This window comes from Hemiscyllium ocellatum, chromosome 5, assembly GCF_020745735.1.
Source record: "Hemiscyllium ocellatum isolate sHemOce1 chromosome 5, sHemOce1.pat.X.cur, whole genome shotgun sequence".
In the NCBI taxonomy this organism is placed as follows: Eukaryota; Metazoa; Chordata; class Chondrichthyes; order Orectolobiformes; family Hemiscylliidae; genus Hemiscyllium; species Hemiscyllium ocellatum.
This window is the reverse complement of record NC_083405.1, coordinates 142,404,346-142,476,434: the sequence shown is the minus strand read 5'-3', so window position 1 is coordinate 142,476,434 and position 72,089 is coordinate 142,404,346. Positions and strand designations below refer to the sequence as shown.

At 48.3% G+C, this 72,089-nt stretch overlaps 4 non-coding genes and 1 pseudogene across 4 annotated transcripts; all 5 read left to right on the top strand.

The window, feature by feature from the left end:
* The first annotated feature begins 40,263 nt into the window (after window positions 1-40,263).
* On the top strand, window positions 40,264-40,454 carry LOC132816283 (U2 spliceosomal RNA). Its single transcript, XR_009644776.1, has one exon. It is a non-coding gene; the product is annotated as a U2 spliceosomal RNA (small nuclear RNA).
* A 6,914-nt stretch (window positions 40,455-47,368) lies between these two features.
* LOC132816282 (U2 spliceosomal RNA) lies at window positions 47,369-47,559 on the top strand. Its single transcript, XR_009644775.1, has one exon. It is a non-coding gene; the product is annotated as a U2 spliceosomal RNA (small nuclear RNA).
* An 11,186-nt stretch (window positions 47,560-58,745) lies between these two features.
* On the top strand, window positions 58,746-58,936 carry LOC132816280 (U2 spliceosomal RNA). The gene has a single exon (XR_009644773.1). It is a non-coding gene; the product is annotated as a U2 spliceosomal RNA (small nuclear RNA).
* Window positions 58,937-65,850: 6,914 nt separating this feature from the next.
* On the top strand, window positions 65,851-65,955 carry LOC132816301 (U2 spliceosomal RNA; annotated as a pseudogene).
* A 1,087-nt stretch (window positions 65,956-67,042) lies between these two features.
* Window positions 67,043-67,232, top strand: LOC132816297 (U2 spliceosomal RNA). The gene has a single exon (XR_009644786.1). It is a non-coding gene; the product is annotated as a U2 spliceosomal RNA (small nuclear RNA).
* Window positions 67,233-72,089: the final 4,857 nt, after the last annotated feature.

Here is a 72,089-nt window from a genome sequence, read left to right as displayed (position 1 = left end):
GCTCTGATCTCCAGCATCTGCAGTCCTCACTTTCTCCACCTTAAAAGTATGCCCTCTAGTTTTGGACTCCCCCACCCCAGGGAAAGGAACTTGTCTATTGATGCTTTCCATGCCCCTCAAGATTTTATAGACCTCTATAAGGTCACCCCTCAGTCTTCAACGCTCCAGGGAAAACAGCCCTAGCCTATTCAACCTCTCCCTCCAGCTTAAATCCTCTAACCCTGGCAACATCTTTGTAAAAATTTCCTGAACCCGATAGGAAGGAGACCAAAATGGCACACAATATTCCTAAAGTGGCCAAACTCACGACCTTTACAGCCTCAACATGCCCTCCCAAATCCTATACTCCAAGCTCTGACGATTAATGGAATGCACATCAAAAGCCTTCTTCACTATCCTATCTACCTGTGAATCTACTTTCAAGGAGCTATGAACCTGCACTTCAAGATCTCTTTGTTCAACAACACTCCCGAGGACCTTACCATGAAGTATATACGTCCTGTTAAGATTTGCTTTCCCAAAGTGCAGCACCTCACATTTATCTGAATTAAACTCAATCCATTGGCCCATCTGATCAAGATCCCATTGTAATCTGAGGTAACCTTCTTCGATGTCCACCACGTCTCCAATTTTGATGTCATCTGCAAACTTACTGACTATACCTCTAATGATAGCATCCAAATCATTTACATAAATGATGAAAAGTAGTGGACTCAGCACCCATCCTTGTGGCACTCCACTGATTAGTAAACAAGGAAGTTAAGGATAATGTAAACACAATAGCTAAAGCATACCATATTGCAAATGTGAGTGGCATACTGGAAGATTGTGTTGCTGGTTAAAGTACAGCAGGTTAGGCAGCATCCAAGGAACAGGAAATTCGACGTTTCGGGCATAAGCCCTTCATCAGGCTTATGCCCGAAACGTCGAATTTCCTGTTCCTTGGATGCTGCCTAACCTGCTGTGCTTTAACCAGCAACACATTTTCAGCTGTGATCTCCAGCATCTGCAGACCTCATTTTTTACCCTTTATACTGGAAGATTGGGAAACTTTCAAAGATCACAAAAGAACATAGAACAGTACAGCACAGAACAGGCCCTTCAGCCCACGATGTTGTGCTGACCACTGATCCTCATGTATGCACCCTCAAATTTCTGTGACCATATGCATGTCCAGGAGTCTCTTAAATGGCCCAATGACCCTGCCTCCACAACTGCTGCTAGCAACGCATTCCATGCTCTCACAACTCTCTGTGTAAAGAACCCGCCTCTGACATCCCCTTGATACTTTCCTCCAACCAGCTTAAAACTATGACCCCTCGTGTTAGTCATTTCTGCCCTGGGAAATTGTCTCTGGCTATTGACTCTATCTAAGCCTCTCATTATCTTGTATACCTCAATTAGGTCCCCTCTTCTCCTCCTTTTCTCCAATGAAAAAAGTCCGACCTCAGTCAACCTCTCCTCATAAGATAAGCCCTCTAGTCCAGGCAGCATCCTGGTAAACCTCCTCAGAACCCTGTCCAAAGCATCCACATCTTTCCTATAATAGGGCGATCAGAACAGGACGCAGTATTCCAAGTACGGTCTAACCAAAGTTTTATAGAGCTGCAACAAGATCTCACAACTCTTAAACTCAATCCCCCTGTTAATGAAAGCCAAAACACCATATGCTTTCTTAACAACCCTTGGGTGGCCATTTTAAGGGATCTATGTATCTGCACCCCAAGATCGCTCTGTTCCTCCACACCGCCAAGAATCCTATCTTTAATCCTGTACTCAGCTTTCAAATTCGACCTTCCAAAATGCATCACCTTGCATCTATCCAGGTCGAACTCCATCTGCCACCTCTCAGCCCATCTCTGCATCCTGTCAATGTCCTGCTGCAGCCTACAAAAGCCCTCTATACTGTCAACGACACCTTCAACCTTTGTGTCATCTGCAAACTTGCCGACCCATCCTTCAATCCCCTCTTCCAAGTCATTAATAAAAATTACAAACAATAGAGGCCCAAGGACAGAGCCCTGTGGAACACCACTCACCGCAGACTTCCAGGCAGAATATTTTCCTTCTACTACCGCTCGCTGTCTTCTGTTGGCCAGCCAATTCTGTATCCAGACAGCTATGTTCCCCTGAATCCCATTCCTCCTGACCTTCTGAATGAGCCTACCAAGGGGAACCTTATCAAATGCCTTGTTGAATTCCATATACACCACATCCACAGCTTGACCCTCATCAACTTTTCTAGTCACATCCTCAAAGAACTCGATAAGGTTTGTGAGGCATGACCTGCCCCTCACAAAGCCGTGCTGACTGCATTTAATCAAGCCATGCTCTTCCAGATGGTCATAATTCCTATCCTTCAGAATCCTTTCTAACACCTTGCAGACGACAGACGTGAGACTTACTGGTCTGTAATTGCCGGGGATTTCCCTATTTCCTTTCCTGAAGAGAGGAATTACATTTGCCTCTCTCCAGTCCACAGGTACGACTCCAGTGGAGAGTGAGGATGAAAAGATCTTCGCAAGTGGTGAAGCAATTACATTTCTCGTTTCCCAAAGCAGCCAAGGACAAATCTGGTCCAGGCCTGGCGACTTGTCAATCTTAATGTTTGACAAAACTTTCAGCACATCAGCTTCCTCTATCTCTATCCATTTCAGCATGCACACCTGCTCTTCAAAGGTTTCATTCACTACAAATTTTGTTTCTTTTGTAAAGACAGAAGCAAAGAACTCATTTAGGGCTTCCCCTACATCCTCAGACTCCACACACAAATTCCCTATGCTATCCCTGATCAGCCCTACTCTTTCTTTGACCGTTCTCTTATTCCTCACATAAATGTAAAATGCCTTTGTGTTCTCCTAATCCGTTCTGCCAAGCCTTTCTCGTGGCCCCTCCTGGCTCTCCCCAGACCTTTTTTAAACTCCTTCCTCGCCTGCCTGTAATCACGTAGAGCTGAGCTTGACCCTAGCTTCCTCCACCTTATGTAAGCTACCGTCTTCCTTTTGATGAGAAGCTCCACCGCTCTCGTCATCCAAGGTTCCTTTATCTTACCACTTCTTGCCTGTCTCAGAGGGACATATTTATTCATCACTCGCAACAACTGTTCCTTAAACAGTCTCCACATGTCTATAGTGTCTTTACCATGGAACAATTGCTCCCAATCCATGCTTCCTAACTCATGTCTAATCGCATCATAGTTTCCTCTTCCCCAATTAAATATCCTTCCATTTTGCCTAATCCTCCCCTTCTCCATAGCTATGTAGAATGTGAGGCAGTTGTGGTCACTATCACCAAAATGCTCTCCCACCCCAAGTTCTGATACCTGCCCCAGCTCGTTTCTGAGCACCAAGTCTAGAATGGCCTCTCCCCTCGTCGGCCTGTCAATGTACTGAGTTGGGAAACCCTCCTGAACACACCTTACAAAAACAGCTCCATTCAAATCTTCTGCTCGAAGGAGGTTCCAATCAATATTGGGAAAGTTAAATTCCCCCATTACAACAACCCTACTATGTCCACACTTTTCCAAAATCTGCCGACCTATGCTTTCTTCCATCTCCCTGATGCTATTGGGGGGCCTGTAGTAAACCCCTAAAGAGGTGACTGCTCCCTTGCTGTTCCTAATTTCCACCCATACTGACTCGGTAGGCAGATCTTCCTCGACAATGGAAGCTTCTGTAGCTGTGATACCCTCTCTGATTAGTAGTGCTACACCTCCTCCTCTTTTTCCCTCTTCCCTATTCTTTTTAAATGCTCTAAACCCTGGAACATCCAGCAACCATTCCTGCCCCTGAGAAACCCATGTCTCTGTTATGACCACAACATCATAGCACCAGGTATTGATCCATGATCTAAGTTCGTCACTTTTATTTCTGATACTCCTTGCGTTAAAGCAAACACACTTTAACTGATCCCTTGGTTCCTTGCCAGAAAAATCCTTCCCACTAGCTGGTCTACTTCTTGCTATTGCCTCATTTTTATCAACTCTCACCTCCGGTATACAGCTCAGGTTCCCATCCCCCTGCCATACTAGTTTAAACCCTCTCGAACTACTCGAGCAAACCTTCCACCCAGGACATTGGTCCCCTTCCAGTTCAGATGCAACCCGTCCTTCTTGTACAGATCCCACCTTCCCCAGAAGTCATCTCAATTATCTACATATCTGAAGCCCTCCCTCCTACACCAGCTGCGCAGCCACATATTAAGCTGCGCCCTCTCCCTGTTCCTCGCCTCGCTATCTCGTGGCACCGGTAGTAAACTAGAGAACACTACTCTGTTTGTCCTGCTTTGCAACTTCCATCCTAACTCCCTGAAATCACTTTTTATATCTTTGATCCTTTTCCTGGCTATATCATTAGTGCTAATATGTAACAAGATTTCTGGCTGTTCGCCCTCTCCTTTTAGAACCTTATACACCCGATCGGTGACGTCCCGGACCCTGGCACCAGGGAGGCAACATACCTTCCGGGAATCCCAATCCTGACCACAAAATCTCCTGTCGATTCCCCTAACTATCGAGTTCCCTACCACCTTCCTATTCTGCCGCCTTCCCTTCTTTGTCACAGTGTCAGGCTCAGTGCCAGAGAACTGACTACTTTGGCTTCCTCTGGTAGGTCATCCCCCCCCAGCAGTATCCAAAACGGTATACTTATTACTGAGGGTAATAACCACAGGGGATCTCCGCACTGTCTGACTGTCCCCTTTCCTCCCCCTAACTGTAACCCATTTATCCTTGTCCTGAGCCTTAGGAGTGACCAACTCCCGGTAATTCCTCTCAATTACCCCCTCAGCCTCCTTACTTAAAAAGATGTAAAAAGAGCAAAAATAAATGTCAAAATAAAACAAAACAAATATAAAAGCAGGTAGTGAAAGCTTCTATAAGTGTATAAAAAATGAAGAGAATTGTTTGTTAGAATTAGCTTTATTCTCACATGTACTTAAATGAGTACGGTGACAAGTTTACAAGTCACCACTTACAGCACCATCTTAGGTGTGGTGGTCTCTCGGCCCGGTGTGGCGGTCTCTCGGCCTGGTGTGGCGGTCTCTCGGCCCGGTGTGGTGGTCTCTCGGCCCGGTGTGGCGGTCTCTCGGCCCGGTGTGGCGGTCTCTCGGCCCGGTGTGGTGGTCTCTCGGCCCGGTGTGACGGTCTCTCGGCCCGGTGTGGTGGTCTCTCGGCCTGGTGTGGCGGTCTCTCGGCCTGGTGTGGTGGTCTCTCGGCCTGGTGTGACGGTCTCTCGGTCCGGTGTGGTGGTCTCTCGGCCTGGTGTGGCGGTCTCTCGGTCTGGTGTGGCGGTCTCTCGGCCTGGTGTGGTGGTCTCTCGGCCCGGTGTGACGGTCTCTCGGCCTGGTGTGGCGGTCTCTCGGCCTGGTGTGGTGGTCTCTCGGTCTGGTGTGGTGGTCTCTCGGTCTGGTGAGGCGGTCTCTCGGCCCGGTGTGTCTGTCTCTCGGCCCGGTGTGACGGTCTCTCGGCCTGGTGTGACGGTCTCTCGGCCCGGTGTGACGGTCTCTCGGCCCGGTGTGGCGGTCTCTCGGCCCGGTGTGGCGGTCTCTCGGCCCGGTGTGACGGTCTCTCGGCCCGGTGTGGCGGTCTCTCGGTCTGGTGTGGCGGTCTCTCGGCCTGGTGTGGTGGTCTCTCGGTCTGGTGTGGTGGTCTCTCGGTCTGGTGTGGCGGTCTCTCGGCCCGGTGTGTCTGTCTCTCGGCCCGGTGTGTCTGTCTCTCGGCCCGGTGTGGCGGTCTCTCGGCCCGGTGTGGCGGTCTCTCAGCCCGGTGTGGTGGTCTCTCAGCCCGGTGTGGTGGTCTCTCGGCCCGGTGTGGTGGTCTCTCAGCCCGGTGTGGTATCTACTGATTTATAAATACATATTTTTAGGCAAACCAAAGTTAGAAAAATGAAGAAATAAAAGTTCAGAATAGCAGTCCTTCCAACCCAGTCCATGCCAGCACCCAGTCTCCAGACTGTGTTGGCCTTCACCTCAAGGCGAGAAGAGCACGCTGAGGTCATGCTGACCTCCACGCCGGGCCGAGAAACCGCCATGCCAGGCCAAGAGACCGCCACACCGGGCCGAGGGACCGCCACACCGGGCCGAGAGACCGTCACACCAGACCGAGAGAACACCACACCGGGCGGAGAGACCGCCACACCGGGCCGAGGGACCGCCACACCGGGCCGAGAGACCACCACACCGGGCCGAGAGACCGCCACACCAGGCCGAGAGACCGCCACACCAGACCGAGAGACCGCCACACCGGGCCGAGAGACCACCACACCGGGCCGAGACACCGTCACACCGGGCCGAGAGACCACCACACCGGGCCGAGAGACCGTCACACCGGGCCGAGACACCGTCACACCGGGCCGAGACACCGTCACACCGGGCCGAGAGACCACCACACCGGGCCGAGAGACCACCACACCGGGCCGAGAGACCGCCACACCGGGCCGAGAGACCGTCACACCGGGCCGAGAGACCACCACACCGGGCCGAGGGACCGCCACACCGGGCCGGGAGACACACACTGGGCCGAGAGACCACAACACCGGGCCGAGAGACCACCACACCGGGCCGAGAGACCACCACACCAGGCCGAGAGACCATCACACCGGGCCGAGAGACCACCACACCGGGCCGAGAGACCACAACACCGGGCCGAGAGACCACCACACCAGGCCGAGAGACCGCCACACCGGGCCGAGAGGCCGTCACACCGGGCCGAGAGACCACCACACCAGGCCGAGAGACCGCCACACCAGGCCGAGAGGCCGCCACACCGGGCCGAGAGACCACCACACCGGGCCGAGAGACCGCCACACCGGGCCGAGAGACCACCACACCGGGCCGAGAGACCACCACACCGGGCCGAGAGACCGCCACACCGGGCCGAGAGACCACCACACCGGGCCGAGAGGCCGCCACACCAGGCTGGGAGACAGACACACTGGGCTGAGAGACAGGCATGCTGGGTTGGGAGGATGCCACGCAAAGTCTGTGCTGGAGCTGGAAGTTCAGGACATCACTAAAGGTAAATTAAGGAAACACAAATGTGAAACAAAATGAAACGGATGGAGCAGACGTGTTGACCTGCTTGAAGCAGTTTTTCTCCACCCAGGGTGAAATTGTCTGCATAGCCAGCCAAAATAATTACTGGTCCCTTGCAGGATGAGACCGGGACTTAATAGTGGGAACACAGAAATGACAGAGACACAAAGTCAATGTTTACCAGAATATGCTGGTATTATCCAATTAGTAATAGGTAATGCTTACGTTAGAAAAAGAGGAACTTCGAACAATCATCATAATTAAGGAAAACGTACTGAACAAATGGTTGTAATTTATAGCAGAAAAGTCCCCATAGCCTTAGTCACCCATCATAGGGTCTTAGAGTCATAATCGTAGAGATGTAAAGCACGGAAACAGGCCCTTTGGTCCAACTTGTCCATGTCAACCAGATATCCCAATCCAATCAAGTTCCACTGACCAGAACCTGGCCCGTATCCCTCCAGCAATTGTACCAGCCTCCACCACTTCCTCTGGCAGCTCATTCCATACACGTACCACCCTCTGCATGAAAACATTGTCCCTTTGGTCTCTTCTATATCTTTCCCTTCTCACCCTAAACATATGCCCTCTAGTTCTGGACTCCTCCACGCCAGGGAAAGAAACTTGTTCGATTTATCCTATCCATGCTCCTCATGATTGTACATGGTCACCCCTCAGCCTCCGACGCTCCAGGGAAAACAGCCCCAGCCTGTTCAGCCTCTCCCTATCGCTCAAATCCTCCAATCCTGGCAACATCCTTGTAAATCTTTTCTGAACCCTTTCAAGTTTCACAACATCTTTGCTGAACTTTGCTATGTTTTATGTTTTACTGGTCCATGCTCTTAAGTTCGTCACTCTTATTCCGGACACTCCTTGCATTAAAGCAGACACACTTCAACTAATCCCTTTGTTTCATCGCGTGAGAAACCTTCCTGATAGATTCAAGATTTGGAGATGCCGGTGTTGGACTGGGGTGTACAAAGTTAAAAATCACACAACACCCGATTATAGTCCAACAGGTTTAATTGGACGCACACTAGCTTTTGGAGCGACGTTCCTTCATCAGGAGATTGTGGAGGGCTCGATCGTAACACAGAATTTATAACAAAAATTTGCAGTGTGATGTAACTGAAATTATACATTGAAAAATTGATTGTCTATTAAGCCTTTCATCTGTTAGAATACAGGGATAGTTTCACTTCTTTCACACATGGTCTAGGTATCTGAAGCCCTCCCTCCTGCACCAGTCTCAGCCACGTGTTACGCTGCATTTACTGACTGCTCCTCATCTCACTATCTCGTGGCACCGGTAGCAACCCGAGATCACTATTCTACTCGTCCTGCTGTTCAGCTCCAACCTAACTCCCTGTAGTCACTTTTCAGATCCTCAATCCCCTTCCTGGCTATATCATTGGTGCCATATGTACCACGATTTCTGGCTGCTCCCCCTCCCCCTTTAGAATCTTGTGAACCCGATCGGCGACATCCTGGACCCTGGCACCAGGGAGGCAACGTACCTTCCAGGAGTCCCGTTCCTGACCACAAAATCTACTATTCCTGAGATGCTGCCTAACCTGCTGTGCTTTGACCAGCAACACATTTGCAGCTGTGATCTCCAGCATCTGCAGACCTCATTTTTTACACAAAATCTACTGTCAATCCGTCCAACTATTGAGTCCCCTATTACTAGCGCTTTTCTATTTCCCTCCCTTCCCTTCTGAGCCACAGCGCCAGAGACCTGACGACTATGGCTTTCCCCTGGTAGGCTGTCTCCACCAGCAGTATCCAAAACAGTATACTTATTGCTGAGGGGAACGGCCCCAGGGGATCTCTGCTCTGACAGTCGGTTCCCTTTCCTCCCCCTGACAGTAATCCAGCTGTCCTTATCCTGTGTCTGGGGGGTGATCACCTCCCTGTACATCCTCTCAATTTCCCCCTCAGCCTCCTGGCTGATCCATAGTTCATCCAGCTCCAGCTCCAGTTCCCCAACTCAGTTTTCGAGGAGCTGGAATTGGGTGCATGTAGTCGACAGAGACATGTGAAGTGTCTCTCACCTGCCACATTCTGCAGGAGGAACACGTAACTACCCTGAGCGAAGGACTTCTGGGGAGTTTGTAAGTGGGTTAAATCTCACCCACTTAAAAACTCCCCAGAAGTCCTTCGCTCCTCCCTTGCACCTTTCGGCAAGTGGATGCCCGACACCTGAACTAAGGTTTTTAAACCGTTAGACTCACTGTAGTTCTCCCTGTATTGCATGAGATCTAACCTTGCTCACCAGTCTCCCATGGGGAACCTTGTCGAACGCCTTACTGAGGTCCATATAGATCACATCTACTGCACATTAGGTTGTGATACTGCGAAATTCGCTAATTCCATAGAGAAATGTTCCAACATATAACATTCTTATTTAAAAAGGACGGAGGCAGGAAGTGGGAAACTGTTGACCAGTTGGATTAACGTGTGATGGTAGGAAATTGTTGGAATCGATAAGGCCATAAGAAATAAAAACAGGAGAAGGCTGTTCAACTCGAGCTTGCTCCACCATTCAATAGAATCAGGGCTAATCTGACATTCCTCATACCCACATGCCTGCCTTTTCCCCAAAACCCATAATTCCCCTACAACCAACAATCTATCTGTCTCAGCCTCAAATGTACACAAGGGGATCAACCCCATAGCTCTCTGTGGCAAAAAGTTCCAAAGACTAAGAAATTCCTCCTTATGTCAGTTTGAAATTATCGCCCCTTTATGCGGAGATTCTGCCCTCTTGTGATAGACTCTCCCCTGAGGGGAAACATACTCTCATTATTTACCCTGTTAAACCCCTTAAGAAAAGAAAAAGTGAGGACTGCAGACACTGGAGATCAGAGTCGGGAGTGAGGTGCTGGAAAAGCACAGCAGGTCAGGCAGAATCTGAGGAGCAGGAGAAACGACTTTTCAGGCATAAGCCTCATTCCTGATGAAGGATTTATGCCCGAAATATTGATTCTCCTGCTCCTGGGTGCTGCCTGATCTGCTGTGCTTTTTTCCAGCATCACAGACCCTTTAAGAATCTTACATGTTTCAATGAAAGAACCTATTGCCTCCCCAAAGCCTTGCTTCATTCCCTGCCTCAACTAAACCCCATTGCTTTGTTTTTCTTGGTGTGGTATGGAGGTTATCCTCATTTCTATTTCCAAATAAGGCCTCAGGGTGAATGTTGATTCAACCTTGTTGCATTTTGACAAAACTCTATCAGCCTGCTACATCATCATCTGTGCATTTTTATGGAGCCTAACTGACTAATGCTGATAGAGTCATCAAGTCATACAGCACAGAAACAGACCCTTCAGTCCAACTCAAGTTTCCGAAACAAAACTAATCTCATTTGCATGCAACTGGCTCGTATTCCTCTAATCTTTTTCTGTTCATGTAACTATCCAAAGGTCTTTTAAATGTTGTAACTGTACTTGCATTCACCACTTTCTGTATTAGTTCACTCCACATACAAAACATCCTCTGTGCAAAAAAGTTACCAGACAAGATTAGAGTGATGCTGGAAAAGCACAGCAGGTCAGGCAGCATCTGAGGAGCAGGAGAATCAACATTTCTGATGAAGTGATCCTGCCTGAAACGTTGATTTTCCTGCTCCTCCGATGCTGCCTGACCTGCTGTGCTTTTCCAGCACCACTCTCATCTTGACTCCAGCATCTGCAGTACCCACTCCCGCCTAGTGAAAAAGATACCCTCAGGTCTTTTAAGTCTTTCTCCTCTCACCTGAAAAATATGCCCCATATTTTTCACCTCTCCCAACCTGGGGAAACAACCTTTGCCATTCACTTTATCTATGCCCCTCATGATTTTGTAAACCTCTTTAAGGTCACCCCTCAACCACCTATGCCAGCAAAAAAAGTCCCAGACTATTCTCTCAGAATTCAAATCTGTAGTCCTGGCAACATCCTTGTAAATCTTGTTTGAACCCTCCCCAATTTAATAATATCCTTGCTTTAGCAGTGTGACTTGAACTGTACACAGTACTTCAAAACACATCAAAGTCTTCTACAACCTCAACATGATGTCCCAACTCCTCATAAAAAAATGAAAAAAACTGCAGACACTGGAAATCAGAAACTAAAACAGAATTTGTTGGAAAATCTCAGCAGGTCTGGAGTATCTGTGGAGAGAAATCAAAATTAACATATTGTGCCCTTCTTCAAAACTGATGGTAGCTAGGTAAAAGTTGGTTTTTGTGCAGAAGTTATGATGGGGGAGGGGGTAAGGAGTAAATGATAGGTGGAGATAGAGGTCAAAGAGAGATTAGAACAGTTAGACAGACAAAGGAGGGAAAAATAACAGTCAGCCTAGGAGAGTGAATAGTTGTTAATGGGGATAATCAATGACTGACAATGTGATGTGTGTAATAGCAGTGCATGTGATGAGAATGCTGGGCTAAGGACATGAGAAAAGGTGCCTCAAGACCCAAAGTTGTTGAACCTCAATATTGAGCCCAGAAGGCTGTAGGGTTAACAGGTAGATAATGAGGTGCTGTTCTTCCTGCTTCTGAGCCTCGTTAGAGCAAACCTGAGACAGAGAAGTTGGCCAAGGAACAAGGTGGTGTCAGGAGTGAAGGATGAGTGGATCAAGGTGAGCCAGAGGAACAGACCATGCAGAAAGCTAACAAGATTTTCATTTGCTTTGATTATTATTGTCACATGTACCTAAGTACAGTGAAAGGATTTGTTTTGCAAGCAACACATACAAAGTTACAGCTGCACAGGAGGTGCACAAAAGCAAGATCAATATTTGGTTTGGAATTAGAGAGAGGTCTATTCAGCAATCTAATAACAGCAGGGAAGAAGCTGTTTTTCATCCTGTTGGTACAAGTGCTTAAGCTTCTGTATTTTCTGCCCCATGGAAAATGAGGGAAGAGAGTGTTACCGGAGGGTGAGGGGTCTCTGATGGTGTTTGAAGGGAATGTAACCGGGGTGGGAGGGGTCTCTGATAATGTTGAAGAGAGTATTACTGTGGTGGGAGGGGTCTCGGATGATGATGAAGAGAGCGTTACCGGGGTGGGAGGGGTCTCTGATGGTGCTGTAAGAGAGTGTTACCGGGGTGGGAGGGGTCTCTGATGATGATGAAGAGAGCGTTACCGGGGTGGGAGGGGTCTCTGATGATGCTGGAAGAGAGTGTTACCGAGGTGGGAGGGGTCTCTGATGATGATGAAGAGAGTGTTACCGGGGTGGGAGGGGTCTCTGATGATGCTGAAGAGAGTGTTACCGGGGTAGGAGGGGTCTCTGATGATGATGAAGAGAGCGTTACCGGGGTGGGAGGGGTCTCTGATGGTGCTGGAAGAGAGTGTTACCTGGGTGGGTGGGGTCTCTGATGATGATGAAGAGAGTGTTACCGGGGTGGGAGGTGTCTCTGATGATGGTGGAAGAGAGTGTTACCAGGGTGGGAGGGGTCTCTGATGATGATGAAGAGAGTGTTACCGGGGTGGGAGGGGTCTCTGATGATGATGAAGAGAGTGTTACCGGAGTGTGTGGGGTCTCTGATGGTGCTGGAAGAGAGTGTTACTGGGTTAGGAGGGGTCTCTGATGGTGTTGGAAGAGAATGTAACCGGGGTGGGAGCGGTCTCTTATGATGTCCGAAGACAGTGTTACCGGGGTGGGTGGGATCTCTGATGATGATAAAGAGTGTGTTACCGGGGTGGGAGGGATCTCTGATGTATTTGCCAGCCTTTCTGTGCAAAGAGAAGTGTAGAAGTCTATGCATGGGAGGCTGACTTTTGTGGTGGCCTGAGGTGTGTACACTTCGGTGGTGTCCTACAGTACTGGGCAGAGCAGTTACCGTATCAGGCAGTTATACATTTGGATAAAGTGCTCTCTGTGGTGTTTCTGCAAATGTTGATAAATGTCCTTTTGGACATGCCGAATTTCCTAAGCCTTCAGACAAAGAAAGGCATTGTTGTGCCTTCTACGCACATTGCATCTACGCGATAGATCCAGGGAGATTCTATGCTGTATGACCCTGTGATTCCATAAACAGGAGAGTCTCTTAGGAATTTGGTGCTTTCAATCCTCTCCACATCATCTCCATGGATTTAGACAGGGGCGTGGTCCTCCTCCTTTCTTCCTGAAGTGAGTAGTCAGTTCTTTTGTTTTGCTGACACTGGGAGAGATTGTTATCTTTGCAACACGACACCTAGCATTCCATCTCCTTCCTATATTCTGACTCGTCATGGTTTGATATCTGACCTACAACGGTGGTGTCATCAGCGAATGTGTAAGTGGCATTCATACGAAATTTGACCACACAGCCATGGGTGCACAGAGAGTACAGTAAAGGGCTGAGTACATATCCTTGCAGGGATTATCATGGAGGAGGTGCTGTTGTCTATCTTCACTGATTGTGGTTTGCAGTTCAGGACGTAGTTGCAGAGGGCACAGCTGAGACCTAAGTCTCAGAGTTCTGAGGTTACTGTAGTCGTGGATCTGTTCACTGGGCTGGGAAGTTCATTTGCAGACATTTTTAACCCCTAGCAATCAATGGGGTGACAGATGTCGCAGCCAGATGGCCCATTTTTAACCCCTGTCAGGTGACATCTTCAGTGCTTTGGAGCCTCCTGTGAAACGCGGCTGTACTGTGTCTTCTGGAATTTATTTGATTTTAGTTCTGCTTTCGGTTGCCAGTTCCAGTTATTCATTGTAGTGGCCAGTATACTGAGTCTAGGTCAATGTGTTTGTTGACTGAGTCTGTGGCTGAGTGCCATGCTTCTAGAAATTCTCTGGCTGTCCTGTTCAGCTTGAGCTATGATCATTGTGTTGTCCCTGTCGAATTTGTGGTCCTTGTCATCTGTATGTATGGCTACTGGGGACAGCTGGTCGTGGCATTTAGTGGCTATTGGTGTTCATGGATGCGGATTGGTAGTTGCTACCTATTTGCCCTATAAAGTGTTTCGTGCATGCTTTGCATGGAATCTTGTAAATTACATTTGTCTTACACATGATGGGTATTGGGACTTTTATTTTGTGAGACATGTGTTTAAATTGTAATCATGTGTATGAAGCAAATAAATTCCAGAAGACACAGTATAGCAACACTTCACAGGAGACTCCAAATCACTGAAGATATCACCTAGACAAGGGACAAAACATCTGCAAATCAACTTTCCAGATTGGCGAACATACCCACAACTATGACAACCAGCACCGAGCTACAAATCTTTACACAAACCTTGAGTTTTGAGGTTAGATTGGTTGGGATTATAGTGTTGAAGATGGGGCTATAGTTAATAATGTAGGAGCCTGACATAGGTGTTGTATTATCCAGATGTTCCAGGGATGAGTGTAGGGCCACGGAAATGGCATCCCCTGTGGACCTATTTCATCGGGAGGCAAATTGCAGGGAATCAAGGCAGGCTGGGAGGCTACAATTGATGTGGGCCATGACTAACCTTCCAAAGCACTTCATAATTGTTGAGGTCAGAGCTACCGGGTGGTAGTCATTGATGCACGCTGTATGAGTTTTCTTTGCAACTGGTATGATGGTGGTTTTCAGATTGTAGGAAAGAGAGACTAAAGATACTTATCTGATATCTGAAGCAGTGACTGAGGGAGCAAGTACATCCGGGGGTCTCGGGGAAGGTAACTTCACACCACTTACATTCTGATCAAACTGAAAATAAAATGTGTTGAGTCCATCAGGGAGGGTTGTGTTTTTGAGTACTATTTTGCTTTGCTTCATTTTGTATCCCGTTATTTCATGTAGGCCTTGCCAGAGGTGACAGGTGCCTTTGTGGTTAGTTTGGAACTCTAACTTGGTCCAGTCTTGCCTCTTGGAATTTCTAATGGCCTTGTGGAGGTCATATCTGGATTTAATGGAAAGCTCTAGGTCATCTGACTTGAATGGTGCACACCTGGTCTTTAGTAGGCAATGGATTTCCTGCTTCATCCAAGGTTTCTGTGTAGGGAACATCGGATTGACTTCTTTCGCATGCAGTCCTCGACACACTTGCTAACAAAGTCTATGATGGTAGTGTCATTCTCGTCTAGGATGTTTGCTGAATTCTTGAATGTGGTCCAGCTCACCAATTCCAACAAGGAGGGGAGGAGAACATGTGTCTGGTGGTGGCCTCCTTGGAAGTGACAGAAATGGTGGTTAGTGATCCTCTGGACATGGATGCTGGTGGGTTGATAGGCGAGGATAAGGGGAATGCTATTGCTCCCTTGGAAGGAAAGACAGGGAGTTAGGACAGAAGGGTGGGAGATCATCAGACTCAGCTAAGGGCCCTGTCAACAATGGTGCTGAGGATCCGTCAGTTGAGGAAGCAGGTGGACATTTCAGAGGCCGCCTTGTCAAAGTTGGCATAATCAGAATGGGTTTGGCAGAGATGGAGGAACTGGGATAATAGAGTTTTTACAGGATGTCGGGTGTGAGAACGTATAGTCATATTAACTGTGTGGGTGTCAGTGAGTTTGTAGTGAGTATTGGTGGTCAGCCTAAACCCAGAAATAGCAACAGATACGTTGAGATAGGGATGGGAGATGAAGACTTTTGCCCGAGACGTTGATTTTCCTGCTTCTTGGATGCTTCCTGACCTGCTGTTCTTTTCTAGCATCACTCTAATCTAGACTCTGATTTCCAACATCTGCAGTCCTCACTTTTGCCATGGGAGGAATCTCATTCGATTCGGTGAAGGTGAGCGCCAGGTGGAAATTGGAAGTGAAATTGATAAACCTTTCCAATTCTGGACATGAGAAGGAAGCAGTGCCAATAATATCATCGATATACCAGAGAAAGAGTTGTGGGTGGGGGCTGGAGTAGGACTGCAATATGGAATGTTCCACGGACCCCACAAAGAGACAGGCATAAAAGGATATGGAACATATAGTCTGTAGGGGAATAGATGGTGACAGCTTGCAAAATGTCCACATTACAGAGGAGGAAGTGCTGGATGTCTTGAAACGGCTAAAAGTGGATAAATCCCCAGGACCTGGTCAGGTGTACCCGAGAACTCTGTAGGAAGCTAGAGTAGTGATTGCTGGGCCTCTTGCTGAGATATTTGTATCATCTATAGTCACAGGTGAGGTGCCGGAAGACTGGAGGTTGGCAAACGTGGTGCCACTGTTTAAGAAGGGCGATAAAGACAAGCCAGGGAACTATAGACCAGTGAGCCCGACCTCAGTGGTGGGCAGGTTGTTGGAGAGAATCCTGAGGGACAGGATGTAGATGTATTTAGAAAGGCAAGGACTGATTAGGGATAGTCAACATGGCCTTGTGCGTGGGAAATCATGTCTCACAAACTTGATTGAGTTTTTTGAAGGAGTAACAATGAAGATTGATGAGGGAAGAGCAGTAGATTGATCTATATGGACTTCAGTAAGGCGCTCGACAAGGTTCCCCCTGGGAGACTGGTTAGCAAGGTTCGATCTCATGGAATACAGGGAGAACTCGCCAAAGGTGGAAGACAGAGGGTGGTGGTGGAGGGTTGTTTTTCAGACTGGAGGCCTGTGACCAGTGGAGTGCCACAAGGATCGGTGCTGGGCCCTCTACTTTTTGTCATTTGTAGAAATTATTTGGATGTGAGCATAAGAGGTACAGTTAGTAAGTTTGCAGATGACACCAAAATTGGAGGTGTAGTGGACAGAGAAGAGGGTTACCTCAGATTACAACAGGATCTGGACCAGATGGGCCAATGGGCTAAGGAGTGGCAGATGGAGTTTAATTCAGATAAATGCGAGGTGCTGCATTTTGGGAAAGCAAATCTTAACAGGACTCATGCACTTCATGGTAAGGTCCTAGGGAGTGTTGCTGAACAAAGAGACCTTGGAGTGCAGGTTCATAGCTCCTTGAAAGTGGAGTTGCAGGTAGATAGGATCGTGAAGAAGGCATTTGGTATGCTTTCCTTTATTGGTCAGAGTATTGAGTACAGGAGTTGGGAGGTCATGTTGCGGCTGTACAGGACATTAGTTAGGCCACTGTTGGCATATTGTATGCAATTCTGGTCTCCTTCCTATCGGAAAAATGTTGTGAAACATGAAAAAGTTGAGAAAAGATTTTCAAAGATGTTGCCAGGGTTGGAGGATTTGAGCGACAGGGAGAGGCTGAACAGGCAGGGGCTGTTTTCCCTGGAGCGTCGGAGGCTGAGGGGTGACCTTATAGAGGTTTACAAAATTATGAGGGGCATGAATAAGATAAATTTACCTGTACCATCTCTGACACCTCCCTCCCCTTCCTGGACCTCTCCATCTCCATTAATGACGACCGACTTGACACTGATATTTTTTACAAACCCACCGACTCCCACAGCTACCTGGATTACACCTCTTCCCACCCTACCTCTCGCAAAAATGCCATCCCGTATTCCCAATTCCTCTGCCTCCGCCGTAGCTGCTCCCAGGAGGACCAGTTCCACCACAGAACACACCAGATGGCCTCCTTCTTTAGAGACCGCAATTTCCCTTCCCACATGTTTAAAGATGCCTTCCAACACATCTCGTCCACATCCCGCACCTCCGCCCTCAGACCCCACTCCTCCAACCGTAACAAGGACAGAACGCCCCGGTGCTCACCTTCCACCCTACCGACCTTCACATAAACCAAATCATCTGCCGACATTTCCGCCACCTCCAAAAAGACCCCACCTCCAGGGATATATTTCCATCCTCACCCCTTTCCGCCTTCTGCAAAGACCGTTCCCTCCGTGACTACCTGGTCAGGTCCACGCCCCCCTACAACCCACCCTCCCATCCTGGCACCTTCCCTTGCCACTGCAGGAACTGTAAAACCTATGCCCACACCTTCTCCCTCACCTCGATCCAAGGCCCTAAAGGAGCCTTCCACATCCATCAGAGTTTTACCTGCACATCCACTAATATCATTTATTGTATCCGTTGCTCCCGACGCGGTCTCCTCTACATTGGGGAGACTGGGCGCCTCCTAGCAGAGCGCTTTAGGGAACATTTCCGGGAAACCCGCACCAATCAACCACACCGCCCTGTGGCCCAACATTTCAACTCCCCCTCCCACTCTGCTGAGGACATGGAGGTCCTGGGCCTCCTTCACCGCCGCTCCCTCACCACCAGACGCCTGGAGGAAGATCGCCTCATCTTCCACCTCGGAACACTTCAACCCCAGGGCATCAATGTGGACTTCAACAGTTTCCTCATTTCCCCTACCCCCACCTCACCCTAGTTCCAAACTTCCAGCTCAGCACTGTCCCCATGACTTGTCCTACCTGCCTAGCTCCTTTTCCACCTATCCACTCCACCCTCTCCTCCCTGACCTATCACCTTCATCCCCTCCCCCACTCACCTATTGTACTCTATGCTACTTTCTCCCTACCCCCACCCTCCTCTAGCTTATCTCTCCACGCTTCAGGCTCTCTGCCTTTATTCCTGATGAAGTGCTTTTGCCCGAAACGTCGATTTTCCTGCTCCTTGGATGCTGCCTGAACTGCTTTGCTCTTCCAGCACCACTAATCCATTTCCTGTGTCTGTTCAAGTACCATTGGTGCTACAGATATCATTCCTATTAGCATCATCTAAGATGTTTTTCCTGAACTTAATTCATTTACTAATGACTCTCCAATACAGTGGGCAGATTTTGGATCAGTTTTGTTTGGCTCGGATTGGCATTTAGTTCCATGCTTTGAATTCTTTGCTCTTCAATTATGATTTTCTTAAGTCAGGGGCTCAGTATCAGATGTTTTGATCCAGGGCTGCTAGATTTGTGAAATTAGCCTTAGGATCTAATTTTCCTTGAAAATGGATGTGGCAAGTTGTTTGGTGGTGCAGTTGGAATGATAACAGTCAGGTAGGGGATTGTCTGTGGTCTTTATTGTGGAAGGAGGTGAAGTTGTAGTGACATTTATTTCGTCGGGGTGGGTTTCCCCTATCCATCCATCATCACTTTTCCCCCATTGACGGACAAGTACAAGTAATCGAAAAGGCTTCAAATGTCCTCTCTCACATTGAATGGAGGGGAATTTAGGGTCTGGCAAAAGCCATTACCCATCCTATGTAAACACACCTTTCTATTCACAAATAAATTCAAACTCCTCTTCCAAATCTGTTCTCCTACGGTCATGTTCAGCATTCCATTCTGCTTTGATCACATTGAGCTACCAATCACTGCTTCCACAGCCAGGAACAATAGTCTCTCAAGGGTTAAAATGGTGGCCAGCCTTCTACAAATTGAATAAAGTGCTGCCCCAATTGTCACTGTTCTGTTGGCATTACTTCTGTAGCTCAGAATCAATTGTGTTGAGCTTCAGCTGTGATGAGGTCTTCACCTGTCTTCTAACTTGCATATCCAAACAGGCACGTGTCCTTGGTCATAATAATCACAAACTGAGCCTTTTAGATGTAATTCCAGGCTTGTCAGGTGCTACTTTAACCATTATCTTCACATCAGCTCTCAGTACCTTTGCTTGGTTGGTCATAGCATCTTGTTCGAGGTCACGGATTTTCTGTTGGTTTTGACCTGCTATCTTGGCCCATTCAACTGTTTGCAGAATTGTCTTGTTAAACGGTTTCACTCTCTGTCTCACTGGTCCTACCCTGTTACAATGTTCCCTGGCAATCTCATAGCCCTTCTTGTCATTAACTCATATGGAGTTAATGTAGTCATTCCACTTGTTGTTGCTCCAAGTCCCATCAGAATTTAAGGTCTGGTTGAAGATTTGTAGCTCGGGTGTCCGTTGTTTATAGTGGTATAAATACCGGAAGAAACATCAAAGCAGCGCTTCACAGGAGGCTCCAATAGCACTGATGATGTTCCCTAGCCAGGGAACGAAATGTTTGCAGCAAAAACTTCCAGCTCGGCGAACATCCCATCAGAATACTGAGAATTAGATCTGCCCATCCTTTCCATGTCGTAGAGTCACAGAGTCCTCCAGCAGGAGGACAGGCCGTTTGACCCAAACTGGCCCATGCCAACCAGAATGTCCGTCCACGCTAACACCATTTCCCTGTACTTGGCCCATATTCTTCTAAACCTTTCCTATCCATGTATTTGTTCAAATGCCTTTTAAATGTTGTTAATGTACCCACCTCAACAACTTCCACTGGCAGCTCATTCCACATTCCTGATACATCGAATCATCCTCCGTCATTTCCACTACCTCCAAACAGACCCCATCACCAGAGATATATTTCCCTCCCCATCCCTATCAGTGTTCCAGAGAGACCACTCCCTCCACGACTCCCTCGTCAGGTCCACACCCCCCACCAACCCAATGTCCACTCCCAGCACCTTCCCCTGCAACCGCAGGAAGTGCAAAACTTGCGCCCACATCACCCCCCTCACCTCCCTCCCAGGCCCCAATGGATCCTTCCATATCCGCCACAAATTCACCTGCACCCCCACACACATCATTTACTGTATCCATTGCACCCAATCTGGTCTCCTCTACATTGGGGAGGCAGGCCGCCTACTTGCGGAATGTTTCAAGGAACACCTCTGGGACACCCGCACCAACCAAACCAACCGCCCCGTGGCTGAACACTTTAACTCCCCCTCCCACTCCACCAAGGACATGCAGGTCCTTGGCCTCCCCCATCGCCAGACCCTGATTACACGATGCCTGGAGGAAGAGCGCGTCATCTTCCGCCTAGGAACCCTCCAACCACACGGGATGAATGTAGATTTCTCCAGCTTCCTCATTTCCCCTCCTCCCACCTTATCTCAGTCCCAACCCCCGGATTCAGCACCACCCTCTTGACCTGCAATCTTCTTCCCGACCTCTCCGCCCCCAACCCCTCTCCGACCTATCACCCTCACCTCCTTCCACCTATCATATTCCCAGTGTCCCTCCCCCAAATCCCCTCCCCCACAACCATTTATCTCAGCCCGCCTCGCACACCAGCCTCATTCTTGAAGAAGGGCTTATGCCCAAAATGTCGATTCTCCTGCTCTTCGGATGCTGCCTGGCCTGCTGTGTTTTTCCAGCATCACATTTTTCAGCTCATTCCACATGCTTACCACCCTCAGTATAAAAAGGTTGCCTCTCAGTTCCCTTTTGTATTTTCCCCTCTAACCTTAACTGATGCCCTCTGGTCCATGATTCCCCAACCCTGGGAAAATGACTGAGTACATTCACCCTATCCATGACTCCTGTGATCTTATGCACCTGTATAAGGACCCCCTCAGTCTCCTACACTCTAAAGGAAAAGTCCTAGCTTGTCCAACCTCTGCCTATAATTCAGACCATTGAGTCCAGACAACACCCCGTAAATTGCTTCTGGTTTCTTTCCAGTTTAATAACGTCCTTCCTATAATAAGATGACCAAAACTGAATGCAGTACTCCAAGTGCAGCCTCACCAACTTCCTATATAACTGCAACATAATTTCTCAACTTATACTAATGAAGGCCAGTCTACCAAAAGTCTTCTTCGCTGCTTTGTCCACTGGTGACTCCACTTTCAGAGAACTGTTCACCTGAACTCCAAGGTCCCTCTGTTTTACAACCCCCTTAAGGCCCTACCATTCACCAAGAAATTTCTATCTTGATTTGACTTTTTAAAATGCAAACCTCAGACTTATCTATATTAAACTCCATTTGCTATTTATCTCGGCTCACTTCCCCAGCTGATCAAAGTCCTGCTGCACTTTCTGATGACCTTCCTCACTGTAATGATACCAGTTAGTTTCGTGTCCTGAATGGCTTTAGCTAAAACCTCCTTAAGGACTGGTTCATTCATTCACCCATGCCTGAACTCTGTGGATGATACAGAATGTGGAACATTTGCTTCATGCTCAGCCATTTACAAACTTCCTTGATCAGTTTCCCTGCAACATGTGCTCCCTGATCTGAATCTATCCATAATAAATCCATTAACATTGTTTGAGCAATGCGCCAGTGCCTCATCATTTAAAATATGATTGATTGCTCTTCAGGTCAAAAGATCAAGATTTGAGAAGGGCATGTACCCACCCCCTTGGTCCGATATTTTGGTTGGCAGTCATATCATCCAATCCAGTTCTCTTCAAACTTCAAACAATAATTTGCCCTTTCCGTTTTTCCGGTCAAAATAAACAATCTCGTACCTCTTCATATTAAACTTCATCTGCTAGATTGTGGCACATTCTCTCAGCTAATCAATATCCATCAGCAAAGTCTTAATCTCCTCGTCACTGTCCGCCTGCCTGCCCACCTATTTTGGTATTGTCTGTGCACTTTGTTGTGTTGGTCTGTCCCTGCTTGCAGATTATTTATATACATGGTAAATAGTTGAGGTCTGAGAACAGAACCCACTAGTTCCAGTTTACCATCCAGAGCAGGACCCATTTTTCCTGACCCTCTGCTTTCTATTGGTTAGCCAAGGCAATGTTCTACTCTTAACACCCTAGGATCTAACCTTCTGGATCAGTCTTTTATGCGGCACCTCGTCAAATGCCTTCTGGAACTTGAGATATACCACATCCACCAGATCTCCATCATCTACCTTGCTGGTTACATTCTCCAAGAATTCCAGCAAGTTTGTCAATCATGACTTGCCCTTCATGAAATTGTACTGACACTGGTGCTCAGTTATTTCCTCCTTTACGATTTGACCCCTGCAACATCCCTACTACAGAGGTCAAACTAAGTGGTCTGTATATTCCCACTTCTTGCTTTGTAGAATAAGCTGTCACATCAGAATGCTTGCAATCACCTGATACCTTTCCAGAATCCAGGAAATGTTGGAAAATCTTGACTAACGCATCCACAAGCTCTGCTGCCACCAATTTTAATACCCTAGGCTGCAGGCCATCAGGCTTCGGAGACTGTCTGCCTTTAATCTCATCAGTTTACTTAATACCTTCTCCCTAGTTATATTATTTCATCAGGTTCCTCTGCAGTAACTGCAGTATTTGGAAATAAATCATTATTTTCACTGTGAAACAGATACAAAATATTGGTTTAGTGCTTCTGTGTTTTCAATTATTATCTCACCATTTTCGACCGATAAAGGACCGACATTTACTTTCACTATTCTCTTCCTCATTATATATTTATAGAAGTTTATCATATCGGTGTTTATATTTCCTGCTATATTCCTTTTGAAGTTCACTTTAGGTCTTTGATTTTGTTTTTAGTAACCCTTTGCTAATGTTTAAAGTTCTCCTGAACCTCCAAAGTGTTACTAACTTTTACAATGTGAAATTCCCTGGTTTTTGCCTTTATGTTTACCTTGACTTCTTTGTTAAGTCATGGATGATTTTTCATCGTTTTACAATTCCTCTTCCTTTCAGGAATATACTTTGATTGAGAGGCATCAAATATTTCTCGAAGCATTTGCCATTGTTCTTCAACTCTCCTACTCTTTTATAGAACATAGATTTTTTTATCCAGTCCACTCAGGCCACCTCCTTCCTCAGGCCTGTAGAGTTACTTTGCCTAAAACTGAAACTCACGTATGCAACTTTCTTTTCACTCTTTCAATCTGAATTTGAAACACTAGAATATTGTGGTCATCTTCCAAGAGGAAGACGACAAGACTGTCATGATGAGAAACAGAGCGAGGTGGATCTCATTGACAATGAGATCCTTGATTGGGGTTGTTGACCTGGACCTATCAGGGAACCCTGGCTGACAGATATAAATGGGACATTAGCATGATTGCTATTTGCCAATATTTTGGGGACTTCTGATTAAAAAAGAAGTATCATCAGGCGATTTAGAAACTCCTGAGTTCAGGGAACTGACTGTGGGTTGGCTGGTCACAGCCAGTGTGTTACTGTTGTATTTGATAACTGATTCCTAAGCTGGCTGGTCACGCAGACAGTGAATATGTTATATTTTAGTTCTCATTAGGGAACTTGTTTTTTTTGCCCCTGTATTTTACTGGATGTTGCAGCCTGTGTGTTACTCTTTTTGCTCTTTGAACAAGGACGATGATGGTTTTTGTGACAGACTTCGCCCTTGTACTATGGCTTGTAGTGTTTTCACCTTTGTGAGTGGTTAAGAAGTTTAAGAAAAGTTATTGCTGTTGCATTTGAAGTGAATGAGAAGTGATAATTTGTTTGAAACTTCTTTCAAAATGCCTGGGCTTAAGGCAGAAGCTCTAACAGCGTTTTGTTATTTCTGTTGATAACAATGGATTGTCTGGTGATCTAGAGATCGGGAGTGGAGTCAGGATGCGATCACATAAAGAATTGGTCCACCTCAGTGCTCTCACAAGTGAGCAAGCCATAATGCCAGAAGTAACCTCAAACCTGTGCAGGAAACTTGGATATCGTATTGAAATTAACAAAGATTAACAGCCACAAGGGTTTACCAACAACGAGGGTAAAAAATGAGGTCTGCAGATGCTGGAGATCACAGCTGAAAATGTGTTGCTGGTTAAAGCACAGCAGGTTAGGCAGCATCCAAGGAATAGGAAATTCGATGTTTCGGGCACAAGCCCTGATGAAGGGCTTGTGCCCGAAACGTCGAATTTCCTATTCCTTGGATGCTGCCTAACCTGCTGTGCTTTAACCAGCAACACATTTTCAGCTTTACCAACAACGATGATGACACACACTCAGGTAAGCATGATACTTTATGAATCAAATCAAGACCTTTTTGACACAGATTGTGTTTGGACTGAGCTCCTGTGAGTTAAAAAAAAGCAAAACAAAACATGTAAACAGGGGATACAGAAGGTCTTCTCAGTCGAGGGGTTGACCTTGAGCTGTCTGGTCAGAGCCCATGCAATGTGCACATATAAATAAACGGAGACTTGATGATGGGATACTTACCTCTGTGCAATTATTCCAAAGACCATTTATTAGTCCTTCTTTGTTACATAATACCAAATCTAAAGTAGCCAGTTCTCTGGTTGGCTCCATGACAAGTTGCTATGGGAAACAATCCCTTATACATTCAATGGACCTTGCTTTGAGCCTTCGCTTGCCATGTTGAATAATCTAATCAATGTTCATGTTCAAATCACCTATAATTACTTTTGAGACCTTCTCAATCCTTCATTATTGAAGAACATAGGAACATAAGAACTAGGAGCAGGAGTAGGCCATCTGGCCCTTCGAGCCTGCTACGCCATTCAATAAGACCGCGACTCATCTTTATAGACCTCAGCTCCACTTATCCACCCTCTCACCCTAACTCTTAATTCCTTTCCTGGTTTATACTATGCTAATCTTTGACAGTATTGTTTTGGAGCCTGAAAATTACTCCTAGCAAGGGGTCTCTTCCCTTATCTTTTATTTCCACCCTAGTGCCAATATCGTTTGTTACCACAGCCTTGATGCCATACTTATACAATGAAACAACTCCACCTCCTGCTCTTTCTTGTCTAACCTTTCAGAATACTGAGTACCCTTGGACATTTAACTCCCAGTTCTGAACTTCCTGTAACCATGATTCAGTAATCCCCACCAGGTGTACCTATTTGTCTGTATCTGTGTCATCAGCTCCTTGACTTTATTCCGAATACTGTATGTGTTTAGGTCAATAGACAATAGGTGCAGGAGTAGGCCATTCTGCCCTTCGATCATGGCTGATCATCCTTAATCAGTATCCTGTTACTGCCTTATCTCCATAACCCTTGATTCCACTATCCTTGAGAGCTCTAGCCAACTCTTTCCTAAATGAATCCAGAGACTGGGCCTCCACTGCCCACTGGGGCAGAGCATTCCACACAGCCACCACTCTCTGGGTGAAGAAGTTTCTCCTCATCTCTGTCCTAAATGGTCTACCCCGTATTTTTAAGCTGTGTCCTCTGTCATTTACTCCAACTTGCAACTCACATTTTGATCTTTTATGAATCCTTCTCTCACCATAATCATTAGAATGACCCTGCCTGTTTATCCTATTAGTCTTTACTGACTGCATACCTTATGACCTGTTGCATTGGATCCTAACCCTCTGCCTTAATGTATAAATCCATTTAAGTTGCACTAGGAACCATCCCCACCAGGATGCTGGTGCCCCTCTAGTTAAAATGCAACCTGTCTTTTTTGTACAGATCCCACCTAACTTGGAAGAGATACCAATCTACATATAGCCAAGCTCCCTCAACTCTCCATGCAGGACCTCATCATTCTTCCTTTCTATGTCTTTGGTACAAGTGTGTACCATGACATCTAGCTGTTTACCATCTCTCTTCAGTATGTCCTGACCACGCTTAGAGACATCCTTGACTCTGGCAACAGGGAGGCAACACATGTTTCGGTGTCTTGTTTGTGGCCATAGAAATGTCTGTCTGTGCCTCTAACTATTGAGTCGTTGACTACCACTGTTTACCTGCACTTCAACCTCCCCTGCTGGCACTGTTCTATCTACTGCTGTTGTCATCCCCAATCTGCAGTCCCCCTGAACAGTATCTAAAGTAGCTCACCTATTTGAGATGGGGACAGCCACAGGGGCCTCCTGCATTGCTTGTCCCTTGTGACCATTCTGTATCTATCTGCCTCAGCCTTGTGTATGGCTACCTCCCTGAAACAGATGTCTATGACCCTCTCGGCCTCCTACCTGCTCCCCCTGAGTGCCAGTTAATTTAAACAATCTGTTAAAAACTGTAGCTGTACACACTTCCTCCAAATGTAACCATCTAGGACAGTTGAACTCTCCCAGAGTTGTCAGATAGGAGAAAGTGAAGACTGCAGATGCTGGAGATCAGAGTCACTTTCTGACAGAGTTGCCAGATGCCACACGTAGAGCACCTGATGTCCCTTACCAGTTTTTTCACCTGGTTATGATTTAATCAAGAGAAGTGTCTATGTAAATCTCCCTTATTGTTTTGGCTTTAGCAAATAAAGCAGTTATTTGACCTATTTTCTCACTATCTCAGTTCTAAAAGGTCATCCCTTCACTTGGAGGCTGTGCCCTCAGGGCCTATGAATGACAACATTTTCCTTACGCTCACCCAGTCCAGGCCTCTTAATATTCTGTAGATTTCAATGAGATCTTCCCCCTCCTCCTTCTAAACAGCATTGATTATGGACCCAAAGTCCTCAATCACTGCACATGTGACATCTTCCTGTGTGCCAGCTATGGCTTCAACTGGAAAGAGTATGCCCCCAATACTCATTTGATTCCAATTTTGCTCAGGCTCCTTCATGCCATTCCTAATCAAATGCGACCCTGCTATCAAGGCCGTCACTTACTCCTCCCCTCTGGGTTTCAGCTCTTTTGACCATGTTTGAACCAAGGCTGTAATGAGGTCAGGAGCTAAGTGGCCTTGGCACAACCCAAACCAGGCATCAGTGAGTAGGTTAATGCTGCTTACACGTACTGCTTGATATCAATGCTGATGGCAATTTTCATTACTTTGCTGAAGATTGAGAGTAACTAATGGGGCGGTAGCTGGCCAAGTTGGCTTTGTCCTGCTTTTTGTGTGCAGATAAATGCATCTTTACTGTACGATCCAGTGGTTCCAGGTGTGACTTCACCACGGCAGCAAAACACCCCTGCTCTATACTTGAACCCTTTTGCTATGAATGCCAACTTATCTTTTTCCTTCTTTACGGCCTGCGTGCTTATCTTCAGCAACTGGTGCACAAAGACACAGACATCTCATTATACATTCCCTTCTCTCAATTTATAGCCACTCAGATAATAATGTGCCTTCCTGCTTTTGCTACGGAAGTGGATAACCTCACATTTATTGACATTATACTTCATCTGCCATGTATTTGCACACTCATTCAGCCTGTCCAAATCACGCTGCATTTGAATACGTTCCCAATCAAGTTTGTTCTTTCTATACAGTGAAACTCAAGGAAAGGCAGCAGCATATCCAAGTCAGAATTGATTAGGAAATAAATTTCAATGAAATGAGAAATTGAGAAGGGAACAAAAGTACATTTTACTGTAATTTTTTAGCTTCGGTTCAGTGGTTAAGAAGTTTAAGAAAAGTTATTGCTGTTGCATTTGAAGTGAATGAGAAGTGATAATTTGTTTGAAACTTCTTTCAAAATGCCTGGGCCTCAGGCAGAAGCTCTAACAGAGTTTTGTTATTTCTGTTGATAACAATGGACTGTCTGATGAGCTAGAGATTGGGGGTGGAGTCAGGATGCGATCACATTACGAATTGGTCCACCTCAGTGCTCTCACAAGTGAGCAAGCCATAATGCCAGAAGTAACCTCAAACCTGTGCAGGAAACTTGGATATCGTATTGAAATTAACAAAGGATTAACAGCTACAAGGGTTTACCAACAATGATGATGACACACACTCAGGTAAGGATGATACTTTATGACAGCGTTTTTGACAGAGTTTAGGAGCTACACAGCTTTGCATTGGAGTTTCTGCAATTTGAATTTGTTGATTATATTGACCTTGCATTTCTGGTGATGCTACTCAACATGGAACCATTCATTCGAATAGTTTACTGTTAGCACTCCAATCAACTTCAGGATCCAGATCTGCACATGGAAGGATATGCATTGCAATTGACAGACAGTGAAAAAGATGATTGGTGATCTGTCCGGTTTCACTTGAACTGGCCAACACACTCTGCTGGTTTGGTGGAGGGAGGGTGTGAATGGCACGGGTGAGGGCAGACACCCCCTCCCCCAGTGGAGACTGGTTAGTAATGCACTTGAAGGAGTTCCAATCAAGTTTGCTCATTGTATTCCCAAATCTCATTCAGGATTTACCGATGATGCTGTATTTGTGTTTAGAATTTTGACCTTTCATAGATAATTTGGTCAGTTACCCTTGTGAGAGAATGGAACTGAAGGTGTTGTTTTTCATTTTTAGTCGTTCAGTATCTGCTGAGTTTGTCAACAAAGATTCATTTGTTACTTTCCTATTCACCACTGCATTGTGCAAAGCCCTTTCATCAATTAAATCGCTATGAAATATCCCGTTATGATGCTCAAAATGCATAAAGTTAGTTTTCACACAACAAAGCTGTCAGCTGGAATATGTGCTCAGTTCTCTGGCGTGATACTTCACCAGGTGACTGTTTTGCCAACTAAGTCACAGAGAGTCTGCAGTTTGGAGCTTTATTAATATAAGTCAAATTAATTTTGATTTGTTAATGGTTGTATGTTTAAACCAAAACATAGGAGCAAATTGCTGCCAATGCTGGAATCAAAAAATATTCTGATGAAGAGTCACCTCGACTCAAACGTTAGCTTTGAGAGTGTGGTGCTGGAAAGGCACAGCAGGTCAGTCAGCATCAGAGCAGCAGGAGGATCAATGTTTCAGGCAAAAGCGTTGCGTGAGGAATGTTACCTTGCTGTCTCTCCACGGATGTCGCCTTGATTGATGCTCGAATATTAAGGAACAGATCATGTGCCAGCTGTATACCTGAAACCAGACGTCTTGCTTGTTGGCTTCTTAGGCTAATGTTTCACCATTTTGATACTTTTCAGGTGGCTGGCTACTGGTGCCTCAGTTGTAGCTTTCACTTTTGAAGGTGACTTGTGTAGTTACTGATTCCTGATGAAGAGCTCATGCTCGGAGCGTCAATTCCCCTGCTCCTTGGATGCTGCTTGACCTGCTGTGCTTTTACGACATAGAACATAGAAGATTACAGCGCAGTAGAGGTCCTTCATCCCTTGATGTTGCGCCAATCTGTCGAACCAATCTGAAGCCCATCTAAACTGCACTATTCTACTTTCACCCATTTGCCTATCCAATGACTATTTAAATGCCCTTAAAGTTGGCAAGTCTACTACTGTTGCAGGCAGTGCGTTCCATGTGCCTACTATTCTCTGAGTGAAGAAACTACCTCTGACATCTGTCCTACATCTATCACCCCTCAATATAAAGCTATGTCCTCTCAGGCCAGCCATCACCGTCCAAGGAAAAAGGCTATCACTGTCCACCCTGTCTAACCCTTTGATTGTCTTATATGTCTCAATTAAGTTGCCTCTCAAACTTCTTCTTGCTAATGAAAGCTGCCTCAAGTCCCTCAGCCTTTCCTCGTGAGACCTTCCCTCCATACTATGCAACATCCGAGTAAATCTCTTCCGAGCTATTTCCAAAGCTTCAACATCCTTCCCGAAGTTCATGGGAGAGGGGGAGAATGAGAAGGGAAAAGTGCGGGGAAAGGTTTTCACACAGAGGATGGTAGGTGCTTGGATCACGTTGCCAGTTGAAGCGCTGGAAGAAGGGACGTTTAAGGTTCACCTTATAGAACATAGAACATAAAAAGATACAGCGCAGTACAGGCCCTTTGCCCCTCGATGTTGCATCGATTCAAGCCCACCTGACCTACACCAGCCCACTATCCTCCATATGCCTATCCAATTCCTGTTTAAATGCCTATAAAGAGGGAGAGTCCAACACTGCTACTGGCAGGGCATTCCATGAACGCACGACTAGCTGAGTAAAGAATCTACCCCTAACATCTGTCCGATACCTACCACCCCTTAATTTAAAGCTATGCCCCCTCATAATATCTGACTCCATACATGGAAAAAGGTTCTCATGGTCAACCCTATCTAAATCCCTAATCATCTTGTACATCTCCAGCAAGTCACCCCTAAACTTTCTTTTCTCCAATGAAAACAGCCCCAAGTGCCTCGGCCTTTCCTCATACGATCGTCCTACCATACCAGGCAACATCCTGGTAAACCTCCTCTGCGCCCGTTCCAATGCCTCCACATCCTTCCTACAGTATGGCGACCAATACTGCACACAATACTCCAGATGCGGCCACACCAGAGTCTTATACAACTGCAACATGAATATACCTCGTAAGACACGTCTGCAAATTTACTAATCCATCCACCTATGTTATGCCTGCGTCTAAGTCATTTATAAAAATGACAAACAGCAGTGGTCCCAAAACAGACCCTTGTGGCACACCACTAGTAACCGGACTCCAGGCTGAATATTTTCCATCAACCACCACTCGCTGCCTCCTTTCAGAAAGCCAGTTTCTAAGCCAAACTGCTAAATCACCCTCAATTCCATGCCTCTGCATTTTCTCCAACAGCTTATCAAAGGCTCCAGGCGTCCTGCCTGTCCACCCCATTGAAAACAATAGCGTGCTTCTTTAGAATTCTTGATCGGTCACTCAGAATTTTGACACTCAGTTGAGTTTGATTCTGTCCAACTACATTCTTGCCCATAAAGCTGTAAGATTTCCTTTGATGACGCGCAGGCTGTGTCTTCAGACTCACCGTATAACTGAACGTACCCACTGTGAAAGCACCACTTCACCTGTGTGTGTTCCTCGCGCAGTTTCTGAAGGTTGCAGCGCAACGTGACTCAGCCGTATCAACGAAACCGGTGTCCACCTCCATTCTTACCGGTTTGCCGTTCAGTAAGGGAGCGACCGGGGCGTCGGCAGGTATCGCCAGTATCTGTAACCACAACACCTCATTGGTTTGTGCGTCAGGGCTTTTGTCTTCTTGCCCTTTTTGTACCATTTAGGATTTCTTCCTGTACTTTCGCTGCAGGTTATTGGTACTTTCACCCCCGAGCGCACCCACTTAGTATATTCTTTTTTAATGCTGCAGTTTCTGCACACAGCTTCTTTCTACCAGCAATTTGCTGCTGCCTGACATGTGTTTCCACAGCAGTGGCAGTTTTGTGTCTGCGTTGGTGCTTGTCCCTGGGCCACCATTTTGTGAACTCTCAGCCACCATTTTGTGAGGTGTTGACCTTCCTTGGCTGCGAGTTCCATCACGGTTGCCATTCCCAGCACTTTCATTTAAGTGTAGTCACCTTTGCGTCAGTAATCTCTTCTGGATCGCTTCACATCTTGCGGCAGGCTGCTACAAAAGGTAGAGTCTCGCGGGATCTGAGGTGAGCCGGCTAGCTGGATACAAAGCCAGCTCGGTCACAGAAGACAGAGAGTAGCGGTGGAAGCGCATTTTTCGGAAAGGGGATCAGTAACTAGTGGTATCCCGCAGGGCACAGTGCTAGGACCTTTGTTGTTACATAGAACATAGAAGGATACAGCGCAGTACAGGCCCTTCGGCCCTCGATGTTGCGCCGACCGAATCCTACCTAACCTATACTAGCCCAATAACTTCCAAATGCCTATCCAATGCCCGCTTAAATGACCATAAAGAAGGAGAGTTCACCACTGATACGGGCAGGGCATTCCATGAACTCACAACCCGCTGTGTGAAGAATCTACCCCTAACATCTGTCCTATACCTACCACCCCTTAATTTAAAGCTATGTCCCCTAGTAACACCTGACTCCATTAGCGGTAAAAGGTTCTTAGTATCTACCCTATCTAAACCCCTAATCATCTTATACACTTCTATCAGATCTCCCCTAAACCTTCTCTTCTCCAATGAGAACAGCCCCAAGTGCCTCAGCCTTTCCTCATAAGATTTTCCTACCATTCCAGGCAACATCCTGGTAAACCTCCTCTGCACTCGTTCTAAAGCTTCCACATCCTTCCTATAGTATGGCGACCAGAACTGCACACAATACTCCAGATGAGGCCGCACCAGAGTCTTATACAACTGCAACATGACCTCAGGACTCCGGAACTCAATTCCTCTGCCAATAAAGCCCAGTACACCATATGCCTTCCTCACAGCACTATTTACCTGGGTGGCAACTTTCAGAGATCTGTGTACATGGACACCAAGATCCCTCTGCTCATCCACACTACCAAGTAGCCTACCATTAGCCCAGTAATCCATCATCTTGTTATTCCTACCAAAGTGAACGACTTCGCACTTAGCTACATTGAATTCCATTTGCCACATTTCCGCCCAGCTCTGCAACTTATCTATATCCCGCTGTAACCTACCACTTCCTTCCTCACTATCCACAACTCCACCGACTTTTGTGTCATCCGCAAACTTGCTTACCCAGCTTTCAAGTCCTTCCTCTAGATCATTTATAAAGATAACAAAAAGCAATGGTCCCAAAACAGATCCTTGTGGTACACCGCTAGTAACTGCGCTCCAAGATGAACATAATCCATCAACTACTACCCTCTGTCTCCTTCCAGCCAGCCAATTCCTAATCCAAACCTCTAATGTATCCTCAATGCCATACCTCCGAAGTTTTAGCATTAGCCTACCATGGGGAACCTTATCGAACGCCTTACTAAAATCCATATACACAACATCTACTGCTTTACCCTCATCCACTTCCTTGGTCACCTTCTCAAAGAACTCAATAAGGTTTGTGAGGCACGACCTGCCCTTCACAAAACCATGCTGGCTATCCCTGATCACGTTATTCCTACCCAGATGTTCATAAATCTTATCCCTTACCATTCTCTCCAAGACTTTGCCCACCACTGAAGTCAGACTCACTGGCCTATAGTTGCTAGGGCTATCCCTACTCCCTTTCTTGAACAATGGGACCACATTCGCTATCCTCCAGTCCTCTGGTACTATTCCTGTTGACAACGATGACATAAAAATCCAGGCCAATGGCTCTGCTATCTCCTCCCTAGCTTCCCATAGGATCCTGGGGTAAATGCCATCAGGCCCAGGAGACTTATCTATATTCATCCTTTCCAATATTCCCAAAACCTCTTCCCTGCATATTTCCAGGGCATCCATTCTAATTATTTGTGATTCCATATTCACATCAGCAACAGTGTCCTGTTCCTGAGTGAATACTGATGAAAAGTACTGATTTAATGTCTCTCCAATCTCCTCCGCCTCCACACACAACTTCCCACTACTATCCTTGACTGGACCGATACCTACCCTAGTCATCCTTTTATTCTTGACATACCTATAGAAAGCCTTTGGGTTTTCCCTAATCCTACCAGCTAAAGACTTTTCATGTCCCCTTCTCGCTTTTCTTAACTCCCTCTTTAGCTCCTTCCTGGCTACCTTATAACTCTCAATCGCCCCTACTGAACCTTCACGCCTCATCTTTACATATGCCGCCTTCTTCCCTTTCACAAGGGACTCCAATTCCTTACTAAACCACGGCTGCCTCACAAGGCCCTTTACACCATGCCTGACTGGTACATACCTATCGAGGACACGCAGTAGCTGCTCCTTGAACACTCCCCACATCTCATTAGTGTTCTTCTCTTGAAGCCTGTTTTTCCAATCCACACATCCTAAGTCATGCCTCACTGCATCATAATTTCCCTGCCCCCAGCTATAGCTCTTGCCCTGCGGCACACGATTATCCCTCTCCATCACTAAAGTAAAAGTCACCGAGTTGTGGTCACTGTCCCCGAAGTGCTCACCTACCTCCAAGTCCAACACCTGGCCTGGTTCATTACCTAGAACCAAATCCAATATAGCCTCCCCTCTTGTTGGCCTGTCGACATATTGTGTCAGGAAACCCTCCTGCACACATTGTACAAACACCGACCCATCTAATGAACTCGAGCTATAGCTCTCCCAGTCAATATCTGGGAAGTTAAAGTCCCCCATAACAACCACCCTGCTACCTTCACTCTTTTCCTGAATCATCCTCGCAATATTATCCTCTACTTCTCTAGGACTATTAGGAGGCCTGTAGAAAACACCTAACAGGGTGACCTCACCTTTCCTATTTCTAACCTCAGCCCAAACTACCTCAGATGGCAAGTCCTCTTCCATCGTCCATTCCACTGCTGTGATACTGTCTTTGACAAGTAATGCCACGCCTCCCCCTTTTTTACCCCCATGTCTGATCCTACTAAAACATTTGAACCCTGGAACGTGCAACAGCCATTCTTGTCCCTGTTCTACCCACGTCTCTGTAATGGCCACAACATCGAAGTCCCAGGTACCAACCCACGCTGCAAGTTCACCTACCTTATTCCTTATACTTCTGGCATTGAAGTATACACACTTCAATCCACCTTTCTGGTTACAGTCACCCTCCTTAGAGATCGCTGCATTATTCCTAACCTCCCTACACTCAAGGTCCTGTACCCTAAAGCTACAGTCCTGGTTCCCATGCCCCCGCGGAGTTAGTTTAAACCCTCCCAAAGAGCACTAGCAAACCTCCCCCCAAGGATACTGGTGCCCCTCAGGTTCAAGTGTAGACCATCCTTTTTATAGAGGTCCCACCTTCCCCAGAAAGGACCCCAGTTATCCAGAAACCGGAATCCCTCCCTCCTGCACCATCCCTGTAGCCACGCATTTAACTGCTCTCTCTCCCTGTTCCTCGACTCTCTATCACGTGGCACGGGTAACAAACCAGAGACTACAACTCTGTTTGTTCTAACTCTGAGCTTCCAACCTAGCTCCCTGAAAGCCTGCCTTACATCCTCACCCTTCTTCCTACCTATATCGTTGGTGCCAACGTGGACCACGATCTGGGGCTGCTCCCCCTCCCCCTTAAGGACCCGGAAAACACGATCAGCGACATCACGTACCCTTGCACCTGGGAGGCAACATACCAAACGTGAGTCCCTGTCGCCCCCACAAAACCGTCTGTCTGTACCCCTCACTATCGAGTCCCCAAGAACAATCGCTCTACCTTTCTCCACCCTTCCCTTCTGAGCAACGGGGCCAGGCTCCGTGCCAGAGGCCTGAACCTCGTTGCTTGCCCCTGGTAAGTCATCCCCCCCACAAGTATCCAAAACGGTATACTTGTTCTTGAGGGGAATGACCGCAGGGGGTCCCTGCACTGGCTTCCTCCTCCCACTCCCCCTCACTGTCACCCATCTATCTTGAACTTTCGGAGTAACTACTTGCCTATAGCTCCGATCTATGACCTCCTCTGCCTCCCGAATGATCCGCAGTTCATCCAACTCCAGCTCCAGTTCCCTAACACGGGTTTGGAGGAGCTGGAGATGGGTGCACTTCTTGCAAGTGTACTCAGCAGGGACGCTGATGGCTTCCCTCACCTCATACATGTTGCAAGAGGAACATTGCCCTCTCTGCACTGCCATCCCTCTAAAAGTAAGCTTTCCTTAAAAAAAAACAAAAACCAACTAAACCTAAAGAAACAAACAAGGAAAATGCAGCACTTACCCGCTAGTCACAATTGGTCTTATTATTAGGTTAGAGGAGGTGGAAGGGTGGGAGGCACTACTCGTGTAGTGCCTCGGGTGACTCGCCTACGCGTTTAAATAAGGGGAGAGAAAAAAAAAACCTTACCCAGGTAACCTAGCGCGCCTTCCGGGTCTGCTACCGCTTTTTTGAAGGAAAACTTTAAACTTTTAACTATTAAATAAACGACCAAACTTACCCACCAGCCGTCGCGAAGTCTTCCGAGAGACTGAGGCCTACAACTCGGAGCCCGCGTTTAAATAAGGGGAGAGAAAAAAAAACGTTTGTGACGTGTAAATAAATGATCTGTATAAACAGCTGTACAAAACTCCAGTTAGGCTACAATCGGGATACCGCGCGCAGTGCTGTTCGGCACACTCACTGCCAGAAGGACGTGGATGCTTTGGAGAGGGTGCAGAGAAGGTTTACCAGGACCTTGCCTGCCCTGGAGTGCTTCTGTTGTGAGGAGAGGTTGAATAAACTTGGGATTGTTGTCACTGCAAAGGCGGAAGCTGAGGGGCGACCCGATAGGGGTCGACAGCATACTGAGAGGCATCGGAAGGGTGGCGAGTCAGTGGGTACAGGTTCACGGTGAGAGGGGGAAAGTGAGAAGGGAGAAGTGCGGAGAAAGGTTTTCACATAGGGGATGGTGGGTGTCTGGAACGCGTTGCCAGTCGAAGCGCTGGAAGCAGGCACGTTAGGAACGTTTCAGGCTCACCTTGTTGGACACGTGAACGGGAGGCGGAACGGCGGGACTGAAACCGCGTCTGGGCAACAGGTAGCACGCCCAAACAAGGAGTAGGAATCGGCACAGGCTCGCTGGGCCCTGTGTCATCGATCCGACGGTGCCAAAGTCTCCGGCCACGTGTACAACTGTGGTGAATTTCCGCAAATACCTTGTAGACGGGGCTGTGACAGGGACCTTATTGGGGTGTCCACGATAATGGGGGCCACGGAGGGCACTTTTGCTGAGTTTGCAGATGGCACAAAGATAGCTAGAGGGACAGGTAGTTTTGAGGAAATGGGCAGGCTGCAGAAGAGCGTGGACACGTTGGGCGAGTGGGGAAAAGAAGTGACCAAGTGTGCGTAATTGCACTTTGGTAGCAAGAACAATCGGGTAGACGATTTTCTGAACGAGGGAAAGGCTTTGCAAATCTGCAGCGCAGAGGGTCTTGGGAGTCCTAGTTCCAGGTTGTTTCAAGATTAACATGCAGGTCCATCCGATGGTTCGGAAGGCAAATGCGGTGTCGGCATTCATTTCAAGCGGGCGAGGAAACAGGAGCGGGGACGTGCTGCCGAGGCCGCGTCAGGCTCTGGTCTGACCACAGGTGGAATATTGGGAGCAGTTTTGTGCCGTGTACCGAAGGAAGGGATGCGCTGGTGTTGGGACGGAGTCTAGAGAAGGTTTCCCCTGGGTTTGTCACATGAGGTCTCTGGGTCTGTGCCCGATGGTGTTTCGAAAGGTAAGGCGGGATCTGACCGAAGCTTACAAGCTACTGGGGGGCCTGGTCAGAGTGGTTGTGAAGAAGATGGTCCCACTAGTAGGCGAGACGAGGACCTGGAAGTACAGCCTCAGGGTGAAGGGTCGCCCCTTCAGGCCGAGATGAGGTTGCATTTAAGACAGAGATGGAGAGGTTCAAAGTTTGGGAGAAGATTTGTAGCTCGGGTGCTCGTTGTTGTGGTTCTGTTCGCCGAGCTGGGAATTTGTGTTTGTGCCGAGCTAGGTGACATCGTCAGTGCTTGGGAGCCTCCTGTGAAGCGCTTCTGTGATGTTTCCTCCGGCGTTTGTAGTGATTTGTACCTGCCGCTTCCGGTTATCAGTTCCAGTTGTTTGATTAGATTAGCTTACTTACAATGTGGAAACAGGCCCTTCGGCCCAACAAGTCCACACCGACCCGCCGAAGCGCAACACCACGGGCAATTTAGCATGGCCAATTCACCTGACCCGCACATCTTTGGACTGTGGGAGGAAACCGGAGTACCCGGAGGAAACCCACGCAGACACGGGGAGAATGTGCAAACTCCACACAGTCTGTCGCCTGAGTTGGGAATTGAACCCGGGTCTCTGGCGTTGTGAGGCAGCAGTGCTAACCACGGTGCAACCGTGCCGCCCACACAGTGTCCGCTGCAGTGGCCGGTATATTGGGTCCAGGTCGATGTGGATTCATTATTGAATGAATCTGTGGATGAGTGCCATGCCTCTAGGAATTCCCTGGCTGTTCTCTGTTTGGCTTGTCCTATAATAGTAGTGCTTCACAGAAGCGCTTCACAGAGATAGAGAGGCTCTTGATTGTAAGGGGATCAAGGGTCGTGGGGAGAGGGCAGGAGAATCGGGGTTGAGAAAGCAGTTGTTTCCCAGAGGGTGGCGGCGGTCTGGAATGCACTGCTTGGGAGGGTAGCGAGGCGGGGAACCTCAAAACCTTGAAAAACTACTTGGATGAGCACTGGAAATGTCATAACTTTTCCTGGCTACGGACCAAGTGCTGGAAAGTGGGACTAGAGCAGACTTAGAGTAGCTTTGTCAGTGCGGACTCGGAGGGCCAGAAGGCCTCTTCTGTACTGTGTGACTGTGTGGGGAAGCTTTCTGATTCCCATCTGTTGATTGAGGCCGCGCTACTGATGCTTCCTGATGCGGAGCAGCCGGATGGATCCAAGTGGGCATTGAAGGTGAGAGGGTGGGAGAGAGCTTCGGAGCCTCCGTCCGTTTGGTTCAGGTTCCGTCTCGTCCTGATGCATGCATCGATGTAGGTGCTCAGTGGTTACCGATAGAGTGAAGGTGCAGTTGATCACTGACTCCACGCGTGGTGCTGCAGGTTGTAATGTCTAGACGAAAACAGAACTCGCTGCAACCTTCGGGAGAAGGGTCACTGGACTCGAAGCGTTAATTCTGCTTTCTCTCCACAGAAGCTGAGGTTTTGCTTACTGGGTGTTTTGCTTTATTTTGCATTTTAGACCTTGCTTTTTGATTGCACGGCTGCTATCAAACCATTAGCTTGCTGTTAGCGCTGCAATTAGCACTCTTGAATCTTGATTTGCAATTCTAAGGAAGCAGACTGAATTGGAATGTTTGGAGCGGGAGCCGAACCAATAAAGGCTGATTTGCTGTAAATTGATCTTCACATCCCTGGTCGTGCTGTTCATTTGCACGAGGTGGGTTGGGGGATGGGAGTTCACATTTTCCAAGACAAGATGGGTTAGTCTGTAAGAGTTTCTGTTTGTAAAGGTGAGCCGAGATTTCCTGGCAGTGAGATTTTTCGGTCAGAATTCGAACCTGCTCCAATCATTTGCCTTGTGGGGAGGCAGGGACTTTTCACATTGGTAACAGCCTGAGGCAAAGTCTTGGAAACAAGAGCATTTTATTCTTTACGGCCTTGCAAGAACGGGCGTTTCGCTCAAGCAATCAGGCTAGCAAAAGCGCGCCAAAACAAAGCATGTAAGCATTCTTATTCAGTTTGCAAGTTGCGGAATCACGCCTCCCTTTTCCCATCCTATCATAAGCCGATTTACCTGACTTGTTTTTCTCTAATTTTCCTGATCTGACTACCCTGCTGTCCTTGTCCTTGTCTGTTACAGCCTGTCTGTTATTTTAGCCAGTTCCCCTTATCATACTATAAGCTTATTGTGAGATGCCCCTACTGCTTCTTTTGTGGTCAGCCACAACACTTCAAAGTTATTTCTTAGTTTAAAACTATTTCTTAAACAAAAACCTCTATATTCGTTAAAATCTTAGCCTTAAGTATACCGCAAGAATCCCGCGACCGTTTGTGTAATGTTCCCCTTCCCCTCCCCCTACAACATGGTGGGCCGAAGGGCCTGTACTGTGCTGTACTGTTCTATGTTCTAACTGCAGGCACATCCACACACACACACGCACACACATCAAAGACATGGAGGGCTCGGCTGAATCTACTGCTCTCTTCTCTGCCTGTCACATTTCATCGAGCTAGTGTCCTAGGCCCAAGCATCTTCAGCGAGTGGTTAGAATATGCAGTGCACTGCCTGAGAGAGAGGGTGCTGGAGGCAGATTCAATGGTGACTTTGGTCGGAGGGTCGGATACTTATCTGAAGAGAGGGCGAGTGGGACTGGGGAAGTTGCTCGTGCAGAGAGCTGATGCAGACATGACAGGCTGAATGTCTCATTCAATGCGTGCAGTTCTGCAGTTGGTTACCACCTCCTCAAGTCACGTCAGCTTAGCCCTGACCCACCTGATTGGTGAGATACTGACAATCTCTACATGACCATGAGGCAGTGCTTCACTGACAGGGGAAAAAAAGCAACTGCTGTAAATGGATCTGCTGCTCTAGTTAGAAATCCTGGGAGGACTACGGCGACAGGGAAACTGTCAGCAGTGATCTACAAGTCTTTGAACAGAATCAAGCTGATTGAAAACATGGAGGACAAATGGGACTTGAGGCAGTCCGCGGTATTGTAGTTATCGCTTCTCGGCCTTTTGGCTAAGATCAAGTGTAGTATCTGTTCTTATCAGTTTAATATCTGATACGTCCCTTATCTGGGGACCATATATTAAATTGATTTTTGGAGCAGGGAGATGGAATAGGGGCTTGCTCCGTCCACTCCACGCATCGACCTGGTATTGCAGTACCTCCGGGAACGGTGCACCCCTCATCTATAAATCTAAAAACAGCTTCATGTTTATAGCACAGGCTTTCGGTGCTTCATTTCTCACACCTCGCATCCAGCCGGGCGTGAGTCGATTCAAACTCGTCTGTTCTAAGGTAGCTGTTCAGCTCCCGCTCCCTATCCTTCTCTCGCCGTCTCTGTCTCTTGCGCACCTTGACACTTGCTCTCAATGTCATCCCCTCACCCCTGCTGCGTGCTGCACCGTCCCGCCAACGCCGGACCCCGATCACACCACATGGTGTCAGAATTTGGGAGTTGCAGCAACCGTAGCTGCCCACCAGCTTTTCCTACTCGCGAGCGACATTTCAGAAAAACAAGAGAAGGTCAACTGTGCTACGTTGCTGCATGCTGCTGGGGATGAAGCTATCTAGGGGTTCAGTCGTTTTGATTTTGATGACTTGAAAGAGAGATTTCGAGAACACTGTGAGCTAGGACAAAAATAATCGGGACGTATTTAAGGCACATGCTTTTCATCAGAGTGCAAGGGCAGGCGGAATCGATAGGTACGTATGTGACTGACCGGAAAAACGAGGCAAAGGACTGTGAGTTTCAGCCACTTTCCGATTCACTGAGCCGCGACAGAATCGTGTGTGCTATCACGACTGACTGAGTCAGAGGCAGGTTACTCAGAGAGTCAATTCTCACTGGGAAAAGCAAAGAGACAGCACTAACTCGACAACAGCACGTGAGAAAACGTAGAACAAACAAACCAATGTTTGCTGACCGGAACTGGCCTGGAAAGATAATAAGGCAGGTAGGAGCACTGCAGATTATCCGGCACCTGGGCTGTGTACGCAGGGACTGGCACAACACCCCCTTGCCTTCTTTTGCACTACTTTGCTGCCTCAGCCAGAACTGGCAGCATTCTAAGTCAGTCTCACACAAGCAGCGTGGGCCAGCTGTCTGTGACAACAAATTCCAAAGACTCACAACCCTCTGAGAGAAGACGTTTCTCCTGATCTCACTCTTAAATTGGTGCCTCTTTATTCTGTTCAGTTCTAGACACTCCCATGAGGGAAAATGTCCTCTCAGCATTTACCCTGTCGAGCCACGTAAGAATCCAATATGTTTCAATAAGATTGTGTCTCATTCATTTCAACTCAGGATCTACACTCATCTGGAGGTAGGGTTTACCGGGCTCAATTTTACTGAAAAGCTGACCTCCGGCTAGTTCAGCAAATAGGTCGTTGAGCAAAGGGAAAGGAAACCGCCTAGCACACACCAGCAGGTGAACTGTTGCAGCATGATATTGCGGCTCCGGAACTCAATCCCTCTACGAATGAAACCCAACAGCCTTCTTAACAGCACTATCCACCTGGGGGTGGCAACTTTCAGGGATCTATGTACATGGGACTCCAAGATCCCTCTGCACATCCACACTACCAATAATCTTTCCATCGACCCAGTACTCTGCCTTCCAGTTATTCTTCCCAAAGTGCATCACCTCACATTTAGCTGCATTGAACTCCATTTGCCACCTCTCAGCCCGATTCTGCAGTTTGTCCAAGTCCCCCTGCAACCTGTAACATTCTTCCACACTGACCACTACTCCACCGACTTTAGCGTCGTCTGCAAATTTACTAATCCATCCACCTATGTTATGCCTGCGTCTAAGTCATTTATAAAAATGACAAACAGCAGTGGTCCCAAAACAGACCCTTGTGGCACACCACTAGTAACCGGACTCCAGGCTGAATATTTTCCATCAACCACCACTCGCTGCCTCCTTTCAGAAAGCCAGTTTCTAAGCCAAACTGCTAAATCACCCTCAATTCCATGCCTCTGCATTTTCTCCAACAGCTTATCAAAGGCTCCAGGCATCCTGCCTGTCCACCCCATTGAAAACAATAGCGTGCTTCTTTAGAATTCTTGATCGGTCACTCAGAATTTTGACACTCAGTTGAGTTTGATTCTGTCCAACTACATTCTTGCCCATAAAGCTGTAAGATTTCCTTTGATGACGCGCAGGCTGTGTCTTCAGACTCACCGTATAACTGAACGTACCCACTGTGAAAGCACCACTTCACCTGTGTGTGTTCCTCGCGCAGTTTCTGAAGGTTGCAGCGCAACGTGACTCAGCCGTATCAACGAAACCGGTGTCCACCTCCATTCTTACCGGTTTGCCGTTCAGTAAGGGAGCGACCGGGGCGTCGGCAGGTATCGCCAGTATCTGTAACCACAACACCTCATTGGTTTGTGCGTCAGGGCTTTTGTCTTCTTGCCCTTTTTGTACCATTTAGGATTTCTTCCTGTACTTTCGCTGCAGGTTATTGGTACTTTCACCCCCGAGCGCACCCACTTAGTATATTCTTTTTTAATGCTGCAGTTTCTGCACACAGCTTCTTTCTACCAGCAATTTGCTGCTGCCTGACATGTGTTTCCACAGCAGTGGCAGTTTTGTGTCTGCGTTGGTGCTTGTCCCTGGGCCACCATTTTGTGAACTCTCAGCCACCATTTTGTGAGGTGTTGACCTTCCTTGGCTGCGAGTTCCATCACGGTTGCCATTCCCAGCACTTTCATTTAAGTGTAGTCACCTTTGCGTCAGTAATCTCTTCTGGATCGCTTCACATCTTGCGGCAGGCTGCTACAAAAGGTAGAGTCTCGCGGGATCTGAGGTGAGCCGGCTAGCTGGATACAAAGCCAGCTCGGTCACAGAAGACAGAGAGTAGCGGTGGAAGCGCATTTTTCGGAAAGGGGATCAGTAACTAGTGGTATCCCGCAGGGCACAGTGCTAGGACCTTTGTTGTTTGTGACGTGTAAATAAATGATCTGTATAAACAGCTGTACAAAACTCCAGTTAGGCTACAATCGGGATACCGCGCGCAGTGCTGTTCGGCACACTCACTGCCAGAAGGACGTGGATGCTTTGGAGAGGGTGCAGAGAAGGTTTACCAGGACCTTGCCTGCCCTGGAGTGCTTCTGTTGTGAGGAGAGGTTGAATAAACTTGGGATTGTTGTCACTGCAAAGGCGGAAGCTGAGGGGCGACCCGATAGGGGTCGACAGCATACTGAGAGGCATCGGAAGGGTGGCGAGTCAGTGGGTACAGGTTCACGGTGAGAGGGGGAAAGTGAGAAGGGAGAAGTGCGGAGAAAGGTTTTCACATAGGGGATGGTGGGTGTCTGGAACGCGTTGCCAGTCGAAGCGCTGGAAGCAGGCACGTTAGGAACGTTTCAGGCTCACCTTGTTGGACACGTGAACGGGAGGCGGAACGGCGGGACTGAAACCGCGTCTGGGCAACAGGTAGCACGCCCAAACAAGGAGTAGGAATCGGCACAGGCTCGCTGGGCCCTGTGTCATCGATCCGACGGTGCCAAAGTCTCCGGCCACGTGTACAACTGTGGTGAATTTCCGCAAATACCTTGTAGACGGGGCTGTGACAGGGACCTTATTGGGGTGTCCACGATAATGGGGGCCACGGAGGGCACTTTTGCTGAGTTTGCAGATGGCACAAAGATAGCTAGAGGGACAGGTAGTTTTGAGGAAATGGGCAGGCTGCAGAAGAGCGTGGACACGTTGGGCGAGTGGGGAAAAGAAGTGACCAAGTGTGCGTAATTGCACTTTGGTAGCAAGAACAATCGGGTAGACGATTTTCTGAACGAGGGAAAGGCTTTGCAAATCTGCAGCGCAGAGGGTCTTGGGAGTCCTAGTTCCAGGTTGTTTCAAGATTAACATGCAGGTCCATCCGATGGTTCGGAAGGCAAATGCGGTGTCGGCATTCATTTCAAGCGGGCGAGGAAACAGGAGCGGGGACGTGCTGCCGAGGCCGCGTCAGGCTCTGGTCTGACCACAGGTGGAATATTGGGAGCAGTTTTGTGCCGTGTACCGAAGGAAGGGATGCGCTGGTGTTGGGACGGAGTCTAGAGAAGGTTTCCCCTGGGTTTGTCACATGAGGTCTCTGGGTCTGTGCCCGATGGTGTTTCGAAAGGTAAGGCGGGATCTGACCGAAGCTTACAAGCTACTGGGGGGCCTGGTCAGAGTGGTTGTGAAGAAGATGGTCCCACTAGTAGGCGAGACGAGGACCTGGAAGTACAGCCTCAGGGTGAAGGGTCGCCCCTTCAGGCCGAGATGAGGTTGCATTTAAGACAGAGATGGAGAGGTTCAAAGTTTGGGAGAAGATTTGTAGCTCGGGTGCTCGTTGTTGTGGTTCTGTTCGCCGAGCTGGGAATTTGTGTTTGTGCCGAGCTAGGTGACATCGTCAGTGCTTGGGAGCCTCCTGTGAAGCGCTTCTGTGATGTTTCCTCCGGCGTTTGTAGTGATTTGTACCTGCCGCTTCCGGTTATCAGTTCCAGTTGTTTGATTAGATTAGCTTACTTACAATGTGGAAACAGGCCCTTCGGCCCAACAAGTCCACACCGACCCGCCGAAGCGCAACACCACGGGCAATTTAGCATGGCCAATTCACCTGACCCGCACATCTTTGGACTGTGGGAGGAAACCGGAGTACCCGGAGGAAACCCACGCAGACACGGGGAGAATGTGCAAACTCCACACAGTCTGTCGCCTGAGTTGGGAATTGAACCCGGGTCTCTGGCGTTGTGAGGCAGCAGTGCTAACCACGGTGCAACCGTGCCGCCCACACAGTGTCCGCTGCAGTGGCCGGTATATTGGGTCCAGGTCGATGTGGATTCATTATTGAATGAATCTGTGGATGAGTGCCATGCCTCTAGGAATTCCCTGGCTGTTCTCTGTTTGGCTTGTCCTATAATAGTAGTGCTTCACAGAAGCGCTTCACAGAGATAGAGAGGCTCTTGATTATAAGGGGATCAAGGGTCGTGGGGAGAGGGCAGGAGAATCGGGGTTGAGAAAGCAGTTGTTTCCCAGAGGGTGGCGGCGGTCTGGAATGCACTGCTTGGGAGGGTAGCGAGGCGGGGAACCTCAAAACCTTGAAAAACTACTTGGATGAGCACTGGAAATGTCATAACTTTTCCTGGCTACGGACCAAGTGCTGGAAAGTGGGACTAGAGCAGACTTAGAGTAGCTTTGTCAGTGCGGACTCGGAGGGCCAGAAGGCCTCTTCTGTACTGTGTGACTGTGTGGGGAAGCTTTCTGATTCCCATCTGTTGATTGAGGCCGCGCTACTGATGCTTCCTGATGCGGAGCAGCCGGATGGATCCAAGTGGGCATTGAAGGTGAGAGGGTGGGAGAGAGCTTCGGAGCCTCCGTCCGTTTGGTTCAGGTTCCGTCTCGTCCTGATGCATGCATCGATGTAGGTGCTCAGTGGTTACCGATAGAGTGAAGGTGCAGTTGATCACTGACTCCACGCGTGGTGCTGCAGGTTGTAATGTCTAGACGAAAACAGAACTCGCTGCAACCTTCGGGAGAAGGGTCACTGGACTCGAAGCGTTAATTCTGCTTTCTCTCCACAGAAGCTGAGGTTTTGCTTACTGGGTGTTTTGCTTTATTTTGCATTTTAGACCTTGCTTTTTGATTGCACGGCTGCTATCAAACCATTAGCTTGCTGTTAGCGCTGCAATTAGCACTCTTGAATCTTGATTTGCAATTCTAAGGAAGCAGACTGAATTGGAATGTTTGGAGCGGGAGCCGAACCAATAAAGGCTGATTTGCTGTAAATTGATCTTCACATCCCTGGTCGTGCTGTTCATTTGCACGAGGTGGGTTGGGGGATGGGAGTTCACATTTTCCAAGACAAGATGGGTTAGTCTGTAAGAGTTTCTGTTTGTAAAGGTGAGCCGAGATTTCCTGGCAGTGAGATTTTTCGGTCAGAATTCGAACCTGCTCCAATCATTTGCCTTGTGGGGAGGCAGGGACTTTTCACATTGGTAACAGCCTGAGGCAAAGTCTTGGAAACAAGAGCATTTTATTCTTTACGGCCTTGCAAGAACGGGCGTTTCGCTCAAGCAATCAGGCTAGCAAAAGCGCGCCAAAACAAAGCATGTAAGCATTCTTATTCAGTTTGCAAGTTGCGGAATCACGCCTCCCTTTTCCCATCCTATCATAAGCCGATTTACCTGACTTGTTTTTCTCTAATTTTCCTGATCTGACTACCCTGCTGTCCTTGTCCTTGTCTGTTACAGCCTGTCTGTTATTTTAGCCAGTTCCCCTTATCATACTATAAGCTTATTGTGAGATGCCCCTACTGCTTCTTTTGTGGTCAGCCACAACACTTCAAAGTTATTTCTTAGTTTAAAACTATTTCTTAAACAAAAACCTCTATATTCGTTAAAATCTTAGCCTTAAGTATACCGCAAGAATCCCGCGACCGTTTGTGTAATGTTCCCCTTCCCCTCCCCCTACAACATGGTGGGCCGAAGGGCCTGTACTGTGCTGTACTGTTCTATGTTCTAACTGCAGGCACATCCACACACACACACGCACACACATCAAAGACATGGAGGGCTCGGCTGAATCTACTGCTCTCTTCTCTGCCTGTCACATTTCATCGAGCTAGTGTCCTAGGCCCAAGCATCTTCAGCGAGTGGTTAGAATATGCAGTGCACTGCCTGAGAGAGAGGGTGCTGGAGGCAGATTCAATGGTGACTTTGGTCGGAGGGTCGGATACTTATCTGAAGAGAGGGCGAGTGGGACTGGGGAAGTTGCTCGTGCAGAGAGCTGATGCAGACATGACAGGCTGAATGTCTCATTCAATGCGTGCAGTTCTGCAGTTGGTTACCACCTCCTCAAGTCACGTCAGCTTAGCCCTGACCCACCTGATTGGTGAGATACTGACAATCTCTACATGACCATGAGGCAGTGCTTCACTGACAGGGGAAAAAAAGCAACTGCTGTAAACGGATCTGCTGCTCTAGTTAGAAATCCTGGGAGGACTACGGCGACAGGGAAACTGTCAGCAGTGATCTACAAGTCTTTGAACAGAATCAAGCTGATTGAAAACATGGAGGACAAATGGGACTTGAGGCAGTCCGCGGTATTGTAGTTATCGCTTCTCGGCCTTTTGGCTAAGATCAAGTGTAGTATCTGTTCTTATCAGTTTAATATCTGATACGTCCCTTATCTGGGGACCATATATTAAATTGATTTTTGGAGCAGGGAGATGGAATAGGGGCTTGCTCCGTCCACTCCACGCATCGACCTGGTATTGCAGTACCTCCGGGAACGGTGCACCCCTCATCTATAAATCTAAAAACAGCTTCATGTTTATAGCACAGGCTTTCGGTGCTTCATTTCTCACACCTCGCATCCAGCCGGGCGTGAGTCGATTCAAACTCGTCTGTTCTAAGGTAGCTGTTCAGCTCCCGCTCCCTATCCTTCTCTCGCCGTCTCTGTCTCTTGCGCACCTTGACACTTGCTCTCAATGTCATCCCCTCACCCCTGCTGCGTGCTGCACCGTCCCGCCAACGCCGGACCCCGATCACACCACATGGTGTCAGAATTTGGGAGTTGCAGCAACCGTAGCTGCCCACCAGCTTTTCCTACTCGCGAGCGACATTTCAGAAAAACAAGAGAAGGTCAACTGTGCTACGTTGCTGCATGCTGCTGGGGATGAAGCTATCTAGGGGTTCAGTCGTTTTGATTTTGATGACTTGAAAGAGAGATTTCGAGAACACTGTGAGCTAGGACAAAAATAATCGGGACGTATTTAAGGCACATGCTTTTCATCAGAGTGCAAGGGCAGGCGGAATCGATAGGTACGTATGTGACTGACCGGAAAAACGAGGCAAAGGACTGTGAGTTTCAGCCACTTTCCGATTCACTGAGCCGCGACAGAATCGTGTGTGCTATCACGACTGACTGAGTCAGAGGCAGGTTACTCAGAGAGTCAATTCTCACTGGGAAAAGCAAAGAGACAGCACTAACTCGACAACAGCACGTGAGAAAACGTAGAACAAACAAACCAATGTTTGCTGACCGGAACTGGCCTGGAAAGATAATAAGGCAGGTAGGAGCACTGCAGATTATCCGGCACCTGGGCTGTGTACGCAGGGACTGGCACAACACCCCCTTGCCTTCTTTTGCACTACTTTGCTGCCTCAGCCAGAACTGGCAGCATTCTAAGTCAGTCTCACACAAGCAGCGTGGGCCAGCTGTCTGTGACAACAAATTCCAAAGACTCACAACCCTCTGAGAGAAGACGTTTCTCCTGATCTCACTCTTAAATTGGTGCCTCTTTATTCTGTTCAGTTCTAGACACTCCCATGAGGGAAAATGTCCTCTCAGCATTTACCCTGTCGAGCCACGTAAGAATCCAATATGTTTCAATAAGATTGTGTCTCATTCATTTCAACTCAGGATCTACACTCATCTGGAGGTAGGGTTTACCGGGCTCAATTTTACTGAAAAGCTGACCTCCGGCTAGTTCAGCAAATAGGTCGTTGAGCAAAGGGAAAGGAAACCGCCTAGCACACACCAGCAGGTGAACTGTTGCAGCATGATATTGCGGCTCCGGAACTCAATCCCTCTACGAATGAAACCCAACAGCCTTCTTAACAGCACTATCCACCTGGGGGTGGCAACTTTCAGGGATCTATGTACATGGGACTCCAAGATCCCTCTGCACATCCACACTATCAATAATCTTTCCATCGACCCAGTACTCTGCCTTCCAGTTATTCTTCCCAAAGTGCATCACCTCACATTTAGCTGCATTGAACTCCATTTGCCACCTCTCAGCCCGATTCTGCAGTTTGTCCAAGTCCCCCTGCAACCTGTAACATTCTTCCACACTGACCACTACTCCACCGACTTTAGCGTCGTCTGCAAATTTACTAATCCATCCACCTATGTTATGCCTGCGTCTAAGTCATTTATAAAAATGACAAACAGCAGTGGTCCCAAAACAGACCCTTGTGGCACACCACTAGTAACCGGACTCCAGGCTGAATATTTTCCATCAACCACCACTCGCTGCCTCCTTTCAGAAAGCCAGTTTCTAAGCCAAACTGCTAAATCACCCTCAATTCCATGCCTCTGCATTTTCTCCAACAGCTTATCAAAGGCTCCAGGCGTCCTGCCTGTCCACCCCATTGAAAACAATAGCGTGCTTCTTTAGAATTCTTGATCGGTCACTCAGAATTTTGACACTCAGTTGAGTTTGATTCTGTCCAACTACATTCTTGCCCATAAAGCTGTAAGATTTCCTTTGATGACGCGCAGGCTGTGTCTTCAGACTCACCGTATAACTGAACGTACCCACTGTGAAAGCACCACTTCACCTGTGTGTGTTCCTCGCGCAGTTTCTGAAGGTTGCAGCGCAACGTGACTCAGCCGTATCAACGAAACCGGTGTCCACCTCCATTCTTACCGGTTTGCCGTTCAGTAAGGGAGCGACCGGGGCGTCGGCAGGTATCGCCAGTATCTGTAACCACAACACCTCATTGGTTTGTGCGTCAGGGCTTTTGTCTTCTTGCCCTTTTTGTACCATTTAGGATTTCTTCCTGTACTTTCGCTGCAGGTTATTGGTACTTTCACCCCCGAGCGCACCCACTTAGTATATTCTTTTTTAATGCTGCAGTTTCTGCACACAGCTTCTTTCTACCAGCAATTTGCTGCTGCCTGACATGTGTTTCCACAGCAGTGGCAGTTTTGTGTCTGCGTTGGTGCTTGTCCCTGGGCCACCATTTTGTGAACTCTCAGCCACCATTTTGTGAGGTGTTGACCTTCCTTGGCTGCGAGTTCCATCACGGTTGCCATTCCCAGCACTTTCATTTAAGTGTAGTCACCTTTGCGTCAGTAATCTCTTCTGGATCGCTTCACATCTTGCGGCAGGCTGCTACAAAAGGTAGAGTCTCGCGGGATCTGAGGTGAGCCGGCTAGCTGGATACAAAGCCAGCTCGGTCACAGAAGACAGAGAGTAGCGGTGGAAGCGCATTTTTCGGAAAGGGGATCAGTAACTAGTGGTATCCCGCAGGGCACAGTGCTAGGACCTTTGTTGTTACATAGAACATAGAAGGATACAGCGCAGTACAGGCCCTTCGGCCCTCGATGTTGCGCCGACCGAATCCTACCTAACCTATACTAGCCCAATAACTTCCAAATGCCTATCCAATGCCCGCTTAAATGACCATAAAGAAGGAGAGTTCACCACTGATACGGGCAGGGCATTCCATGAACTCACAACCCGCTGTGTGAAGAATCTACCCCTAACATCTGTCCTATACCTACCACCCCTTAATTTAAAGCTATGTCCCCTAGTAACACCTGACTCCATTAGCGGTAAAAGGTTCTTAGTATCTACCCTATCTAAACCCCTAATCATCTTATACACTTCTATCAGATCTCCCCTAAACCTTCTCTTCTCCAATGAGAACAGCCCCAAGTGCCTCAGCCTTTCCTCATAAGATTTTCCTACCATTCCAGGCAACATCCTGGTAAACCTCCTCTGCACTCGTTCTAAAGCTTCCACATCCTTCCTATAGTATGGCGACCAGAACTGCACACAATACTCCAGATGAGGCCGCACCAGAGTCTTATACAACTGCAACATGACCTCAGGACTCCGGAACTCAATTCCTCTGCCAATAAAGCCCAGTACACCATATGCCTTCCTCACAGCACTATTTACCTGGGTGGCAACTTTCAGAGATCTGTGTACATGGACACCAAGATCCCTCTGCTCATCCACACTACCAAGTAGCCTACCATTAGCCCAGTAATCCATCATCTTGTTATTCCTACCAAAGTGAACGACTTCGCACTTAGCTACATTGAATTCCATTTGCCACATTTCCGCCCAGCTCTGCAACTTATCTATATCCCGCTGTAACCTACCACTTCCTTCCTCACTATCCACAACTCCACCGACTTTTGTGTCATCCGCAAACTTGCTTACCCAGCTTTCAAGTCCTTCCTCTAGATCATTTATAAAGATAACAAAAAGCAATGGTCCCAAAACAGATCCTTGTGGTACACCGCTAGTAACTGCGCTCCAAGATGAACATAATCCATCAACTACTACCCTCTGTCTCCTTCCAGCCAGCCAATTCCTAATCCAAACCTCTAATGTATCCTCAATGCCATACCTCCGAAGTTTTAGCATTAGCCTACCATGGGGAACCTTATCGAACGCCTTACTAAAATCCATATACACAACATCTACTGCTTTACCCTCATCCACTTCCTTGGTCACCTTCTCAAAGAACTCAATAAGGTTTGTGAGGCACGACCTGCCCTTCACAAAACCATGCTGGCTATCCCTGATCACGTTATTCCTACCCAGATGTTCATAAATCTTATCCCTTACCATTCTCTCCAAGACTTTGCCCACCACTGAAGTCAGACTCACTGGCCTATAGTTGCTAGGGCTATCCCTACTCCCTTTCTTGAACAATGGGACCACATTCGCTATCCTCCAGTCCTCTGGTACTATTCCTGTTGACAACGATGACATAAAAATCCAGGCCAATGGCTCTGCTATCTCCTCCCTAGCTTCCCATAGGATCCTGGGGTAAATGCCATCAGGCCCAGGAGACTTATCTATATTCATCCTTTCCAATATTCCCAAAACCTCTTCCCTGCATATTTCCAGGGCATCCATTCTAATTATTTGTGATTCCATATTCACATCAGCAACAGTGTCCTGTTCCTGAGTGAATACTGATGAAAAGTACTGATTTAATGTCTCTCCAATCTCCTCCGCCTCCACACACAACTTCCCACTACTATCCTTGACTGGACCGATACCTACCCTAGTCATCCTTTTATTCTTGACATACCTATAGAAAGCCTTTGGGTTTTCCCTAATCCTACCAGCTAAAGACTTTTCATGTCCCCTTCTCGCTTTTCTTAACTCCCTCTTTAGCTCCTTCCTGGCTACCTTATAACTCTCAATCGCCCCTACTGAACCTTCACGCCTCATCTTTACATATGCCGCCTTCTTCCCTTTCACAAGGGACTCCAATTCCTTACTAAACCACGGCTGCCTCACAAGGCCCTTTACACCATGCCTGACTGGTACATACCTATCGAGGACACGCAGTAGCTGCTCCTTGAACACTCCCCACATCTCATTAGTGTTCTTCTCTTGAAGCCTGTTTTTCCAATCCACACATCCTAAGTCATGCCTCACTGCATCATAATTTCCCTGCCCCCAGCTATAGCTCTTGCCCTGCGGCACACGATTATCCCTCTCCATCACTAAAGTAAAAGTCACCGAGTTGTGGTCACTGTCCCCGAAGTGCTCACCTACCTCCAAGTCCAACACCTGGCCTGGTTCATTACCTAGAACCAAATCCAATATAGCCTCCCCTCTTGTTGGCCTGTCGACATATTGTGTCAGGAAACCCTCCTGCACACATTGTACAAACACCGACCCATCTAATGAACTCGAGCTATAGCTCTCCCAGTCAATATCTGGGAAGTTAAAGTCCCCCATAACAACCACCCTGCTACCTTCACTCTTTTCCTGAATCATCCTCGCAATATTATCCTCTACTTCTCTAGGACTATTAGGAGGCCTGTAGAAAACACCTAACAGGGTGACCTCACCTTTCCTATTTCTAACCTCAGCCCAAACTACCTCAGATGGCAAGTCCTCTTCCATCGTCCATTCCACTGCTGTGATACTGTCTTTGACAAGTAATGCCACGCCTCCCCCTTTTTTACCCCCATGTCTGATCCTACTAAAACATTTGAACCCTGGAACGTGCAACAGCCATTCTTGTCCCTGTTCTACCCACGTCTCTGTAATGGCCACAACATCGAAGTCCCAGGTACCAACCCACGCTGCAAGTTCACCTACCTTATTCCTTATACTTCTGGCATTGAAGTATACACACTTCAATCCACCTTTCTGGTTACAGTCACCCTCCTTAGAGATCGCTGCATTATTCCTAACCTCCCTACACTCAAGGTCCTGTACCCTAAAGCTACAGTCCTGGTTCCCATGCCCCCGCGGAGTTAGTTTAAACCCTCCCAAAGAGCACTAGCAAACCTCCCCCCAAGGATACTGGTGCCCCTCAGGTTCAAGTGTAGACCATCCTTTTTATAGAGGTCCCACCTTCCCCAGAAAGGACCCCAGTTATCCAGAAACCGGAATCCCTCCCTCCTGCACCATCCCTGTAGCCACGCATTTAACTGCTCTCTCTCCCTGTTCCTCGACTCTCTATCACGTGGCACGGGTAACAAACCAGAGACTACAACTCTGTTTGTTCTAACTCTGAGCTTCCAACCTAGCTCCCTGAAAGCCTGCCTTACATCCTCACCCTTCTTCCTACCTATATCGTTGGTGCCAACGTGGACCACGATCTGGGGCTGCTCCCCCTCCCCCTTAAGGACCCGGAAAACACGATCAGCGACATCACGTACCCTTGCACCTGGGAGGCAACATACCAAACGTGAGTCCCTGTCGCCCCCACAAAACCGTCTGTCTGTACCCCTCACTATCGAGTCCCCAAGAACAATCGCTCTACCTTTCTCCACCCTTCCCTTCTGAGCAACGGGGCCAGGCTCCGTGCCAGAGGCCTGAACCTCGTTGCTTGCCCTGGTAAGTCATCCCCCCCACAAGTATCCAAAACGGTATACTTGTTCTTGAGGGGAATGACCGCAGGGGGTCCCTGCACTGGCTTCCTCCTCCCACTCCCCCTCACTGTCACCCATCTATCTTGAACTTTCGGAGTAACTACTTGCCTATAGCTCCGATCTATGACCTCCTCTGCCTCCCGAATGATCCGCAGTTCATCCAACTCCAGCTCCAGTTCCCTAACACGGGTTTGGAGGAGCTGGAGATGGGTGCACTTCTTGCAAGTGTACTCAGCAGGGACGCTGATGGCTTCCCTCACCTCATACATGTTGCAAGAGGAACATTGCCCTCTCTGCACTGCCATCCCTCTAAAAGTAAGCTTTCCTTAAAAAAAAACAAAAACCAACTAAACCTAAAGAAACAAACAAGGAAAATGCAGCACTTACCCGCTAGTCACAATTGGTCTTATTATTAGGTTAGAGGAGGTGGAAGGGTGGGAGGCACTACTCGTGTAGTGCCTCGGGTGACTCGCCTACGCGTTTAAATAAGGGGAGAGAAAAAAAAAACCTTACCCAGGTAACCTAGCGCGCCTTCCGGGTCTGCTACCGCTTTTTTGAAGGAAAACTTTAAACTTTTAACTATTAAATAAACGACCAAACTTACCCACCAGCCGTCGCGAAGTCTTCCGAGAGACTGAGGCCTACAACTCGGAGCCCGCGTTTAAATAAGGGGAGAGAAAAAAAAACGTTTGTGACGTGTAAATAAATGATCTGTATAAACAGCTGTACAAAACTCCAGTTAGGCTACAATCGGGATACCGCGCGCAGTGCTGTTCGGCACACTCACTGCCAGAAGGACGTGGATGCTTTGGAGAGGGTGCAGAGAAGGTTTACCAGGACCTTGCCTGCCCTGGAGTGCTTCTGTTGTGAGGAGAGGTTGAATAAACTTGGGATTGTTGTCACTGCAAAGGCGGAAGCTGAGGGGCGACCCGATAGGGGTCGACAGCATACTGAGAGGCATCGGAAGGGTGGCGAGTCAGTGGGTACAGGTTCACGGTGAGAGGGGGAAAGTGAGAAGGGAGAAGTGCGGAGAAAGGTTTTCACATAGGGGATGGTGGGTGTCTGGAACGCGTTGCCAGTCGAAGCGCTGGAAGCAGGCACGTTAGGAACGTTTCAGGCTCACCTTGTTGGACACGTGAACGGGAGGCGGAACGGCGGGACTGAAACCGCGTCTGGGCAACAGGTAGCACGCCCAAACAAGGAGTAGGAATCGGCACAGGCTCGCTGGGCCCTGTGTCATCGATCCGACGGTGCCAAAGTCTCCGGCCACGTGTACAACTGTGGTGAATTTCCGCAAATACCTTGTAGACGGGGCTGTGACAGGGACCTTATTGGGGTGTCCACGATAATGGGGGCCACGGAGGGCACTTTTGCTGAGTTTGCAGATGGCACAAAGATAGCTAGAGGGACAGGTAGTTTTGAGGAAATGGGCAGGCTGCAGAAGAGCGTGGACACGTTGGGCGAGTGGGGAAAAGAAGTGACCAAGTGTGCGTAATTGCACTTTGGTAGCAAGAACAATCGGGTAGACGATTTTCTGAACGAGGGAAAGGCTTTGCAAATCTGCAGCGCAGAGGGTCTTGGGAGTCCTAGTTCCAGGTTGTTTCAAGATTAACATGCAGGTCCATCCGATGGTTCGGAAGGCAAATGCGGTGTCGGCATTCATTTCAAGCGGGCGAGGAAACAGGAGCGGGGACGTGCTGCCGAGGCCGCGTCAGGCTCTGGTCTGACCACAGGTGGAATATTGGGAGCAGTTTTGTGCCGTGTACCGAAGGAAGGGATGCGCTGGTGTTGGGACGGAGTCTAGAGAAGGTTTCCCCTGGGTTTGTCACATGAGGTCTCTGGGTCTGTGCCCGATGGTGTTTCGAAAGGTAAGGCGGGATCTGACCGAAGCTTACAAGCTACTGGGGGGCCTGGTCAGAGTGGTTGTGAAGAAGATGGTCCCACTAGTAGGCGAGACGAGGACCTGGAAGTACAGCCTCAGGGTGAAGGGTCGCCCCTTCAGGCCGAGATGAGGTTGCATTTAAGACAGAGATGGAGAGGTTCAAAGTTTGGGAGAAGATTTGTAGCTCGGGTGCTCGTTGTTGTGGTTCTGTTCGCCGAGCTGGGAATTTGTGTTTGTGCCGAGCTAGGTGACATCGTCAGTGCTTGGGAGCCTCCTGTGAAGCGCTTCTGTGATGTTTCCTCCGGCGTTTGTAGTGATTTGTACCTGCCGCTTCCGGTTATCAGTTCCAGTTGTTTGATTAGATTAGCTTACTTACAATGTGGAAACAGGCCCTTCGGCCCAACAAGTCCACACCGACCCGCCGAAGCGCAACACCACGGGCAATTTAGCATGGCCAATTCACCTGACCCGCACATCTTTGGACTGTGGGAGGAAACCGGAGTACCCGGAGGAAACCCACGCAGACACGGGGAGAATGTGCAAACTCCACACAGTCTGTCGCCTGAGTTGGGAATTGAACCCGGGTCTCTGGCGTTGTGAGGCAGCAGTGCTAACCACGGTGCAACCGTGCCGCCCACACAGTGTCCGCTGCAGTGGCCGGTATATTGGGTCCAGGTCGATGTGGATTCATTATTGAATGAATCTGTGGATGAGTGCCATGCCTCTAGGAATTCCCTGGCTGTTCTCTGTTTGGCTTGTCCTATAATAGTAGTGCTTCACAGAAGCGCTTCACAGAGATAGAGAGGCTCTTGATTGTAAGGGGATCAAGGGTCGTGGGGAGAGGGCAGGAGAATCGGGGTTGAGAAAGCAGTTGTTTCCCAGAGGGTGGCGGCGGTCTGGAATGCACTGCTTGGGAGGGTAGCGAGGCGGGGAACCTCAAAACCTTGAAAAACTACTTGGATGAGCACTGGAAATGTCATAACTTTTCCTGGCTACGGACCAAGTGCTGGAAAGTGGGACTAGAGCAGACTTAGAGTAGCTTTGTCAGTGCGGACTCGGAGGGCCAGAAGGCCTCTTCTGTACTGTGTGACTGTGTGGGGAAGCTTTCTGATTCCCATCTGTTGATTGAGGCCGCGCTACTGATGCTTCCTGATGCGGAGCAGCCGGATGGATCCAAGTGGGCATTGAAGGTGAGAGGGTGGGAGAGAGCTTCGGAGCCTCCGTCCGTTTGGTTCAGGTTCCGTCTCGTCCTGATGCATGCATCGATGTAGGTGCTCAGTGGTTACCGATAGAGTGAAGGTGCAGTTGATCACTGACTCCACGCGTGGTGCTGCAGGTTGTAATGTCTAGACGAAAACAGAACTCGCTGCAACCTTCGGGAGAAGGGTCACTGGACTCGAAGCGTTAATTCTGCTTTCTCTCCACAGAAGCTGAGGTTTTGCTTACTGGGTGTTTTGCTTTATTTTGCATTTTAGACCTTGCTTTTTGATTGCACGGCTGCTATCAAACCATTAGCTTGCTGTTAGCGCTGCAATTAGCACTCTTGAATCTTGATTTGCAATTCTAAGGAAGCAGACTGAATTGGAATGTTTGGAGCGGGAGCCGAACCAATAAAGGCTGATTTGCTGTAAATTGATCTTCACATCCCTGGTCGTGCTGTTCATTTGCACGAGGTGGGTTGGGGGATGGGAGTTCACATTTTCCAAGACAAGATGGGTTAGTCTGTAAGAGTTTCTGTTTGTAAAGGTGAGCCGAGATTTCCTGGCAGTGAGATTTTTCGGTCAGAATTCGAACCTGCTCCAATCATTTGCCTTGTGGGGAGGCAGGGACTTTTCACATTGGTAACAGCCTGAGGCAAAGTCTTGGAAACAAGAGCATTTTATTCTTTACGGCCTTGCAAGAACGGGCGTTTCGCTCAAGCAATCAGGCTAGCAAAAGCGCGCCAAAACAAAGCATGTAAGCATTCTTATTCAGTTTGCAAGTTGCGGAATCACGCCTCCCTTTTCCCATCCTATCATAAGCCGATTTACCTGACTTGTTTTTCTCTAATTTTCCTGATCTGACTACCCTGCTGTCCTTGTCCTTGTCTGTTACAGCCTGTCTGTTATTTTAGCCAGTTCCCCTTATCATACTATAAGCTTATTGTGAGATGCCCCTACTGCTTCTTTTGTGGTCAGCCACAACACTTCAAAGTTATTTCTTAGTTTAAAACTATTTCTTAAACAAAAACCTCTATATTCGTTAAAATCTTAGCCTTAAGTATACCGCAAGAATCCCGCGACCGTTTGTGTAATGTTCCCCTTCCCCTCCCCCTACAACATGGTGGGCCGAAGGGCCTGTACTGTGCTGTACTGTTCTATGTTCTAACTGCAGGCACATCCACACACACACACGCACACACATCAAAGACATGGAGGGCTCGGCTGAATCTACTGCTCTCTTCTCTGCCTGTCACATTTCATCGAGCTAGTGTCCTAGGCCCAAGCATCTTCAGCGAGTGGTTAGAATATGCAGTGCACTGCCTGAGAGAGAGGGTGCTGGAGGCAGATTCAATGGTGACTTTGGTCGGAGGGTCGGATACTTATCTGAAGAGAGGGCGAGTGGGACTGGGGAAGTTGCTCGTGCAGAGAGCTGATGCAGACATGACAGGCTGAATGTCTCATTCAATGCGTGCAGTTCTGCAGTTGGTTACCACCTCCTCAAGTCACGTCAGCTTAGCCCTGACCCACCTGATTGGTGAGATACTGACAATCTCTACATGACCATGAGGCAGTGCTTCACTGACAGGGGAAAAAAAGCAACTGCTGTAAATGGATCTGCTGCTCTAGTTAGAAATCCTGGGAGGACTACGGCGACAGGGAAACTGTCAGCAGTGATCTACAAGTCTTTGAACAGAATCAAGCTGATTGAAAACATGGAGGACAAATGGGACTTGAGGCAGTCCGCGGTATTGTAGTTATCGCTTCTCGGCCTTTTGGCTAAGATCAAGTGTAGTATCTGTTCTTATCAGTTTAATATCTGATACGTCCCTTATCTGGGGACCATATATTAAATTGATTTTTGGAGCAGGGAGATGGAATAGGGGCTTGCTCCGTCCACTCCACGCATCGACCTGGTATTGCAGTACCTCCGGGAACGGTGCACCCCTCATCTATAAATCTAAAAACAGCTTCATGTTTATAGCACAGGCTTTCGGTGCTTCATTTCTCACACCTCGCATCCAGCCGGGCGTGAGTCGATTCAAACTCGTCTGTTCTAAGGTAGCTGTTCAGCTCCCGCTCCCTATCCTTCTCTCGCCGTCTCTGTCTCTTGCGCACCTTGACACTTGCTCTCAATGTCATCCCCTCACCCCTGCTGCGTGCTGCACCGTCCCGCCAACGCCGGACCCCGATCACACCACATGGTGTCAGAATTTGGGAGTTGCAGCAACCGTAGCTGCCCACCAGCTTTTCCTACTCGCGAGCGACATTTCAGAAAAACAAGAGAAGGTCAACTGTGCTACGTTGCTGCATGCTGCTGGGGATGAAGCTATCTAGGGGTTCAGTCGTTTTGATTTTGATGACTTGAAAGAGAGATTTCGAGAACACTGTGAGCTAGGACAAAAATAATCGGGACGTATTTAAGGCACATGCTTTTCATCAGAGTGCAAGGGCAGGCGGAATCGATAGGTACGTATGTGACTGACCGGAAAAACGAGGCAAAGGACTGTGAGTTTCAGCCACTTTCCGATTCACTGAGCCGCGACAGAATCGTGTGTGCTATCACGACTGACTGAGTCAGAGGCAGGTTACTCAGAGAGTCAATTCTCACTGGGAAAAGCAAAGAGACAGCACTAACTCGACAACAGCACGTGAGAAAACGTAGAACAAACAAACCAATGTTTGCTGACCGGAACTGGCCTGGAAAGATAATAAGGCAGGTAGGAGCACTGCAGATTATCCGGCACCTGGGCTGTGTACGCAGGGACTGGCACAACACCCCCTTGCCTTCTTTTGCACTACTTTGCTGCCTCAGCCAGAACTGGCAGCATTCTAAGTCAGTCTCACACAAGCAGCGTGGGCCAGCTGTCTGTGACAACAAATTCCAAAGACTCACAACCCTCTGAGAGAAGACGTTTCTCCTGATCTCACTCTTAAATTGGTGCCTCTTTATTCTGTTCAGTTCTAGACACTCCCATGAGGGAAAATGTCCTCTCAGCATTTACCCTGTCGAGCCACGTAAGAATCCAATATGTTTCAATAAGATTGTGTCTCATTCATTTCAACTCAGGATCTACACTCATCTGGAGGTAGGGTTTACCGGGCTCAATTTTACTGAAAAGCTGACCTCCGGCTAGTTCAGCAAATAGGTCGTTGAGCAAAGGGAAAGGAAACCGCCTAGCACACACCAGCAGGTGAACTGTTGCAGCATGATATTGCGGCTCCGGAACTCAATCCCTCTACGAATGAAACCCAACAGCCTTCTTAACAGCACTATCCACCTGGGGGTGGCAACTTTCAGGGATCTATGTACATGGGACTCCAAGATCCCTCTGCACATCCACACTATCAATAATCTTTCCATCGACCCAGTACTCTGCCTTCCAGTTATTCTTCCCAAAGTGCATCACCTCACATTTAGCTGCATTGAACTCCATTTGCCACCTCTCAGCCCGATTCTGCAGTTTGTCCAAGTCCCCCTGCAACCTGTAACATTCTTCCACACTGACCACTACTCCACCGACTTTAGCGTCGTCTGCAAATTTACTAATCCATCCACCTATGTTATGCCTGCGTCTAAGTCATTTATAAAAATGACAAACAGCAGTGGTCCCAAAACAGACCCTTGTGGCACACCACTAGTAACCGGACTCCAGGCTGAATATTTTCCATCAACCACCACTCGCTGCCTCCTTTCAGAAAGCCAGTTTCTAAGCCAAACTGCTAAATCACCCTCAATTCCATGCCTCTGCATTTTCTCCAACAGCTTATCAAAGGCTCCAGGCGTCCTGCCTGTCCACCCCATTGAAAACAATAGCGTGCTTCTTTAGAATTCTTGATCGGTCACTCAGAATTTTGACACTCAGTTGAGTTTGATTCTGTCCAACTACATTCTTGCCCATAAAGCTGTAAGATTTCCTTTGATGACGCGCAGGCTGTGTCTTCAGACTCACCGTATAACTGAACGTACCCACTGTGAAAGCACCACTTCACCTGTGTGTGTTCCTCGCGCAGTTTCTGAAGGTTGCAGCGCAACGTGACTCAGCCGTATCAACGAAACCGGTGTCCACCTCCATTCTTACCGGTTTGCCGTTCAGTAAGGGAGCGACCGGGGCGTCGGCAGGTATCGCCAGTATCTGTAACCACAACACCTCATTGGTTTGTGCGTCAGGGCTTTTGTCTTCTTGCCCTTTTTGTACCATTTAGGATTTCTTCCTGTACTTTCGCTGCAGGTTATTGGTACTTTCACCCCCGAGCGCACCCACTTAGTATATTCTTTTTTAATGCTGCAGTTTCTGCACACAGCTTCTTTCTACCAGCAATTTGCTGCTGCCTGACATGTGTTTCCACAGCAGTGGCAGTTTTGTGTCTGCGTTGGTGCTTGTCCCTGGGCCACCATTTTGTGAACTCTCAGCCACCATTTTGTGAGGTGTTGACCTTCCTTGGCTGCGAGTTCCATCACGGTTGCCATTCCCAGCACTTTCATTTAAGTGTAGTCACCTTTGCGTCAGTAATCTCTTCTGGATCGCTTCACATCTTGCGGCAGGCTGCTACAAAAGGTAGAGTCTCGCGGGATCTGAGGTGAGCCGGCTAGCTGGATACAAAGCCAGCTCGGTCACAGAAGACAGAGAGTAGCGGTGGAAGCGCATTTTTCGGAAAGGGGATCAGTAACTAGTGGTATCCCGCAGGGCACAGTGCTAGGACCTTTGTTGTTTGTGACGTGTAAATAAATGATCTGTATAAACAGCTGTACAAAACTCCAGTTAGGCTACAATCGGGATACCGCGCGCAGTGCTGTTCGGCACACTCACTGCCAGAAGGACGTGGATGCTTTGGAGAGGGTGCAGAGAAGGTTTACCAGGACCTTGCCTGCCCTGGAGTGCTTCTGTTGTGAGGAGAGGTTGAATAAACTTGGGATTGTTGTCACTGCAAAGGCGGAAGCTGAGGGGCGACCCGATAGGGGTCGACAGCATACTGAGAGGCATCGGAAGGGTGGCGAGTCAGTGGGTACAGGTTCACGGTGAGAGGGGGAAAGTGAGAAGGGAGAAGTGCGGAGAAAGGTTTTCACATAGGGGATGGTGGGTGTCTGGAACGCGTTGCCAGTCGAAGCGCTGGAAGCAGGCACGTTAGGAACGTTTCAGGCTCACCTTGTTGGACACGTGAACGGGAGGCGGAACGGCGGGACTGAAACCGCGTCTGGGCAACAGGTAGCACGCCCAAACAAGGAGTAGGAATCGGCACAGGCTCGCTGGGCCCTGTGTCATCGATCCGACGGTGCCAAAGTCTCCGGCCACGTGTACAACTGTGGTGAATTTCCGCAAATACCTTGTAGACGGGGCTGTGACAGGGACCTTATTGGGGTGTCCACGATAATGGGGGCCACGGAGGGCACTTTTGCTGAGTTTGCAGATGGCACAAAGATAGCTAGAGGGACAGGTAGTTTTGAGGAAATGGGCAGGCTGCAGAAGAGCGTGGACACGTTGGGCGAGTGGGGAAAAGAAGTGACCAAGTGTGCGTAATTGCACTTTGGTAGCAAGAACAATCGGGTAGACGATTTTCTGAACGAGGGAAAGGCTTTGCAAATCTGCAGCGCAGAGGGTCTTGGGAGTCCTAGTTCCAGGTTGTTTCAAGATTAACATGCAGGTCCATCCGATGGTTCGGAAGGCAAATGCGGTGTCGGCATTCATTTCAAGCGGGCGAGGAAACAGGAGCGGGGACGTGCTGCCGAGGCCGCGTCAGGCTCTGGTCTGACCACAGGTGGAATATTGGGAGCAGTTTTGTGCCGTGTACCGAAGGAAGGGATGCGCTGGTGTTGGGACGGAGTCTAGAGAAGGTTTCCCCTGGGTTTGTCACATGAGGTCTCTGGGTCTGTGCCCGATGGTGTTTCGAAAGGTAAGGCGGGATCTGACCGAAGCTTACAAGCTACTGGGGGGCCTGGTCAGAGTGGTTGTGAAGAAGATGGTCCCACTAGTAGGCGAGACGAGGACCTGGAAGTACAGCCTCAGGGTGAAGGGTCGCCCCTTCAGGCCGAGATGAGGTTGCATTTAAGACAGAGATGGAGAGGTTCAAAGTTTGGGAGAAGATTTGTAGCTCGGGTGCTCGTTGTTGTGGTTCTGTTCGCCGAGCTGGGAATTTGTGTTTGTGCCGAGCTAGGTGACATCGTCAGTGCTTGGGAGCCTCCTGTGAAGCGCTTCTGTGATGTTTCCTCCGGCGTTTGTAGTGATTTGTACCTGCCGCTTCCGGTTATCAGTTCCAGTTGTTTGATTAGATTAGCTTACTTACAATGTGGAAACAGGCCCTTCGGCCCAACAAGTCCACACCGACCCGCCGAAGCGCAACACCACGGGCAATTTAGCATGGCCAATTCACCTGACCCGCACATCTTTGGACTGTGGGAGGAAACCGGAGTACCCGGAGGAAACCCACGCAGACACGGGGAGAATGTGCAAACTCCACACAGTCTGTCGCCTGAGTTGGGAATTGAACCCGGGTCTCTGGCGTTGTGAGGCAGCAGTGCTAACCACGGTGCAACCGTGCCGCCCACACAGTGTCCGCTGCAGTGGCCGGTATATTGGGTCCAGGTCGATGTGGATTCATTATTGAATGAATCTGTGGATGAGTGCCATGCCTCTAGGAATTCCCTGGCTGTTCTCTGTTTGGCTTGTCCTATAATAGTAGTGCTTCACAGAAGCGCTTCACAGAGATAGAGAGGCTCTTGATTATAAGGGGATCAAGGGTCGTGGGGAGAGGGCAGGAGAATCGGGGTTGAGAAAGCAGTTGTTTCCCAGAGGGTGGCGGCGGTCTGGAATGCACTGCTTGGGAGGGTAGCGAGGCGGGGAACCTCAAAACCTTGAAAAACTACTTGGATGAGCACTGGAAATGTCATAACTTTTCCTGGCTACGGACCAAGTGCTGGAAAGTGGGACTAGAGCAGACTTAGAGTAGCTTTGTCAGTGCGGACTCGGAGGGCCAGAAGGCCTCTTCTGTACTGTGTGACTGTGTGGGGAAGCTTTCTGATTCCCATCTGTTGATTGAGGCCGCGCTACTGATGCTTCCTGATGCGGAGCAGCCGGATGGATCCAAGTGGGCATTGAAGGTGAGAGGGTGGGAGAGAGCTTCGGAGCCTCCGTCCGTTTGGTTCAGGTTCCGTCTCGTCCTGATGCATGCATCGATGTAGGTGCTCAGTGGTTACCGATAGAGTGAAGGTGCAGTTGATCACTGACTCCACGCGTGGTGCTGCAGGTTGTAATGTCTAGACGAAAACAGAACTCGCTGCAACCTTCGGGAGAAGGGTCACTGGACTCGAAGCGTTAATTCTGCTTTCTCTCCACAGAAGCTGAGGTTTTGCTTACTGGGTGTTTTGCTTTATTTTGCATTTTAGACCTTGCTTTTTGATTGCACGGCTGCTATCAAACCATTAGCTTGCTGTTAGCGCTGCAATTAGCACTCTTGAATCTTGATTTGCAATTCTAAGGAAGCAGACTGAATTGGAATGTTTGGAGCGGGAGCCGAACCAATAAAGGCTGATTTGCTGTAAATTGATCTTCACATCCCTGGTCGTGCTGTTCATTTGCACGAGGTGGGTTGGGGGATGGGAGTTCACATTTTCCAAGACAAGATGGGTTAGTCTGTAAGAGTTTCTGTTTGTAAAGGTGAGCCGAGATTTCCTGGCAGTGAGATTTTTCGGTCAGAATTCGAACCTGCTCCAATCATTTGCCTTGTGGGGAGGCAGGGACTTTTCACATTGGTAACAGCCTGAGGCAAAGTCTTGGAAACAAGAGCATTTTATTCTTTACGGCCTTGCAAGAACGGGCGTTTCGCTCAAGCAATCAGGCTAGCAAAAGCGCGCCAAAACAAAGCATGTAAGCATTCTTATTCAGTTTGCAAGTTGCGGAATCACGCCTCCCTTTTCCCATCCTATCATAAGCCGATTTACCTGACTTGTTTTTCTCTAATTTTCCTGATCTGACTACCCTGCTGTCCTTGTCCTTGTCTGTTACAGCCTGTCTGTTATTTTAGCCAGTTCCCCTTATCATACTATAAGCTTATTGTGAGATGCCCCTACTGCTTCTTTTGTGGTCAGCCACAACACTTCAAAGTTATTTCTTAGTTTAAAACTATTTCTTAAACAAAAACCTCTATATTCGTTAAAATCTTAGCCTTAAGTATACCGCAAGAATCCCGCGACCGTTTGTGTAATGTTCCCCTTCCCCTCCCCCTACAACATGGTGGGCCGAAGGGCCTGTACTGTGCTGTACTGTTCTATGTTCTAACTGCAGGCACATCCACACACACACACGCACACACATCAAAGACATGGAGGGCTCGGCTGAATCTACTGCTCTCTTCTCTGCCTGTCACATTTCATCGAGCTAGTGTCCTAGGCCCAAGCATCTTCAGCGAGTGGTTAGAATATGCAGTGCACTGCCTGAGAGAGAGGGTGCTGGAGGCAGATTCAATGGTGACTTTGGTCGGAGGGTCGGATACTTATCTGAAGAGAGGGCGAGTGGGACTGGGGAAGTTGCTCGTGCAGAGAGCTGATGCAGACATGACAGGCTGAATGTCTCATTCAATGCGTGCAGTTCTGCAGTTGGTTACCACCTCCTCAAGTCACGTCAGCTTAGCCCTGACCCACCTGATTGGTGAGATACTGACAATCTCTACATGACCATGAGGCAGTGCTTCACTGACAGGGGAAAAAAAGCAACTGCTGTAAACGGATCTGCTGCTCTAGTTAGAAATCCTGGGAGGACTACGGCGACAGGGAAACTGTCAGCAGTGATCTACAAGTCTTTGAACAGAATCAAGCTGATTGAAAACATGGAGGACAAATGGGACTTGAGGCAGTCCGCGGTATTGTAGTTATCGCTTCTCGGCCTTTTGGCTAAGATCAAGTGTAGTATCTGTACCCGGGCCATCTTCCACTTCATGTGGAGATCAAAGATGGACCGGGTCAGAAGAGACACCATGTACAAAGACCGGTGCAATGGGGGAAAAAACACGCCCAATGCCACCCTCGCCCTGATGGCCACCTTTGTGTGTGGCTGCATCAAGCTGTGCGTGGATCCCCGGTACGCAAACACCAAGTGTCACTACGTACTGAGGTTCTACCTGTCCCCGGTGTTGCGAAGGATGGGCCTGGCCTCGCTGCCGCGGAACGCTCCGAGTAGTTGGACCGTTCCGTACCACCTGTCCTTCGTGGAGAAATTTCTGAAGAAAAACACCTTTGACCACAAGTCCATCAGGAAGTGGTCAGCACGTAGTGTCCTTGAGACCCTTCGGGAAAAGGAGAGGGCGGATCCTGTTGAGTGGTTCCCTGAGCAGACTGTCAAAGCAATTTGGCAGAATGCCTCATCGCCAGAACTTTCTAACAAGCACCAAGACATGGCTTGGCTGGTGGTGAGAAGGGCTCTACCCGTGAGATCGTTTATGCACGCCCGGACTCTCTGCCGCACCGCACGCTGCCCTCGAAGTGGCTGCGGGGGGGACGAGACTGTCACACACCTCCTTCTGGAATGTGCCTATGCAGAGGAAGTCTGGAGAGGAATGCAGTGGTATTTGTCGAGGTTCGTCCCGAGCAGCGCCGTGACACGGGACTCCGTGCTCTACGGCCTGTTCCCCGGGACGCACACCGAGACGAATATCAACTGCGCCTGGAGGATCATCAACTCGGTGAAGGACGCTCTCTGGGTGGTCCGAAACCTGTTGATCTTCCAGCTGAAGGAGTTGACCCCGACTGAGTGTTGCAGACTGGCACATTCCAAGGTCCAAGACTACGTGTTGAGGGACGCGCTGAAGCTTGGGGCAGCTGCCGCCAAGGCGCGGTGGGGAAAGACCACCGTTTAACATCTGCCTGTCTAAAGAAGATCAGGGGGCCCATGCAGTCATTTGGGCTCTGCTGACGCCTCAGCCCAATATAAGGGCATAGGAGTGAGAAATGCACAGACTTGCATATAAAAAGGAAAATTCTAAACTGTGTATGTTAATGTGAACATATGTATGGCATTACCCAATGTACAGTGTATCAAATTATTTATGAATATTTACGAATAAAGTATATTTTGAAATAAAAAAAAAAAAAAAAAAAAAAAAATCTGTTCTTATCAGTTTAATATCTGATACGTCCCTTATCTGGGGACCATATATTAAATTGATTTTTGGAGCAGGGAGATGGAATAGGGGCTTGCTCCGTCCACTCCACGCATCGACCTGGTATTGCAGTACCTCCGGGAACGGTGCACCCCTCATCTATAAATCTAAAAACAGCTTCATGTTTATAGCACAGGCTTTCGGTGCTTCATTTCTCACACCTCGCATCCAGCCGGGCGTGAGTCGATTCAAACTCGTCTGTTCTAAGGTAGCTGTTCAGCTCCCGCTCCCTATCCTTCTCTCGCCGTCTCTGTCTCTTGCGCACCTTGACACTTGCTCTCAATGTCATCCCCTCACCCCTGCTGCGTGCTGCACCGTCCCGCCAACGCCGGACCCCGATCACACCACATGGTGTCAGAATTTGGGAGTTGCAGCAACCGTAGCTGCCCACCAGCTTTTCCTACTCGCGAGCGACATTTCAGAAAAACAAGAGAAGGTCAACTGTGCTACGTTGCTGCATGCTGCTGGGGATGAAGCTATCTAGGGGTTCAGTCGTTTTGATTTTGATGACTTGAAAGAGAGATTTCGAGAACACTGTGAGCTAGGACAAAAATAATCGGGACGTATTTAAGGCACATGCTTTTCATCAGAGTGCAAGGGCAGGCGGAATCGATAGGTACGTATGTGACTGACCGGAAAAACGAGGCAAAGGACTGTGAGTTTCAGCCACTTTCCGATTCACTGAGCCGCGACAGAATCGTGTGTGCTATCACGACTGACTGAGTCAGAGGCAGGTTACTCAGAGAGTCAATTCTCACTGGGAAAAGCAAAGAGACAGCACTAACTCGACAACAGCACGTGAGAAAACGTAGAACAAACAAACCAATGTTTGCTGACCGGAACTGGCCTGGAAAGATAATAAGGCAGGTAGGAGCACTGCAGATTATCCGGCACCTGGGCTGTGTACGCAGGGACTGGCACAACACCCCCTTGCCTTCTTTTGCACTACTTTGCTGCCTCAGCCAGAACTGGCAGCATTCTAAGTCAGTCTCACACAAGCAGCGTGGGCCAGCTGTCTGTGACAACAAATTCCAAAGACTCACAACCCTCTGAGAGAAGACGTTTCTCCTGATCTCACTCTTAAATTGGTGCCTCTTTATTCTGTTCAGTTCTAGACACTCCCATGAGGGAAAATGTCCTCTCAGCATTTACCCTGTCGAGCCACGTAAGAATCCAATATGTTTCAATAAGATTGTGTCTCATTCATTTCAACTCAGGATCTACACTCATCTGGAGGTAGGGTTTACCGGGCTCAATTTTACTGAAAAGCTGACCTCCGGCTAGTTCAGCAAATAGGTCGTTGAGCAAAGGGAAAGGAAACCGCCTAGCACACACCAGCAGGTGAACTGTTGCAGCATGATATTGCGGCTCCGGAACTCAATCCCTCTACGAATGAAACCCAACAGCCTTCTTAACAGCACTATCCACCTGGGGGTGGCAACTTTCAGGGATCTATGTACATGGGACTCCAAGATCCCTCTGCACATCCACACTATCAATAATCTTTCCATCGACCCAGTACTCTGCCTTCCAGTTATTCTTCCCAAAGTGCATCACCTCACATTTAGCTGCATTGAACTCCATTTGCCACCTCTCAGCCCGATTCTGCAGTTTGTCCAAGTCCCCCTGCAACCTGTAACATTCTTCCACACTGACCACTACTCCACCGACTTTAGCGTCGTCTGCAAATTTACTAATCCATCCACCTATGTTATGCCTGCGTCTAAGTCATTTATAAAAATGACAAACAGCAGTGGTCCCAAAACAGACCCTTGTGGCACACCACTAGTAACCGGACTCCAGGCTGAATATTTTCCATCAACCACCACTCGCTGCCTCCTTTCAGAAAGCCAGTTTCTAAGCCAAACTGCTAAATCACCCTCAATTCCATGCCTCTGCATTTTCTCCAACAGCTTATCAAAGGCTCCAGGCATCCTGCCTGTCCACCCCATTGAAAACAATAGCGTGCTTCTTTAGAATTCTTGATCGGTCACTCAGAATTTTGACACTCAGTTGAGTTTGATTCTGTCCAACTACATTCTTGCCCATAAAGCTGTAAGATTTCCTTTGATGACGCGCAGGCTGTGTCTTCAGACTCACCGTATAACTGAACGTACCCACTGTGAAAGCACCACTTCACCTGTGTGTGTTCCTCGCGCAGTTTCTGAAGGTTGCAGCGCAACGTGACTCAGCCGTATCAACGAAACCGGTGTCCACCTCCATTCTTACCGGTTTGCCGTTCAGTAAGGGAGCGACCGGGGCGTCGGCAGGTATCGCCAGTATCTGTAACCACAACACCTCATTGGTTTGTGCGTCAGGGCTTTTGTCTTCTTGCCCTTTTTGTACCATTTAGGATTTCTTCCTGTACTTTCGCTGCAGGTTATTGGTACTTTCACCCCCGAGCGCACCCACTTAGTATATTCTTTTTTAATGCTGCAGTTTCTGCACACAGCTTCTTTCTACCAGCAATTTGCTGCTGCCTGACATGTGTTTCCACAGCAGTGGCAGTTTTGTGTCTGCGTTGGTGCTTGTCCCTGGGCCACCATTTTGTGAACTCTCAGCCACCATTTTGTGAGGTGTTGACCTTCCTTGGCTGCGAGTTCCATCACGGTTGCCATTCCCAGCACTTTCATTTAAGTGTAGTCACCTTTGCGTCAGTAATCTCTTCTGGATCGCTTCACATCTTGCGGCAGGCTGCTACAAAAGGTAGAGTCTCGCGGGATCTGAGGTGAGCCGGCTAGCTGGATACAAAGCCAGCTCGGTCACAGAAGACAGAGAGTAGCGGTGGAAGCGCATTTTTCGGAAAGGGGATCAGTAACTAGTGGTATCCCGCAGGGCACAGTGCTAGGACCTTTGTTGTTACATAGAACATAGAAGGATACAGCGCAGTACAGGCCCTTCGGCCCTCGATGTTGCGCCGACCGAATCCTACCTAACCTATACGAGCCCAATAACTTCCAAATGCCTATCCAATGCCCGCTTAAATGACCATAAAGAAGGAGAGTTCACCACTGATACGGGCAGGGCATTCCATGAACTCACAACCCGCTGTGTGAAGAATCTACCCCTAACATCTGTCCTATACCTACCACCCCTTAATTTAAAGCTATGTCCCCTAGTAACACCTGACTCCATTAGCGGTAAAAGGTTCTTAGTATCTACCCTATCTAAACCCCTAATCATCTTATACACTTCTATCAGATCTCCCCTAAACCTTCTCTTCTCCAATGAGAACAGCCCCAAGTGCCTCAGCCTTTCCTCATAAGATTTTCCTACCATTCCAGGCAACATCCTGGTAAACCTCCTCTGCACTCGTTCTAAAGCTTCCACATCCTTCCTATAGTATGGCGACCAGAACTGCACACAATACTCCAGATGAGGCCGCACCAGAGTCTTATACAACTGCAACATGACCTCAGGACTCCGGAACTCAATTCCTCTGCCAATAAAGCCCAGTACACCATATGCCTTCCTCACAGCACTATTTACCTGGGTGGCAACTTTCAGAGATCTGTGTACATGGACACCAAGATCCCTCTGCTCATCCACACTACCAAGTAGCCTACCATTAGCCCAGTAATCCATCATCTTGTTATTCCTACCAAAGTGAACGACTTCGCACTTAGCTACATTGAATTCCATTTGCCACATTTCCGCCCAGCTCTGCAACTTATCTATATCCCGCTGTAACCTACCACTTCCTTCCTCACTATCCACAACTCCACCAACTTTTGTGTCATCCGCAAACTTGCTTACCCAGCTTTCAAGTCCTTCCTCTAGATCATTTATAAAGATAACAAAAAGCAATGGTCCCAAAACAGATCCTTGTGGTACACCGCTAGTAACTGCGCTCCAAGATGAACATAATCCATCAACTACTACCCTCTGTCTCCTTCCAGCCAGCCAATTCCTAATCCAAACCTCTAATGTATCCTCAATGCCATACCTCCGAAGTTTTAGCATTAGCCTACCATGGGGAACCTTATCGAACGCCTTACTAAAATCCATATACACAACATCTACTGCTTTACCCTCATCCACTTCCTTGGTCACCTTCTCAAAGAACTCAATAAGGTTTGTGAGGCACGACCTGCCCTTCACAAAACCATGCTGGCTATCCCTGATCACGTTATTCCTACCCAGATGTTCATAAATCTTATCCCTTACCATTCTCTCCAAGACTTTGCCCACCACTGAAGTCAGACTCACTGGCCTATAGTTGCTAGGGCTATCCCTACTCCCTTTCTTGAACAATGGGACCACATTCGCTATCCTCCAGTCCTCTGGTACTATTCCTGTTGACAACGATGACATAAAAATCCAGGCCAATGGCTCTGCTATCTCCTCCCTAGCTTCCCATAGGATCCTGGGGTAAATGCCATCAGGCCCAGGAGACTTATCTATATTCATCCTTTCCAATATTCCCAAAACCTCTTCCCTGCATATTTCCAGGGCATCCATTCTAATTATTTGTGATTCCATATTCACATCAGCAACAGTGTCCTGTTCCTGAGTGAATACTGATGAAAAGTACTGATTTAATGTCTCTCCAATCTCCTCCGCCTCCACACACAACTTCCCACTACTATCCTTGACTGGACCGATACCTACCCTAGTCATCCTTTTATTCTTGACATACCTATAGAAAGCCTTTGGGTTTTCCCTAATCCTACCAGCTAAAGACTTTTCATGTCCCCTTCTCGCTTTTCTTAACTCCCTCTTTAGCTCCTTCCTGGCTACCTTATAACTCTCAATCGCCCCTACTGAACCTTCACGCCTCATCTTTACATATGCCGCCTTCTTCCCTTTCACAAGGGACTCCAATTCCTTACTAAACCACGGCTGCCTCACAAGGCCCTTTACACCATGCCTGACTGGTACATACCTATCGAGGACACGCAGTAGCTGCTCCTTGAACACTCCCCACATCTCATTAGTGTTCTTCTCTTGAAGC